The sequence below is a fragment of the Anomaloglossus baeobatrachus genome, chromosome 6 (assembly GCF_048569485.1).
Source record: "Anomaloglossus baeobatrachus isolate aAnoBae1 chromosome 6, aAnoBae1.hap1, whole genome shotgun sequence".
NCBI lineage: Eukaryota > Metazoa > Chordata > Amphibia > Anura > Aromobatidae > Anomaloglossus > Anomaloglossus baeobatrachus.
Genome location: NC_134358.1, coordinates 427,031,894 through 427,103,982, shown reverse-complemented (window position 1 = coordinate 427,103,982; position 72,089 = coordinate 427,031,894). Strand labels below are relative to the sequence as shown.

Here is a 72,089-nt window from a genome sequence, read left to right as displayed (position 1 = left end):
AGGATGTCCATTTAGCAAAAAGGTGTATTTCTGAAAACAAGATATGAATATTTTTAGAATATATAAGGTCAAACATGCTAGTTAAATTAACACCTAAATATCTAGGTGAATGATGCTGCTATTGCTAATGGAAGTTACTTTTAATTTGCATCAATTGAGTCTCAGAGATGTTTAAGGTTAGGGTTTCATTTATTATTAAACCACCCTCAATGTGTTTTAAATGATGCAATGTGCATCACTTACATGGCTTTAAAAACAAAACATTCCATGTGTTTAACTTAAAAAAAAGACTTTATATGCTTAGTTGAATATAGTACATACCTTAGGTTTCAGTCATAGGGGCAGCGCTTTTGTTGGATTCAGTCACTGTCACTCAAGTTTAGGCATAATTGTTTTTTTAACATGCAAAAAATCCACCATGCGACCAAAGCCTTGATTATCAAGAGGCTGAAGAACAGATCCACTGCAGAGGTGTCTGGCACCTTTAATGTGTCTCAGCGTCAAGTACAAAGAATTAAAATAAGATTTGAAGAGATTGGAGATGTTTTTGACAAGCCCAGGTCCGGCAGACCCTGCAAGACAACTGCTCAGCAGGAACGTTTGTTGGTTAGAAAATCCATAGCCAGCCCCTCTTCCACTGCAGCAGAGCTGGTCACCTCAAGTCCCTGTGCTAACTAGAACAGTTTGTAGTATTTTGTCTCGAAATGGCCTCCATGGTCAAATCAGTGCCCAGACGCCAGCACTAAACAAAAGGCAATTAAAAAACCATCTGGCATTTGCCAAGTCTCACAGCCTGCTAAACAAATGGATGCTGGAAAAGTGGCAGAAGGTGGATTTCTCTGGTGACTCTTCAGTTGTATTATACCACAACCGCCGCAAATACTGCAGGAGACCTACTGGAGCGTGTAAGGATCCAGAAAACAGTTACGTTTGATGGTGGAAAGATCATGGTCTGGGGTTACATTCAGTATGGGGGTGTGCAAAACATTTGCAAGGTGGCAGGCAATATCAATAGCCTAAAATATCAAGAAGTATTAGCTACCTCTTACATTCCCAATCATAAAAGGGGTCAGATTCTGTAGCAGGATGGTGCTCCATCTGATACATCCATCTCTACAACAAAGTTCCTCCTGGCAAAGAAGATCAAGGTGCTCAAGGACTGGCCAGCCCAGTCACCGGACATGAACATCATTGAGCATGTTTGGAGTAGGATGAAAGAGGAAGCTTGGAAGACAAAACCAAAGAATCTAGATGATCTCATGTAAGACTGCATTCTTTGCTATTCCTGATGACTTCATCAATAAATTGTATGAATCATTGTTGAACCGCATGGATGCAGTCCTTCAAGCTCATGGAAGTCACACAAAATATTAAATATGACTCTAATAACACCACAACGTCATTCCCCAATGTTATGCAACATATCTTTGTATTAGAAGTTAATTACTTGTTTGAATTTCCCATTTCTTTCTGTGGGCGACAAAACTTTTGTCTTGACAAAATCTGACCTTTCTGTGTTCATTAAATGATCAATATTTCAGCTTTGCAGCAACTTTATTTTCATAACCTAAACCAAATTTGGGAGGGTTTCAGCTTTCAAAAGAGAAATTTATGAAACCAATGGATGAATTTAAACTTAGGCGGGCTTTGCACACTACGACATCGCAGGTGCGATGTCGGTGGGGTCAAATTGAAAGTGACGCACATCCGGCATCGCATGCGACATCGCAGTGTGTAAAGCCTAGATGATACGATTAACGAGCGCAAAAGCGTCGTAATCGTATCATCGGTGCAGCATCGGCGTAATCCATAATTACGCTGACGCGACGGTCCAATGTTGTTCCTCGCTCCTGCGGCAGCACACATCGCTGTGTGTGAAGTCGCAGGAGCGAGGAACATCTCCTACCGGCGTCATCGCGGCTTCCGTAGGTTATGCGGAAGGAAGGAGGTGGGCGGGATGTTTACATCCTGCTCATCTCCGCCCCTCCGCTCCTATTGGCCGCTTGCTGTGTGACGTCGCAGTGACGCCGCACGACCCGCCCCCTTAATAAGGAGGCGGGTCGCCGGCCAGAGCGACGGTCGCAGGGCAGGTGAGTGCATGTGAAGCCGGCGTAGCGATAATTTTCACTACGCCAGCTTTCACAAGATATTGTACCTGCGACGGGGGCGGGGACTATCGCGTGCGACATCGTAGCATCGGCTTGCAATGTCGCAACGTGCAAAGCCCGCCTTAGGCTATAAGCTTTTATTAACATAACACGGATAAGTGACAGAACTTCTGTCAGGGACTGTAGTTTGTTCTATGTTGGTCTGTGAAGTGTGATGTCCCAGATTTACTGGTGAAAGTTGTGCTCATTGCTGGGTGTGGTTGTGGAGTTAACCCTTGTTTTTTTGCAGCGTCCTTCCTGCTCTTGTTTTTCCTTCTGAACCCCTTATTGACTTTACTTTTAGCTTTATAGACCATTGTTGGCTCTATTACCACTATCTCCTCATTGTCTGCACTTCTGCATTCTCGTACTCATTGTCTGCACTGCTGCATTCTCATACCTGTTAACAATTGGTGTAGCCGGTAGAATGTAACATTCAAGAGCAGAAATGATAGATCAGTCAATAAATGAGTCCACAGGAGGTACACTTCATCTCGAAGCTATTCTCAGCAACATACCAAAGTTTACGGGTGACAGTCTACTGTTGACGGTCTGGGTTGAATGCTTAAATAGCATATTACGGATGCACTCTATGACACCGACATTACAGCTCAAGATAGCTTTGACTCTAGATGGAGCAGCCCGCCAGACAGTTATGCTAAGGAAAACCCGAGACCATGATAATTCGGTGGACTCAGAAAGAGAGAAAGTTTATGGCACACTATGAGAACACTCTGCAGTAACAGCTCACATCACTAAGATAACCAAAGGTGAGTATAGGGGACTAGCATCCCTGAATTAAGTATTAAGGGACCAGCAGGTTGACAGAGCTCTGAAAGAATGCTTGCGCTACAACCCTAACATAAGACACTATGACTAAGAACATTTGTATAATGTTCGAAATGCATAAAGGCTGATAGGGCGGCAACTATTCCCCTTTTTATGACTCTTGTTCTATTTACCGAGTTTTGAAATAAATGGACTTTTAATCTAACTACATTTTCCCAGATGTTGTTGCTGGATGTTCATCATTCCTTATTGCAAATTCACCCCATATACAGTATGATTCCATATATAGCCCCTACAGTGCTGGCCAAAAGTATTAGCACCCCTGCAATTCTGTCACATGATACTCAGTTTCTTCCTGAAAATGATTGCAATCACAAATTCTTTGGTATTATTATCTTCATTTATTTTGCTTGCAATGAAAAAACACAAAAGAGAATGAAACAAAAATCAAATCATTGATCATTTCACACAAAACTCCAAACATGGGCCAGACAAAAGTATTGGCACCCTTAGCCTGATACTTGGTTGCACAACCTTTAGCCAAAATAACTGTGAACAATCGCTTCCGGTAACCATCAATGAGTTTCTTACAATGCTCTGCTGGAATTTTAGACCATTCTTCTTTGGCAAACTGCTCCAGGTCACTGAGATTTGAAGGGGGCCTTCTCCAAACGGCCATTTTGAGATCTCTCCACAGGTGTTCTATGGGGTTCAGGTCTGGACTCATTGCTGGCCACTTTAGTAGTCTCCAGTGCTTTCTATCAAACCATTTTCTAGTGCTTTTTGAAGTGTGTTTTGGGTCATTGTCCTGCTGGAAGACCCATGACCTCTGAGGAAGACCCAGCTTTCTCACACTGGGCCTTACATTATGCTGCAACATTTGTTGGTAGTCTTCAGACTTCATAATGCCATGCACACGGTCAAGCAGTCCAGTGGCAGAGGCAGCAAAGCAACCCCAAAACATCAGGGAAGCTCCGCCATGTTTGACTGTAGGGACCGTGTTGTTTTCCTTGAATGCCTCTTTTTTTTTCCTGTAAACTTTATGTTGATGGCTTTTCCCAAAAAGCTCTACTTTTGTCTCATCTGACCAGAGAACATTCTTCCAAAACGTTTTAGGCTTTCTCAGGTAAGTTTTGGCAAACTCCAGCCTGGCTTTTTTATGTCTTGTGGTAAGAAGTGGGGTCTTCCTGGGTATCCTACCATACAGTCCCTTTTCATTCAGACGCCGACGGATAGTACGGGTTGACACTGCTGCCCCCTCGGACTGCAGGGCAGCTTGAACTTGTTTGGATGTTAGTCGAGGTTCTTTATCCACCATCCGCACAATCTTGCGTTGAAATCTCTCTTCAATTTTTCTTTTCCTTCCACATCTAGGGAGGTTAGCCACAGTGCCATGGGCTTTACACTTCTTGATGACACTGTGCACTGTAGACACAGGAACTTTCATGTCTTTGGAGATGGACTTGTAGCCTTGAGATTGCTCATGCTTCCTCACAATTTGGATTCTCAAGTCCTCAGACAGTTCTTTGGTCTTCTTTCTTTTCTCCATGCTCAATGTGGTACACACAAGGACACAGGACAGAGGTTGAGTCAACTTTAATCCATGTCAACTGGCTGCAAGTGTGATTTAGTTATTGCCAACACCTGTTAGGTGCCACAGGTAAGTTACAGGTGTTGTTAATTACACAAATTAGACAAGCATCACATGATTTTTCAAACAGTGCCAATACTTTTGTCCACCCCCTTTTTTATGTTTGGTGGGGAATTATATCCAATTTGGCTTTATGACAATTTTTTTTATTTTTTTTCATTGAAGACAAATTAAATAAAGATAATAATACCAAAGAATTTGTGATTGCAATCATTTTCAGGAAGAAACTGAGTATTCTCTGACAGAATTGCAGGGGTGCCAATACTTTTGGCCAGCACTGTATATACCGTATTTTTCGGACCATAAGACGCACTTTTTTTCCCCCAAATGTTGGGGGAAAGTGGGGGGTGTGTCTTATGGTCTGAATGTGGCTGCGGGGAATGAGGGTGCTGCGGTACAGCGGGTCATCGGGGACACAAGCAGGCTGTAGCTCGTGGATTTGCTGGTTCAAATCCAGTGTGGTAGTTAAAAAACCTGTCGGCATATCAGAGGTCGGTGGCTGACATCAGCGCTCATCGTATGGCAATGACTTCACTGCCATGCGCCGCACACTGACGCTAGCTACTGGCGTATACCCAATTTAATGACTGAGCAACAGTTACTCGTGGGCCCCATCTACATCCGAATTGGGGGTCCACTGAGGATTGGGGCCCATCGGAGCATCGTCCGATGTCCAGGTGGGCCAGACCGACACTGTGTAGATAGTATGAAGTTTTAAAGACATTCTGGGACAGAGACGAACAGGGGAAATAAATTACTATGATCACAGAGAACATCACTGATGAGTTACATCCTGGTAGCCATGCCGGGCTCCAGTCCAAAACTTGCCCCGGGGACCACCACTGATTTATATTCAAAGACTAGCTGTAGTACCTGGGCATTGTTCGGGATATTAACTGTCATTCTGTCTCTCTCCCAGTCTCTGTCTGTCTCTGTTTGTCTCTCCCAGTCTCTGTCTGTCTCTGTTTGTCTCTCCCAGTCTCTGTTTGTCTCTCCCAGTCTCTGTCTGTCTCTGTGTGCCTCTCCCAGTCTCTATCTGTCTCTGTTTGTCTCTCCCAGTCTCTGTCTGTCTCTCCCAGTCTCTGTCTATCTCCCCATCTGTCTCCCCGCCTGTCTCTGTCTGTTTGCCTGTCTCTGTGTGTATGTGTCTGTGTGTCTGTCTCTTTCCGTGTCTGTCTGTCTCTATCCGTGTCTGTCTGCGTGTGTTTCTGTCTCTATCCATGTCTGTCTGTGTCTGTCTCTCTGTCTGTGTCTATCTTTCTGTCTGTCTGTGTATTAGTCTGTCTGTCTCTCTCTCTCTGTGTCTGTCTCTCTCTATGTCTGTGTCTGTCTCTCTCTATCTCTGTGTCTGTCTCTCTCTCTCTGTTTCTGTCTCTCTCTATGTCTGTGTCTGTCTCTCTCTATCTCTGTGTCTGTCAGTCTTTTTCCCTGCCTGTCTCTTTCCCAGTCTGTCTCTTTCAACATCTGGCTCTTTCCCTGTCTGTCTCTTTCCCCATCTGTCTCTTTCACCGTCTCTGTCTCTTTCCCTGTGTGTCTCTTTCCCTGTCTATTTCCCTGTCTGTCTGTGTCTGTCTGCCTCTGTCTGTCTCTTTCACTGTCTGTCTCTTTCTCTGTCTTTTTCCCTGTCTGTTTCTGTCTATTTCCCTGCCTCTTACTCTGTCTGTGCCTATGTCTGTCTATCTCTCTGTCTCTCTCTATCCATCTCCCCACCGACATCTTATTACCTCACACATGAGCTTCTTATACTAACAGTATATTTTGTTCCTATAGCAACCACTCACAGCTCCTATTAATAACTTTTAGCTCACAGCTCCATTGACTTTAATGGAGTTTTTTTTTTGGAGAGTAACTGTAAAGCGCTGGGTTACCTTTTCCCATCAAAACATAGTCTATGACGTTCCCTGAGTCAGATGGGGTGTCTGTGCAAAATTTCGTGATTGTAAATGCGACGGTGCGGATTCTTTTAGCGGACATACACACATACACTCAGCTTTATATATTAGATAGATCATAGATAGTAATATAAGATCCTTTTAGTTTAGCACTCAAAGCATTAGTAATGTACACTCACAAAGACTTATTGAAATTAAGTGATGCCAGATTTGTATCGCTTACACATGGATCAGCTGTTTAACTTTGACAGATATCTTTTTGTTATATTAACAATATCTTTTGTTCTTGAATGTCAGATCAATTTATCAGGAGCAATTAAGACTGTTATTTGTGATATTGCTTACAATGTTATAATAAAATGCCTTCTATCAAGTTTCTAAAAACATACAATCTGTTGTATTTCTTATTAACCTACACAACCTTGTATGAGTTGGTATGTGAATTAATTAACATTTATGTGTATTAATAATAGGTAGCAATTACTGAGTAGGCAAACTGCAGTCTTTGAATATTACTCCTTACTATTGTCTCTCAATATTTTAGCATTTCAGAAATAAAATCAGCACAGACAATCCCTTTAGTATTAGGCTTCTCTAAGGGGTACTTTGCACGCTGCGACATCGCTACTGCGATTTCGTCGGGGTCAAATTGAAAGTGATGTACATCCGGTGCCAGTAATGACGTTGCAATGTGAAAAGCCTAGATGCGCAGATAAACTATCGCAAAAGCGTTGTAAATTGGTGATCTGTGTAGTGTCGGTCATTTTCATAATGTCGCACCAATATGAGATACGATGTTGTTCCTCGTTCCTCCGGCAGCACACATCGCTGTGTGTGAAGCCGCAGGAGCGAGGAACATCTCCTTACCTGCCTCCACCGGCTATGTGGAAGAAAGGAGGTGGGTGGGATGTTTACGTCCCGCTCATCTCCGCCCCTCCGCTTCTATTGGCCACCTGCCGTGTGACATCGCTGTGATGCCGCACGACCCGCCCCCTTAGGAAGGAGCCGGGTCGCCGGCCAGAGCGACGTCGCAGGGCAGGTAAGTGCGTGTGAAGCTACCGTAGCGATAATGTTCGCTATGGCAGCTATCACAAGATATCGCATGTGTGACGGGGGCGCGTACTATCGCGCTCGGCATCGCAAACATCGGCTAGCGATGTAGCAGCGTGCAAAGTACCCCTAAGTCCCCAGTAAATTTTTTCAGGTTTATATGCTGTCTGTTATTATTTCTCCTGAAGTGGCTGCAATAGGAGAATTGTAGAATTATATGTGTCCTTTCCATAAAGGACTTATAATGTTATCAATCCATGGATGGACCATGTCCAAGAGATCATGAGTTGTGGCTCAATGATTCTATGATTGTCTGAATTTATAATTCCTGCTATACTGCACTGTACAGTATATTACAAAAAGTGGATGTGCCTTTCACCTAAGGGACTCATTAACATCACTCAGGAGGTCAAAGAGAATAGATACAAGCAGTAGCTGTGACCATGATTTATAATGTTTGTTTTCTACCCAGGCAGGTAACGCATGATGGGTTATTTCATATTCCTCACCATGTTTCTCCTAGAGTTCAAATTAACTTGGATGTACTGAGGATTCCTAGAAAAACTACACATAATCTGATATTCTCCTTGCAGTTCTTTATTCGGGTTTGTAAATATATCATTTCATGCACTATAGAAACTCAGGAGACCAAATATCTGATGCAAACAGTTATTAATGTTCACGAAAAGCATTTTCAGACAAAAATCCATATTTAAGTTGAAATTTGACCAATAGGAATCCTTTAGCCAGTTTAATAACATAAAAAACATTAAGCCTACATGCACACATTGAGTATTTTGTGAGTATTTGTGAGCAAAAACCAGGGAAAAAAATGCAAAAGTGGTGCCCTATTGTTTATCGCTTTGTTTTTGCGCTTTTTTCGGGTGCGTTTTTAGTTTAAAAACTGCATGACTTTGCTTCCCCAGCTGGCAGGGACAAGAGACAGAGTAGCCAAGGCTGCGAGGCCAGAAAGATGACTATGCCAGCATCCCCAGAAGAGGAAGGGGCAGGACAGAGCAGGGATACCGGTAAGTGCATTACAGTAACCCCTCCTCGAGAAGAGGGGCATTGATATTCTCCTTGGGCTCCAATGACCTCTCCTCAGGACCAAAACCCTTCCAGTCTACTAAGAATAGGGCTTTACCTTGTACCTTTTTTACGGCAAGGACAGATTTTACCTCAAAGGTGTCTTTGTCACTGACTGGGGGAGGCAAGGTACCTGGATCCTTGAAGTAGTGGCTCAGAAAGACAGGTTTGAGGAGAGATATATAGGAAAAGTTGGGAATACGCAAAGATGCTGCGAGATTCAACTTGTAGGACACATCATTGATCTGCTGGAGCACTTCGAAGGGACCAATAAAGCGGGGACCCAACTTGTAAGATGGCAGTTGGAGGCAGACATATCTAGAAGAGAGATATACCTTGTCTCCAGGCCAGAGTGAAGGAGGATCAAGGCGTCTCATCAGAATGCCTCCTCATAAATGCCTCCTCATATGGATGGAGGACTACTCCAGGGAATACTTGGACTCTGCCTAGATCTCAGAGAAATCCTTGACCAGAACGTTAGCCATTGGGTCGCCGGAGGTAATAGCCACAAGGAACTGGACTTTGAGCTGCTGTCCATACACTGTGCAAAACCGAGAGTTAGTGGAAGATTCACTCACTTGGTTATTATTAGGAAGATGAGGAGCTGTGGATAAAAGAGCGCAATAGGGTCTTACCCGGTAGGAATAATGAGGGCAGTACTGTAGTAGTGCTCACCTGATTCAGTTGTGAAAGTCACAACTGCTTGTAGCGCATGTGATGGTGGTGGTCAGCAGCAGCCCCGAAAATGGTTCAATATAGAAGGGAAAAGTACGGGTTAAGCCGCGCTGGAACCATACTTTATTCCTTTGGATGTCCTGATGAAGGAGATGGATATGTCTCTGAAACACGTAGACCTGTGAACAAATAAAAAGGAATTTATTAACCATTGGCTCCTGTGGTTCCAGCGCAGCTTAACCCATACTTTCCCCTCCTATAGTAGTTATTATTAGAGAATGGAAGAAGCTTGACCCAATCGCTGTGATGCTTGTTGACAAAGTGCCGCAAGAAATTTGTCAGGATCTGGTTGTCCCTCTTCACTTCACCATTGGACTGCAGATATTAGGCCGATGAGAAGTCCAAGGTGACATCCAACAGGTAGCCTTCCAGAAGCGAGATGTAAACTGGATGCCTCTCTCGGATATAATATGGAGAGAAAGGTCGTAAAGGGGGAAGAAATGCAGGATGAAGTGTTCAGAGAGCACTGGCACAGAAGGCAGACCTGTCAATGGAGTGAAATGGGTCATTTTAAAAATTCTGTTCACTGCAACCCAGATGACGGCCCAGCCAGAGGACTTCCATAGATCGGTGATTAAGTCCCATTGATGTATGCTGTCAATGAGTGGATGTCACTTGTTGGGTCAGTAGTCCTCCAGCAGGAACCTTCTTATTGGTCTTCTTTCTGGCACATTGGGTGCAGGACGAAACAAACGCCACCACATCTTGACTTAGTGTTGGGCACGAGTAATGCCGAGACATCAGTTGAATGAACTTCTTCTGTCCAGTGTGACCAGCGAACTTGGAGGAATGACTCCACTGAAGAACATACTTTCTGTCTGCTTGGGCAACAAACATCTTTCAGGGAGGAACTCAAGTCACATCTACTGGAGCTACCATGAGCATCTTGGAAGACTCACTAATGTGTTGAGGCTCCTCTTCTTGATTGGCCATCAGAAAGGACCTGGACAGTGCGTCTGACTTGACGTTCTTCTTGGTCGGACGGAAGTGCAGAATGAAATTGAAGTGGGCAAAGAACAGGAACCAGTGAGTTTGGCACAGATTCAGCCTCTGATCTGACTGTAGGTAGGCCAAGTTTTCAGGTTTTTGTGGTTGGTGTATGTATATTATGACTTGATGTACTGCTCCATCCAGTAGGTTTCGCTACTCCTCTGGGGCCATCTTAACCACCAACAGTTCCCAGTTGCCAATTTTGTAGTTCTACTCCAAAGAAGAGAAGGCCCTGAAAAAGAAACTGCAGGTCACAATTTTACCAGCAGCAGACTTCTGCATGAGAACAGCACCATCCCCCGAGGACGATGCATCCACTTCCAGGAGGAACTGCCTACTAATTTCCGGTCTTAGCAGCACCAGAGCTGAAGAGAAGACTTGCTTTAGGGTGATAAATGTAATCTCAGCTTCTGGAGTCCACTCTTTAGGATTCACCTCCTTACAGGTCAGGGCCGAGATGGGAAGAATCCGGTACAAAAACTGGGATGAACTGACGATAATAGCTGACGAAACCAAGAAACCACTGGATTGCTTTTCATCAATCAAGCCAAGGCCACTTCAGCACCCCTGAACCTTGTCAGGATTTATCCTCAAGATAGTGTCTGAGATTATGCAGCCTACCAAAGGCAATGAAGACTGCTCAAAGTGGAACTTCTCGAAATTGACGTATAGACGATTCTCCCTTGGTCTCTACAGCACCTGGTGAACATTCCTCCTTTGTGTAGGCAGATCTAGAGAGAAAATAAGGATGTTGTCCAGGTACGCCACCTTGCAAGAGTAGAGCAGATCTTGGAATATATCGTTGATTAATTCCTGATACTTATAGTAGCCATCACGGGTATCTTACATTCATCACATGGCTGGATCAGGATGAGGTTGTACGCACCACAAAGGTGGAACTTGGAAAAGATCCTGAAACCTCGAAGACGTTGAAAAATTCCAATATAAGCAGCAACGGGTATTTATTCTTGACTGTAATTTGGTTGAGACCTCTATAATCAATATATAGCCAAAGATAACCATCATTTTATTTACAAAGAAGAATCTAAAGGCCCAGTCACACACAACGACTTACCAGCGATCCCAAAAACGATGCGACCTGATAGGGATCGCAGGTAAGTCGCTGGGAGGTCGCAGGTGAGATGTCACACAGTCAGATCTTACCAGCAATACAGGAACAATACAGGTCGCAGTAGCGACCTGTATAACGATCTCAGCAGTCACTGTGACCCTGTCACACAGTGTCAAACACAGCGATGTGTCCTGCCCAGCAGGACGTCGCCTTTGAAGAAAATGACCTGGACCATTCAGCAACGACTAGCGATCTCACAGCAGGGGCCTGATCGCTGGTAAGTGTCACACATAATGAGATCGCTAACGGGATCGCTACTGCGTCACCAAAACGGTGACTCAGCTGCGATCTCGCTAGCGATCTCGTTATGTGTGACAGTACCTTTACTGCGGACGGTGAGGAGGATGTAATGTGGTAGCGCCAGGGGCAGTAAGACAGAGCAGTGCACATCAACCCCGGGGCCCAGTGTGCAGCATCGTGATAAGTTCATCACACTCCGACCTCATCACACTGCTGTAGGCAACGCAGAGCCATGAAGGTGGCAAGGATGCAATGGGAAATGGTAAGTGCTCCATAGAGGAGTTGAAGACAGGGGAATAATGGCGGTCGCAGGAGTCGCAACCATGACCAGTGTTACAGGGGGCCTGCTGACACCAGCCTCTGGTGCAGCTGGATGTGCATCCGAGGGCATATATCCAGCTGAAATGCATTGCAGTGAAAAGACCAATCGTATCCCTGCACTGCAATGAATGCTGCCGGCCGCCAGCTGACATCGGCGTTACCATGTAAGTCAATAGATGATATAAAAAAATGTCCTGCAGTTTCTTATTGTATTATATTTTTTGCATTGTTTAATCTCATTGCCTGTGTTGTATTTACTCAGTTAGTCTTATTATTCTTTTTTTATATACCCTCTATTGACTTAATGCCACATTACCTTTAAGGTGAGACTCTACAACTAGGTATTGTGTGTTTTGGGATTATATTATTTATCTGCGGACCTTGCCTTGTTTATATACTTATTGTACATTCTATTATCAGTGCCCTGATACTTCATTGGGGATAAGTACAGGATTATTATGTGCATCCCCTTTTTCATCCATGTTTTTAACCTTTGCTTTTCTCAGCCTTATATGTTTTGTAACAATAAAAGCCATGTTTATACTGTATATAAATAATTGGGTGTGCTCATTTTTTACTATGCAGCTATTTTCCTGTCATGTTACAATTCATCTTTTTATACAGTTTTTGTTAGCACCCATCCCTTTCTTTATATTTTTTACCTGTGGTGCCCACTGCTTCTTTATTACCAAAGTGTTACTACGAGGACAAGGTGTGTGGGGGATATTATATAAGGGGGCAGTGTGTGGGCATATTGAACAGAAGGGCAGTGTGTGGGGAATATTATACAGAGGAACAGTGTGTGGATGAATATTATGCAGAGGGCCAATTTGTTGTGGGATATTATACAGAGGTCCAGTGTGTAGGGGGATATTATACAAAGTGGCACTGTGGGGGGATATTATACAGAGGAGCAGTGTGTGGGTGATATCATACAGAGGGGCAGTGTGGGGGATATTATACAAAGAAGCAATGTGTGGAGGGATATTATGTAGAGGGCCAATTTGTTGTGGGATATTATACAGAGGGGCAGTGAGTGGGGGGATATTATACAGAGGTGCAGTGTGTAGGGCATATTATGCAGAGGGTCAGGATGTGGGGGGATATTATACAGAAGGTCATTGTGTGGGGAGATATTATACAGAGAGCCAGTGTGTGGGGGGATATTATACAGAGGGGCAGTGTGTGTAGGGAATATTATACAAAGGGGCAGTGTGGGAGAGATATCACGGAGAGGGGCAGTGTATAGGGTGAATTAGGAAGAGGAGTGGTGTAGGAGGTGTATTATTATTATTATTATTATTATTATTGACAATCATTTTCTGGAACAACTTCAAGGGTGCCAACTAGTGATGGGCGAACCAGAACCATAAAGTTCTGGGTCCGTACCAAACACAGTGTTCGTGCACACGATCCTCAACACGAGCTTTCTGGGAAGCTCGTGTTACAGTTCAGGTCCAGTTCGGGTCCAGGGGCTGTAAAAGAAACCCACATTATTAAAAAACATTATGATTATACTTACTGCTCCTGCGACACACCCTGCAGACTCTGTCTCCCGGCCGCTTCTGCTTCCGGGTCCGATCATTAACTTCCGGCGATATTCACTGCACTGCTCATCACTCGGCAGTCTTTGGCTGTTTTCGGCCGTGTTCATGGTGACATCAGGGTTCACCCAAGTTCAAGAGCCATGTACTCGATTGAACTTTGACTGTCACTGTGCGAGTCTCGCTATGGTATCACCTTGCACAGTGCACACTCTCTCAACAGGGGCGGGTCAGCTGCATGTACTTCCATGTACGCTCCAGTCAGGAGATACCAATACGAGACTCGCAGGAGTCATACGCAAGTGGAATCATACCCTCACTGTCAGCCTGCTCCTCGCTTTGTACAGAGCGATGAAGCAGAGCTGACATGGCTCTCACTACTTCTCGCTCTGTATAGACACTTATCTGCACAGAGCGATGAAGCAGAGCTGACATGGCTCTCCCTGTGGACTACGTCGGACTAAGGAGTTTTTTATAATAAAGATGGAGTCGCTAAATGTTTTTTGTTTTATATCTAATTAAAAATGTTTTTCTATGTGTTGTGTTTTTTTACTGTTTACTAGAAATTCATGGTGGCCATGTCTAATTTGGCGTGACACAATGAATTTCGGGCTTAGTACCAGATGAGAATACATAGCTGGTATTAGCCGCTTTATTACCCAGTGTGCCATCGCCATCAGGGCCGCTGGACAAGCCGGGTAAAGCGCCTAGAAATGGCATTAAGAAAAAATGTGCCCTTTCCAGGGGCGGCTGCGTGATGCAGAGAATCCCAGCCCCCAGCTAATAGGTTTTACCTGACTGGCAATCAAAATACAGCGGTAGCCCACATATTTTTTTTAAAATATTTTTTTAAATAATTAAAAAAAAATTAATGGGCTTTCCTGTATTTTGATTGTCAGCCAAGATAAAGCCAGGCCCATGGGGGTGCCAGCACGTAGCGTATCTACAGAGCGAGAAGCAGTCTGACAATGAGGGTATGATTCCATTTGCGTATGACTCCTGAAAGTCTCACATCGGTATCACTTGGTACGGCGCACACTCTCCTGACAGGAGCGCCTCAGCTGCATGGAAATACATGCAGCCGACCTGCTCCTGTTGGGAGAGTATGCACCGTGCCGGGTGATACCGATGCGAGACTCGCTCAGTGACAGTCAAAGTTCAATTGAGTCCATGGCTCATGGACTCGGGTGAACCCTGACGTCACCGCGAACACGGCAGAAAACAGCCGAAGACTGCCGAGTGACAAGCAGTGCAGTGAATACCACCGGACGTTAAAGATCGGACCCGGAAGCAGGAGGGGCCGGGAGACAGCGGCTGAGTGGGTCTGCAGGATGCGTTGCGGGAGTGGTAAGTATAATGACAATGTTTATTATTAACTATATTCTTTATTTTACAGACCCCCCGCCCCATCCCATAACTGTAAAGTCCAAGTTCAGGGTTCGGATGCAGGTTCGAAATATCTCAAAACCTGAACTCGAACTTTACAAAAAGCTAGGATGAGTCTCCCGAACAAGAACCATCACTAGTGCCAACACTTTCAGCCATGACTGTATATATATATATACAGTGTGTCCACCCATATCCTGTCCACTGCGATTGACTTGAGAACAACGGCAGCATTAGGCATAGAAGTGGTGTCTAGGTATAGTAAAGTAGCCATGCGTTACGCAATGAAACCACCTATAGCGCCACCTGGTGGAAAACAATGGAGTTAGCATTTTTATCTCGAAAACGGAACGAGAGAGAAAAAAAGTGACCCCTCCACCAACATTACAGGACCTACGACAACGTATCACAGATGCTTGTGCAAACGTGTCACCTAGCATATTGCACAACGTGCAGCAAGATACAGTTTGCTGTCCAGAGTCCAGATGTGCATTGCAGCTGACGGTGGCCACTTTGAGCATCAAAGTTAAATGAGCACCATATGCGTGACCAGCATTCAATGTTTTGGGGGGGTCATGGGTTTCATATCATAGCATTTCTGAATGCAAGGTATCGATTCGTATTGAATTGATGATGCCCTACAATTTTTTAATTCACTTTTTTTCTCTATCTTGTTCCGTTTTCGAAATAAAAATATTAACTCCGTTGTTTTCCACCAAGTGGCACTATAGGTGGTTTCATTGCGTAGAGCATGGATACTTTACTATACCTAGACACCACTTCTATGCCTATAGCTGCCGCCGTTCTCAAGTTAATGGCGGTGGACAGGATATGGGTGGACACACTATATATATATGTATATATATATATATATATATATATGTATACTAGCTGTAGTACCCGGGCATTACCCGGGATAGTAACTGTCTCTCTGTCTCTCTCCCAGTCTCTGTCTGTGTGTCGCTGTCTGTCTCTCTGTCAGTGCCTTTCTTTGTCTGTCTGTGTCTATGTCTCTGTCTGTTTCTATCTCTCTATCTGTATTTGTATCAGTCTATCTGTCGCCATCTCTGTGTCTGTCTGTCTCTATCTATCTCAGTGTCTGCCTCTGTGTGTGTCTGTCTGGCTCTCTCTTTTCACATCTGTCTCTTTTCCCGTCTGTCTCTTTCCCCGTCTGTCTCTTTCCAGGTCTGTCTCTTTGCCCGTCTGTCTCTTTGCCCGTCTGTCTCTTTGCCCGTCTGTCTCCTTGTCCATCTCTTTCCAGGGCTGTCTCTTTCCAGGTCTGTCTCTTTCCAGGGCTGTCTCTTTCCAGGGCTGTCTCTTTCCAGGGCTGTCTCTTTGCCCGGCTGTCTCTTTCCAGGGCTGTCTATTTCCAGGGCTGTCTCTTTCCCCATCTGTCTCTTTCCCCGTCTGTCTTTTTTCCCGTCTGTCTCTTTCCAAACCTGTCTCTTTCCCCGTCTGTCTCTTTCGAGGTCTGTCTCTTTCCAGGTCTGTCTCTTTGCCAGGTCTCTCTCTTTCCAGGTCTGTCTCTGTTGTGTCTCTGTCTGTCCATCTGTCTTTCTCTCTATCCGTCTCACCACTGACATCTTATTACCTCACACATAAGTCTTTTATATTAACAGTTTATTTTGTTCCTATAGCAACCACTGACAGTTGCTATTAATAACCTGCAGCTCCCACCTCTATTCAGAATAATGGAGGCAGGATTTTGGAGACTAACTGTAAAGCGCGAGGTTACATTTTCCTGTCAAAACATAGTCTATGACGTTCCTTGGGTCACACGGGGCATCTGTGCAAAATTTCGTTATTGTAAATGCGACGGTGCAAATTCCTTTAGCGGTCATACACACATACATACACACATACACACATACACTGAGCTATATATATTATATATATATATATATATATATATATATATATATATATATATATATATATATATATACGGCCAGCAGATGGTGTTTAATGGGAAGTGTTAATGTATAGCAGTGGGACTGTGAAAGGTTTGAGGGGTCGAGGCAGAGCTGAGGTGGCGCCTGGGCGGAGTCTCAGGGGGGCCCAAACATTTTGCCAGTATGGGGTTCTGAAATTCTTGGCGGCAGCCCTGTTGATATATATAGGGATGGAGAGAACTTGCTGTAACTAAGGGTAACCTCTTATCGACCCTAGGCTGGGCAGTTTTCTGACTTTCTTGGACAGAAGCGAATCAGGTGTGTATGGCTTCTGCAGTAGAAGCACCTCTCTCCAGTGCAACAGACCTCATGGCGGGGTTTCACCGGATACACTTGATCCATCTCCTTGGGCTTGGAAGGAGCAGGTTGAGGCATGATGTTCATTTATATGCATTATGCTTTTATTTAGTTACAGCAGGGTATATGTTCATATCTGCATCTTTGGTTTTTTATGTCTTATGGCCAGTGTAAACATGAGCTTATAAGTTGCATGTACACCAACTCATACTCCGGCTCACTTCTTTGTTTTTTTGATTACCTTATCATCTATGTTGTATCTACTATGCACCTTATACCTTTACCTTCCTGTGGTTCTCCAGGCTATGCAAGAGTCTCCTCTTAGGAGATTTTCCCTATTTTTCAACTATTTTTATTTGTATTTTAATAAAAATGATACTTTAATTAAAATATACTCTTTGCATGAATCTCTTATTACCTAGGTAACAACTCACATACCCTTGGGTTAGTGTATTATTTGTAGTCGAGTGTCATACACTTTTTACATTTTTCTGGACAGTGTTATTGATTACTTGTGTTATACTATGCCTGATGAAGAGACCTGAGTATCTTCAAAAATTTGCTATTGGCTATCATCTTTTCAGTTAGCCATTAAAATGTATCATCCACTGAGGACTCTCAAATTTTAATATTTTTCAGGAATAGTGATAAACTGAAACATTTGCAGAAAAGAAATGTCCTAACTTTATCTTCAGTCCTGCAAGTCTAATACTGGGCAGACTGGGTGTATATTATAAAACCATGATTTGGGCAACTTACCATTAAAGGAGTGGTAAGTAACATACATTAATTTACAAATTTTTGTTCTAAATCTCTATTATTTAAAGCCATATTGTAAACTATTTTCCCTATTGTGGTTTTTAAATAGGATACTAAAGGTTACATTTTGAAATACGTGACAGACAGCAACATTTGATAGACCGTAACATTCAATGGACCACATTCCAGGTCAGGGAGGCTAACTAAACGGTACGGAGAGAAGAGACCCAGGGGAAGTAGAAGGCCCATTTAAAAGGTGGGAGGGACAGAAATAGGAATTGTTTATATAGTAAGGAAGTTAAGGTCATCATATTGGGACATGAGTTTCCCTATGCGTAGCTGAGAGTACATTACAGCCAGTAGTCAGTGACCCTCCAAAAATTGAGTTTGTTGTTAGCCGAGAAGAGCCGATCCAACGTGACCTCTGTAGTGGAAGCCTCCCAACTCAATTAGGACCTAAGAATAGCTGTGATTTACCATAGTATTACACTTCAACCCTTGCGGCCCTAATAGAGGAAGACGAGGTCTCCCAGAATTGTTGACTGGATTGTCATGAGATACAAGAGTATAAAGTGCAAAGCACAAACGGAGTGTTGCTATATGTAACTGAGAAGTGCCCATGCCTACTTAAGGCAAGTGAAACGTTTGTGAAGCATTGTGTTTACTGTATAATGTATAAAGTTTCTATGAAGTTTAAGTTCAGTTAAGAATGTATTTTTGGAATATGATCTTATCTTCCTTAATTCATTGAAAACCATCTGGTCCTAGCCTGCCATCTCCAATAGTAACCTGCAGTCTGCTGAGGCATATCACCCAGGTACAACCAGTTGCAAAGGCACACACACCTAACCAGGACCCTCATTTTCATGTAGCATGTTGAGGTGTAGAGGACAAGATCCTTGCCCATGGCTGCCGCCCCTGGCTTTATTACACTGGGATAGTCAAGTGAAGCATCATAAGAGGACAGAGGAAGTGGTCATTTAACAGCTTCTACCCCTTCCCTGAAACAAGCGTCATCAGTGATACCTGTTTCAGTGGTTGGGCTAGTCCCTGCTCTACTGAGCATTCATCAGTCGTCATTTCCAACAGATACGCAGTAGATTCTTGTCATTGTGCAATGTGCACAATAATAGTGCACTCTGTGCTGGCTCTGATCAGAAGTAACGAGGCGGGAGACGTGTTGTAAGAATACCAGGTATGAAGAGACCAGTGCCGCCCCTGCAAGTGACAACCCAGTATGTTCTGAGATTATCAAACAAAGCGTCATCAAAAAAGATAATCGCAAAAGAAAAAGCAATTAGTGTAGTGAGCGAAGGAAAGAGATTTTTTTTATTAAAGTATATTTTATTAAAGTATATAAGAAAATAGATTAGATTATGGCATTAAATAAAGAGGCATTTAGGATGAAAATTGATCCCTTTATTGGATCACGAATTTTACTAAGGATGAGGTTGGTGATGATGATGATGGACCTTCAGAATAGATTACTCTGTGTCATAACTTCATGAGAAAATCCTTAACATATCACTCACAATGACATGCTATTCTGGAATATAATACTCTTTGAAGCCCTTGTTTATAATGATAGTAAAAGATTGAGATTATTCCTAATTTCAAATACCTAATACTATGTGTGCTTCTTATTATTTAATGAGTGTTCCACTGAAAGCAGAACACTCTTTTATCAGAGAAAGAATGCCGTATCAGCCTTTGTATTTAGATGAGTATTTGACATATTCAATCCCTAGTTAAGGGGATTTTTTTTCAATTACAACATTACTCTACTTCTCAGTATGAAGCTGCGTAGGTCTGAAGAGCTTGAACTGAAAGGCTGCATATTCTTTCTGTCTTACCAAGATATAAGAAAAATATGTAGATTACTATTAATTAAAATGTTTGCATGAACAACAATAATTTGACCCTCTTATTGTTCTATAATAGTATTTATTTTCTAACATTGAGAAGAGACAAACAACTTATAATGTGCATGGAAATTATAAAAGATTTATTACACTTTTATACATCACTTTGGTGCCAACGATGTCTAAACTATATTATATTAAGTTTCTGGTGCTGATTAAGAATATGACTTCAGTTTTGCCACATTGGGTCTAGTTTCTGAGATATTTAATAAGTAAGTGAAGCAACACGATTGAAAAGCATTCAGAATTGCAAGAATATTATTACTAGTAAGTAAACAATCTAAAATCATACAAAAAAAGAAATTAGAAAGATCTAACAATGACAGGAAAAGGTATGTATGATTTTATTAATTAATACAATATTACTTAGTTATTGTTTTTAATGTCAATGCTTCAAAAAACACTGTTTATGCGATTTTCTTTTATGTGTGTCATCAGGACTATCAGGTTGGTGTCTCCAACAGTAGTCTGCCATCATGTGTAAGTCCCCTTTACCATCATGTGTATGTCCTGTCTGTCTTCATGTGTACGTCCCCTCTGCCATCATGTGTACATCCTGTCTGCCATCATGTGTACGTCCCATCTGCCATCATGTGTACATCCTGTCTGCCATCATGTGTACGTCCCGTCTGCCATCATGTGTACATCCTGTCTGCCATCATGTGTACGTCCCGTCTGCCATCATGTGTACGTCCCGTCTGTCATTATGTGGATGTCCCATCTACCATCATGTGTAAGTCCCGTCTGCCATCATGTGTACGTCCTGTCTGTCATCATGTGGATGTCCCATCTACCATCATGTGTAAGTCCCGTCTGCCATCATGTGGATGTCCTGTCTGCCATCATGTATATCTCCCATTTTCATTGCTATCTCTCCTCCAGAACCTTCATATCCTGATCAATCCTCTCGCCTTGTTCTTCGCTGAAGACTCCAAGATGATCTGAAAATCTGTTTAAATGGCTATGTTGATAATATCAGCATAAAGACGCACTATCTCCTGAATTTCTGAAGTTAGATAGTATATCTTGCACCAATTCTTCATAATCATCTGCTCTGTGTTTACCAAAGTTGCTCTTTACAACAGAGACAGAACTCTTCTAAGCTGAAGCATGTGGTAAAATTGGAATCGTTCATGAATAGTGATGGGCAGACCCAGCCTGTAAAAGTCTGGATCAGCACGGATTTAAAAATATCTAGGTGCCTGACCCGGGCCTGGAGCTCTCAGGGAACTCTGGCTAATGATCCAGAAACGGCAATTCAGGAAATTTAAAAAAAAAAAGAAAAGAAGACAAAAGCAAGCACTTCATACTTACCGAGCCTCTGGCTCGGATGTAACTACTTTTGGGCCGCTCACTCTTCTTCCGGAGCTGCTTATTAGCCTCATAAACATTCACTCCTTCCCTCGCCCACTGGCAGTCATGGCGTCTGTGATTGGTTGCAGTCAGACATGCCCCCAGCCTGTGAGACAACGTTTGACTGCTTGCAATCACAGACTCTGTCAGCGGGTCACTGTCGTGGTATAAAAATAAATAAATAAATAAGCATAGGGAACTCCATATTATGATACCCAGCACAGATAAAGCATTCGGCTACAGGCTGCAGCCCCCGACCTTGTACTTATCTTGGCTGTATATCAAAATAAAAGAAAACGCATGCAACTTTTTTTTTTTTTTTTAAATTTAAATAAATAATTACAAAAATGGCATGTGGTCCCCCCAATTTTGATACCCAGTCATAATAAAGCCCAACAGCTGGGGGCTGGTATTCTCAGGCTGGGCAGACTCATGCTTGTTGGGCCCCCCACAGCCTATAAATAGAAGCCTGCAGTTGCCCAGGATTGTCGCATCCATTACATGTGACAATCCCGGATCTTAACCCGATGCTTCTCGGTTGCCCTGGTGTAGTGGCAAGCAGGGTAATAGAGGGTTAATAACAGATCACAGCTGCCACTAAGCCCCAGAATTGTAATGGGAGGCATCTATGAGACACCCCCCTTATTAATCTCTAAGTGAAAAAAATAAATGAAATATACAAAAAATGCTTTATTTGAAATAAAATACAAAAAAAACACCCTCTTTCATTAATTTGTTAACTCTCAAAACACCCAGGTCCAACATAATCCCATGACGATTCCTGCTCTGGTACATCAGGAGTTCAGGTCATGGCCGGGTCTCAAACCGAACTTTATCTAAAGTCCAGCTGAACCCACCAAACCAAACTTCAATGGGTCAGCTCATCTCTATGAGACGCATAATGGTTACCATTTTACAATCGAACAAACTTAAGGGGAACCTGTCACCAGATTTGGGGCCTATAACCTGCGGCCACTACTAGTGGGCTCTTATATACAGCATTCTAACATGCTGTATATAAGAGCCTAGGCCACTATGTAGAACGTAAAAATAACTTTATACTACTTACCTAAATTTTCGCTGCAGTGGAGTTGGGTCATATGGGAGTCTCCGTTTTCCGGTGCCGGCGCCTCCTCTTTTGGCCATCTTTGTTGCCTTCCTTCTGAAGCCGGGGTGCATGACGCGTCCTACGACATCCACACTCGCTGGCATTGAGGTCCTGCGCAGGCGCACTTTGATCTGTCCTGAGCAGGGAAGATCAAAGTATTGTAGTGCGCCTGCGTGGGACCGGTAAGTGTGTATGATGTAGGATGCATCATGCACACAGGCTTCAGAAGAAGGACGAAGATGGCCGAAAGAGGAAGAGCCCGGAACTGGAGAGCAGGGACGCCCATATGGCCAAACCCCACTTCAGCGACCATTTAGGTAAGTATTATAAAGTGATTTTTACGTTCTACACAGCAGGCTGGGCTCTTATATACAGCATGTTAGAATGCTGTATATAAGAGCCCACTAGTGGTGGCCGCAGCTTATAGGCCCCAAATCTGCTGACAGGTTCCCTTTAAAGCTTCTAATGTAGCTGTCTATAAAAAGTCACCAGTCTTCTGGTCGATATTCCGTTAGTTTCTTTAGAAGTACAATTCCTGGGATATCATTGCAGTATACAACTTCATTCTCTTGGTAGAAATATGGGAGAAGCCTCTCTTCTCTTGTCTGATAAGCTGAAATTTTAAATTCTACCTTTATAAGACTTTGTTCATTAACTCTGAACACTAAAACTTTGCTTGAGCAGATTTAAGTCTCGAATCAGATAATCTCGTTTTTTTGGGCTTAATACTTCACCCCGAGTCCGTTTTCACCTTAATAACTCAGGAACACTTCAATGGATCCCATTGATTCTGAGACTTTTTTTCATGACATATTGTACTTCATGATAGTTGAAAATTTAGGTCAATTATTTTTGCATTTATTTGTGAAAATTCAGTATTAAACGCAAAAAAAATCCGAAATTTGGCGAACATTTTAAAAATTTCGCAATTTTCAAACTTTTATTTTTTTGCTCTTTAACCAGAAAGTTATGTCACACAAAATAGGTAATAAATAATAGTTCCCACATGTCAACTATACAAAGCGTCTTGCTTCATGAAGCAGGTAGCTCAGGATGAGATGTGCCCGCGATGTGTCCTCCTCTGCTCAGTCTGAGTGGCCTGCTTCATGAGCTGGTCAAGATATGTCCTCCTCTGCTCAGCCTGTGCGGCCTGTTTCATGACACAGGACAGGCCGGCCGTTGGGTGGGGGAAGCAAGTAAAAGCAGTGGCTATGTTTTGAGCAATGATGAACGGAGGCCGCAGGAGCAGTGTGACAGCCGCGCGGGAGCGTGTACAGCTGCGATGGAACCTTGGTAAGTATGAAGTGCTCGCTTCATTTTTCTTTTCTTTTTTTTTCCTTTATTTATTTTTTTAATTTCTCAAGTGCCGGATCCGGATCATACACCTAGGGCCCGGCACCTGGGCAATTTTGAAACTGCGCGGATCCAGAATTTTACAGTTCAGGTCCGCCCATCACTAATCACAAGGTGTTCTAGACTGATATGCCAAAATTTTGAAATATTTGACTGAAACAGAAGGGAGTGTGTTCAATAATAAGTGTCTGAAGCAAGGGTTCACAGCATTTTTCAGTCCAAGGTCCACATTGTCATACTAAATCAGTCTCAAGGGCCACAAAAAAATTGAAAGGGATACATTACATGAATACATCACCAGGACCACCGTCATAAATACATTACTAGAACCAAGTTTTGAGTATGTGAAAAAGATTTTCAGAGTTTCTGCACCCGAAACTCATGAAAACACATTCTAACTTACACTGAGTTTTTGGAGCAGAAACCCACCAAATCCTCCTCATAATGTTAAAACTCTAAGTTTTGAGGATTTTTAACATTAGTTTTAACATAGTCATGAAGTACCTTATGGAGTGCTACATGTATACAAGATTAAAACCACCATTAGTACATGAATCCCCCATCATGTGTGCAAGTGTACCTAGAAGAATTGATTTTTTTTTTATGTTGCTGTGAAGTCAAAGGGTGGTCAGGTCACACAAAATTTTGCTTGAATTTAGATTTCTCCTTTATTCACTTTGCATTTTGTTAATGGATAAAAAAAAATGAACTATTAACACTTCTATTGTTGAAAGCAGTCTTACCGTGTTTTTCCCAAAATAAGACGCTGTCTTTTTTTTTGCCCCCCAAAAAGCACTTGGGCTTATTTTTGGAGTAGGTCTTATTCTTAGAGAAACATGGTTGGGGGTAAGTTTACCCCCACCCCTCCAAAAAAAAGTAGACTCCCCGCCTTCCCAGGAGACTCATACCAGACCCCTGACGTCTACGTTGCTCCAGGTCCTCCCTGTGATCTCCAGTGGGCCCTCTTAGCAGGTATGCTGCTCACCATCCTCCCCGGCTTCTGGCCGACACACTCACACACATCAGATTGCACACACACTCATACACATACACACAAACACATCTGATCACACACACAAACACATCTGATCACACACACAAACACATCTGATCACACACACAATCACCGATCAGATTGCACACACACTCACTAGTCACTCACCACATTCAGCGGTACAGAATGCCTCCGGCCGCAGGGAAAGATGGGAGGAAGTTCCACAGTCACAGGTCCTGTAAGCATTCCATCCGCAGCCGCAGGTCCTTGCGCTCCACCGCACTACGTCTCAGGAAATTGATATCGCTGGATGTGGTGAGTGTGTATGCAATCTGATGGGTGAATGTGTGTGTGATCTGATGTGTGCAGGTGTAAGATTTGATGTGTGTGGGTGTAGCACCCAAGGGGAAAGGGATTAAACTTGTTACTCGTCGCTGGATCTGGTGATGTCGTGTCTGGGGATGTCACGGGTGGCCCTACACGGCTTTGTGGCCCCGAGGTATACAATAGAGAAGGGGGTGTGATAATGGAGGTTTGATTTTGTGACGCCACCTGCGGTATGAGGCCAGGGAATTAGCCGCCGCTGCTGTCGCTGTCCTTCGGGGTTGATGGTCATAACAGCTAAGATGTTTCTGCTCCCCCCAGGTGGAGTGAGCCACAGGGAGGATGATAAGGGGCGTAGTAATGGAGCGTGCTGAAGCGCAGGGCGATGGCACCAGCAAGGACAGCTGGACACAGTCTCAGCGGGTTCAAGGTTTTGTTTACTCTTAGTCCTGGTTTACCTGGGAGATGCCGGGCCATGATGGGCCCCAACCGATCACGGTCAATTCAAGGTCACCGCCGGTGTTCCCACTGTGAGTCCTTTCTGGTCGGGGTCCCTCCAATCCGGTGTAGGTGGAATGTGAAATGGGCAACCTCCACAGATTCTGATATCCCATGTAGCTGTAGAGAACCCGGGTCGAGCTATCTGCTCCAAGCCACAGGTCCTATGGCGTTCCCAAAAGTGTGAGGTAAAAGAAGATTGGACCGAAGTCCCAGCTGTGCCTGGGGTTGACTGCCTATGTGTCGAGATGCTCCTTCCCTTTTTCCCAAGTGGTGCCCGCCCCCAGGTGGTTGACTTAGTCACCGGGAAAGTCCCATGTCTCGTGATCGCCACACCCCATCTACCCCAGGCTATCCCCCTGGTGGGAAAGCACCTAACTGTGTTTAGTGTGTGAATGTGAGAAACACCAGCGATTAACCTCTCCTTACCCGGGATGAGTATTACATCTTAAAGGAGATGCAGTAACCTGTGACGACTGAAGCTTCAGGGGCGCCACATGGGGGTGGGATCACTGCAAAGCCTCCCGCTCATTGTCTGGTAAGAATGAGTGCGGGTAGTCCGCTGTCTATAATGAAGTATCCTGCAGAATTCTTTAAAGGGAACCTGTTACCAGTTTTTTCCCTATTAAACCAAAAATATCACCTTCTGCAGCTCCTGGGCTGCATTCTAGAAAGGTGCAGCTTGTTGCTGGCTCCCCTTGTAGACCTCTAAAAGAACTTTAGAAAATCTTACCATTTCCTATGCAAATGAGTTTGGTTGGACAGATGGACGGGTTCGGCTCCTGTCCCCCCTCCTGCCGCTGTTTGCCGTCCACCAGTCATGATTTACATGGATGACGCCGCCCCTGTCGTCGTCCACACTGCTGGAGTCTCGTGCAGGCGCATTTCGCTATGCCCCTATCGCGGGGCTGAGCATAAAGTTTCCCTTGCGCGAGCGCCGGTGATGTAGTTGCGCAGGCGCGAGATTACAGGCGGCCAATAGAAGCGGAGGGGCGGAGATGAGCGAGACGTAAACATCCCACCCACCTCCTTCCTTCCGCATAGCCAGCGTGAGCCATGGTGATGCAGGTAGGAGATGTTCCTCGCTCCTGCGGCTTCTCACACAGCGATGTGTGCTGCCGCAGGAACGAGGAACAACATCGTACCGTCAGTGCAGCTACATTATAGAAATGTCGGACGCTACACCGATGATACGATTACGACGCTTTTGCGCTCGTTAATCGTATCATAAAGGATTTACACACTACAATATCGACAGCGACGCCGGATGTGCTTCACTTTCAATTTGACCCCACCGACATCGCACCTGCAATATTGTAGTGTGCAAAGTACCCCTTAGTGGTACTTTACACGTTGCGACATCGCTACCGATATATCGTCGGGGGCACTGTTGTTGTGACGCACATCCGGCGCCAGTAGCAACATCGCTATGGGTAAATCCTAGTAGTGACGATGAACGAGCACAAAACAGTCAAAAATCGTTGATCTGTGTCACGTCGTTCATTTTCATAATGTCGCTCCAGCTGCAGGTACAATGTTGTTTGTCGTTCCTGGAGCACCACACATCTCTGTGTGGGAAGACGCAGGAACAACAAACATCTCCTTACCTGCGTCCACCGTCAATGCGGAAGGAAGAAGGTGGGCAGGATGTCCCGCTCATCTCCGCCCCTCCGCTTCTATTGGCCGGCCGCTTAGTGACGTCACGGTGACGTCGCGGTGACGCCGAACGCACCTCCCCCTTGAAGGAGGGATTGTTTGGCGGTCACCACGACGTCACCGACAAGGTATGTGCGTGTGATGCTGCCGTAGCGATAATGTTCGCTACAGCAGCGATCACCAGATATCGCATGTGCGACGGGGCGGGTACTATCGCGCTCGACATCGCTAGCCAATACTAGCGATGTCGCAGCGTGTAAAGTACCCCTTACTCTTTCTGGGGCTCCATGCAAGAAATCACCTTGTGGGGTAAGAATAATTCTGAGAAAGGTCAGGAATGAGCCCAGAACTACACGGGAGTACCTGGTAAATGACCTGAAGAGACCTGGGACCACAGTCTCATAGATTACCATTAGTAACACACTACACCGTTATGGATTTAAATCCTGCAGGGCACATAAGGTCTCCCTGCTCACTCCAGCACATTACCAGGCCTGTTTAAAGTTTCCCAATGACCATGTGGATGATCCAGAGGATGCATGGACTAAAGTCATGGGGTCAGATAAGACCAAAATAGAAAATTTTGGTATCAACTCCACTCGCCATGTTTGAAAGAAGAAGAATGATGAATACAACCCCAAGAACACCATTCCAACCGTGAAGCATGGGGGTGGCTATATCATACTTTGGGGGGTGCTTTTCTGCAAAGGGGATAGGAGGACTGCACCATATTGAAGGGAAGATGGATGGGATAATTTATTGCAATATTTTGGACAACAACCTCCTTCCCTCAGTAAGAGTATTGAAGATGTGTCGTGACTGGGTCTTCCAGCATGACAATGACCCGAAACATACAGTCAAGGCAACTAAGGAGTGGCTCCATAAGAAGCATTTTAAGGTCCTGGAGTGGCCTAGACCTGCACCCAACAGAAAATCTTTGGACAATGTTGCCCAGCAACAGCCATGAAATCTACAATAAAAATCACAGACCTCTCCATTCTCTTTGGGTGGAAAACTTACAAAATGGTCTTGATGAAGGGGCAAAATTCAGTGTGAGGCTCTTGATTTATTAAGAGACACCCACCTCTTAATGAATAAGGCTAGGCACACAGTGGCAATTGCCTTCCAAGAATTTTACTTGTGTAAGATTTTTGGAGTAGCAAATACCGCCGTTCGTTGTGAATTTGAAAAGCCAGGACTGCCCCGCCGTCATCCTGCTCCAGCCTTGCACATTTTTGGCAAAGCTAGGCAAAACTATCATGAAAATAGGAAGGCGGGCTTTACACGCTGCGACATCGCTAGCAATTGCTAGCGATGTCGAGCGCGATAGCACCCGCCCCCGTCGCACATGCGATATGTGGTGATTGCTGCCGTAGCGAACATTATCGCTACGGCAGCTTCACATGCACATACCTGGTCGGCGACGTCGCTGTTACCGCCGAACAATATCTCCTTCAAGGGGGTAGTGCGTTTGGCGTCACAGCGACGTCACCGCGACGTCACTAAGCGGACGGCCAATAGAAGCGGAGGGGCGGAGATGAGCGGGATATAACATCCCGCCCACCTCCTTCCTTCTGCATTGTCGGTGGAGGCAGGTAAGGAGAAGTTTGTCGTTCCTGCGGTGTCACACACAATGATGTGTGGTGCTGCAGGAACGACAAACAACATCGTACCGGCAGCAGCAGCGATATTATGAAAAGGAGTGACGTGTCACCGATCAACGATTTTTGACATTTTTGTGATCGGTGATCGTCGCTCCTAGAGTTTACATGCTGCGATGTTGGTAACGGCGCTGGATGTGCGTCACTAGCGACGTGACCCCAACGATAGATCATTACCGATGTCGCAACATGTAAAGCCCGCCTAAAAGTCACAAAAATGTTGAGCACCTCTTTGACTTTTCAAAACTTTTACATCATATATATGGCTTAAATGCTTTGACAAAATAGGCCTATATATTTTTACAAACAGGTGCCAATATAGCATTAAAAGTGCATACTCTTTCCTAGTCGCTGCTGTTCACTATTCACCTGATATGACTGACGTGACTTTAGTGCTTTCGACATATCACTTTTACTGCTACAGCTAACGGGTCACTGGAGCCCAATAAAAACAGCCCAAGTAAGTACCAGTGAAACGTTGGCATTCTCGTTACAGGAATTAATAAGATATTACTTCTTTAGTTATTGTAGACGCTGGTGGATACAAACAGAAAAAGACTCCTGTGCAAAAATAATATATGGGCCATTTGCAGCAGAAGATCTCATCAAAATTCACAATTATACCTGCTTTGGAGGTAGAAATTAGCCCCTTACCTCTTGGGCCCTTGTGCAGATCCAAAAGGTTGCAATAATGATATGTCTGCCCCTCACTTCAGACTATTTTCAGCTTTTCGTAAAAAAAAAATTTGGTTGGATAGCTACTGTAAAACCCTATACTGTAGTTGTGCAATTAACATGTAATACAGTGGAAGTGTGACGCCTTGGCCAGCCAGGTAGTCACAAATAGGGCCCCGCATTACACCTGTCTTTCATAGGTAACATACAGCCAAACACATAACCCCCCCTCAGAGCTTGACGGACACACCAGGGGGCGGAACCAGGCGGTTGGAAGATGCCCACCTAGGAGTCTCAGACAGCCTGAGGCAGGAAAGTAAAGAGTTAAAGTCTAGAGTTCAAGTTGGAGAGGTGTGTGGGCTGGAGCTGTGTGCAGTTCCAGCAGAGGAGAAAAACCCAAATTGAACAGGTGCCAGGGTAGGAGCCCTGGTACCTCAGGCTAGGAGGCAGATGGAGACCTCTGTCTGCAGGAGCCAGGAAGACGGCTCGGTGGAACTGAGGTGGACCGGAACAGGGTAGTGGCCCGTCGGTACCGACCTGGGGAACCGACTCGGAAACCGGAGCACAAAGGGGGGTACTCAGACCCTGAAGCTAGGTCCAGAAGCTACTGGGGGCTAGCTAATTAACTGATTGCGGCCAGGACTAGAGGTCCGGTCCCACCCAAAGTCCCGACTGAAGGCAATAGCCTAACGAGGGGAATAGAAAGCCATCGTCACGGCTCAGGGATCCCACGAGCCAGCGTCTGCGGGCAAAGGGCTCCTCAGGCAACCACAAGTTGGGAGTGGACTCCTGAAGTTGCAAGCGCAGGTAGTCCACTATCACAAACAGGTGCGGGAGAAAGACAGAGACCACCAGCCGGGTGGGGGACCAGACTGCAGCCGGATGCGGGCACCGACCATCATCACCTTGGTTTACCAGAGACTCGTGTGTTTACTAATAGTGAGTACATCAGTGCCCTCCGGCCGCCCATCTCCCTGCACCGCCAAACACCCCCAACGGGTCCCGGGGCCACCATCCCTGCCCACGAAGGGGTTAAGAACTTGCTGCGCAACATCTCCCCCGGGTGCCCCGTAACTGCAGCGATGGTGTCCATCTTCACCACATCCCGTGGGTGGCATCACGAACTTAACACGGCTCCGGCCGTGCAACTACGTCCCCAAACCACAAACCCCCTTTTGATTAGAGTGACCGCAGGACCCCCGGGTCCGGAGACCCTCGAGCCACCCACTGAAGGTCCGGATCCAAGCGTCTCGGCTGCCGAGCATGGGGCGGTACAGAAGCCTATGTGATATACATGGTATCAAGCTTTACGCTAGGGGTGGGGAACCTCCAGCCCGTGGGCCGTATGCATCCCACAATTACTTTTTCTGCAGCCCCGGGCAGATTCCCAGGGAGTGCAGTTTTCAGGTGGCAGTCAGGTCTTGCTGGCTGCTGGCCTAAACCCCACAGTTACACTGCAACTCCTGCACCAAAAGATTACATCACCACACTTGCCAGTGCCAACGTGAGGACATACTTTGTGGGCGGGATAGATGCAAGGTGTGCCAGGGTCCCGTCCCACAGAAGAAGAGCGGCTGCCGCATCATCCCCAGATTTGTCTGAGGCCCCAGCGCTCCCCCAGTGCTCTTAGTGACCCAAGGTTCCCCCATCGCTATCAATGCCCCCAGTCTCCCCAGTGCTCTCAGTGCCACCAGCCTTCCCCAGTGACCTCTGTGTCACCAGCCTCCCCCAGTGCTCTCTGTGCCACCAGCCTCATCCAGCACTCTCTGTGCCCCAGCCTCCCCTAGCACTCTCTGTGCCCCCAGCCTTCCCCAGCGCTCTCAATGCCCCCAGCCTCCTCCAGGTCTGTCTGTGCCACCAGCCTCCCCCAGTGGTCTCTGTGCCCCCAGCATCCCCCAGGTCTGTCTGTGCCACTAGCCTCCCCCAGTGCTTTCTGTGCCCTCAGCCTCCCCCAGCGCTCTCTGTGCCCTCAGCCTCTCCCAGCACTCTCTGTGCCCCCAGCCTCCCCAGACCTGCCTGTACCACCAGCATCCCCCAGTGCTTTCTGTGCCCCTATTAGGAGTTTCAACATGAAAAATAGCCAGATATCCCTCAGGGAAGGATCTAGCCAAGGAGTGGCTCTTATTAGGAGACCACCCACTGCCGGCAGCCAACGAAGGCACACAACACAGTGAAATCCTAGGTGCATTGCCCCAGGGGTGGGATTCAGCCGGTTCTGTCCGGTTCTGGAGAACCGGTTGGTAAAATAGCAGCCAGTTCCCAGAACCGGCAAGAAACAGCTCTGCCGATCCGGTTCCCTGTATTCATTTGTGTTAGTGTCTCTTTAAGACACTAGCACAAATGAATCCAGGTAACCTCCGCACTTCCGGGTTCAGTGGAGCCTGTTGGCTCCCTGACCCGGCATGCAGCGACGCGCTGACGCTGCAGAGGTGACGGCAGTGTGAGGAGGTAGCCCCTCCACTGCCGTCTGTCAGTGTCAGCGTGCAGAGAGCCGCGGAGGAGGACGGAGGACAGAGAGGCTGCAGGTGCTTGCAACAGGTAAAGCGCTCAGTGAGCCGAAGATGCAGGGAGAGGGGCAGCAAAAGATGGCAGCTCTATGGCGAAACGGACCGCAAAAGATGGGAACTATATGGGGAGAAGAGGAGGCTGCATAGATGGCAGCAATATGGGGAGAGGAGGCCACACAAGATGGGAACTATATGGGGAAAGGAGGCCACACAAGATGGGAACTATATGGGGAGAAGAGGAGGCCACACAAGATGGGAGCTATATGGGGAGAAGAGGAGGCCACACAAGATGGGAGCTATATGGGGAGAAGAGGAGGCCACACAAGATGGGAGCTATATGGGGAGAAGAGGCTGCATAGATGGGAGCTATATGGGGAGAGGAGGCTGCATAGATGGGAGCTATATGGGGAGAGGAGGCTGCATAGATGGGAGCTATATGGGGAGAGGAAGCTGCATAGATGGGAGCTAGCTATATGGGGAGAGAAGGCTGCATAGATGGGAGCTATATGGGGAGAGGAGGCTGCAAAGATGGGAGCTATATGGGGAGAGGAGGCTGCATAGATGGGAACTATATGGGGAGAGGGGCCATGGGATAAAATCTGCAGGGAAAAGAAGCCATGATGGGATTGTAGGGGGAAAGCAGCCACATGGGATGAGATCTGTATGGGGAAGGTCGTCAGTTCCAATTTTAGTAGGGCTCCTTTAGTAATAATTTTTAAAAATTGTAGAAAACCCGTTTAATACAATAAAAGTGACAGTGACTGAAACATCTGGTGCTGGACAGGAGAGTGAAGGTATAGGAAGGGGAAAGAGATTATACTTTAAATTACTTGTTTTTTGGGTTTTTTTGGTTGAGGAAAGTGCGTGAAAATGGGTGTGGCTAACAAAATGGGTGTGGTTACATAGTGGGTGTAGTTTTCAACTGGGCGGGGTTTACAGAGAACCTGTTGTTAAAAATTTGAATCCCACCCCTGCATTGCCCCCTGGAAAGTCGTCAAGAGTAGAGATGAGCGAACCGGTCGCGGTTCGGCTCGAGGTCGGTTCGCCGAACGGAGCTCCCGTTCGAGTTCGGTTCGTCGAACGTTCGACGAACCGAACTCGAACTGCACAGGAAACAATGGCAGGCAATCACAAACACATAAAAACACCTAGAAAACACCCTCAAAGGTGTCCAAAAGGTGATAAACAACTCACAACACAACACAAACACATGGGAAAGTGACAAGGACATATACTCATGCGAAAACAAAACAGCTGGACAAGGAAAAAGAGGAGGAGACACAGATATATGAGTATATGCAAGGAAACATCGATGCCATTACTGTGCAACTTGAGCCCTGCTCATTTTAGGCTTCCAATCTGGATAAATTGCCTGAGCTCGACAAGTACGCCTTGGGGATCTTGTCGTGTCCTGCAGCCAGCGTTCTCTCGGAACCTGTCTTCAGTGCTGCTGGGGGTCTGCTGGCAGATAAGCACACGTGTCTGTCCACTGACAATGTGGACATGGCTCTCAGAGGACTTTTCTTCCCCTGGGTCAGCCAGGGGAGGTGAAAGGCACACGTATTTTTGAGAGTGCTTCATGCAAAGCATCTTTTTCATTCTTGAAAATTGGGTCAACTGATGCCAGTCAAGTGGGGTGTGTGTGGCCCAATTAGTGGAAACAAGGGAGACTGTGGTTGGAGTCCCCTCGCTTTTGAAAAAAGAACCAAGATGAACAAGTCATGGCTCTCAGAGGACTTTTCTTCCCCTGGCTCAGCCAGGGGAGGTGAAAAGCACGCGTATTTTTGAGAGTGCTTCATGCAAAGCATCTTTTTCATTTTGAAAAGGGGGGTCAACTGATGCCAGTCAAGTGGGGTGTGTGTGGCCCAATTAGTGGCAACGAGGGAGACTGTGGTTGGAGTCCCCTTGCTGTGTTTCTAAAAGAACCAAGATGAACAAGTCATGGCTCTCAGAGGACTTTTCTTCCCCTGGGTCAGCCAGGGGATGGGAAAGGCACGCGTATTTTTGAGAGTGCTTCATGCAAAGCATCTTTTTCATTTTGAAAAGGGGGTCAACCGATGCCAGTCAAGTGGGGTGTGTGGCCCAATTAGTGGCAACGAGGGAGACTGTGGTTGGAGTCCCCTCGCTGTGTTTCTAAAAGAACCAAGATGAACAAGTCATGGCTCTCAGAGGACTTTTCTTCCCCTGGGTCAGCCAGGGGACGGGAAAGGCACGTGTATTTTTGAGAGTGCTTCATGCAAAACATCTTTTTCATTTTGAAAAGGGGGGTCAACTGATGCCAGTCAAGTGGGGTGTGTGTGGCCCAATTAGTGGCAACGAGGGAGACTGTGGTTGGAGTCCCCTCGCTGTGTTTCTAAAAGAACCAAGATGAACAAGTCATGGCTCTCAGAGGACTTTTCTTCCCCTGGGTCAGCCAGGGGACGGGAAAGGCACGCGTATTTTTGAGAGTGCTTCATGCAAAACATCTTTTTCATTTTGAAAAGGGGGGTCAACTGATGCCAGTCAAGTGGGGTGTGTGTGGCCCAATTAGTGGCAACGAGGGAGACTGTGGTTGGAGTCCCCTCGCTGTGTTTCTAAAAGAACCAAGATGAACAAGTCATGGCTCTCAGAGGACTTTTCTTCCCCTGGGTCAGCCAGGGGACGGGAAAGGCACGCGTATTTTTGAGAGTGCTTCATGCAAAGCATCTTTTTCATCTTGAAAATTGGGTCAACTGATGCCAGTCAAGTGGGGTGTGTGTGGCCCAATTAGTGGCAACGAGGGAGACTGTGGTTGGAGTCCCCTCGCTGTGTTTCTAAAAGAACCAAAATGAACAAGTCATGGATCTCAGAGGACTTTTCTTCCCCTGGGTCAGCCAGGGGACGGGAAAGGCACGCTTTTTTTTGAGAGTGCTTCATGCAAAGCATCTTTTTCTTTTTCAAAAGGGGGGTCAACCGATGCCAGTCAAGTGGGGTGTGTGTGGCCCAATTAGTGGCAACGAGGGAGACTGTGGTTGGAGTCCCCTCGCTGTGTTTCTAAAAGAACCAAGATGAACAAGTCATGGCTCTCAGAGGACTTTTCTTCCCCTGGGTCAGCCAGGGGACGGGAAAGGCACGCGTATTTTTGAGAGTGCTTCATGCAAAGCATCTTTTTCATTTTCAAAAGGGGAGTCAACTGATGCCAGTCAAGTAGGGTGTGTGTGGCCCAATTAGTGGCAATGAGGGAGACTGTGGTTGGAGTCCCCTCGCTTTTGAAAAAAGAACCAAGATGAACAAGTCATGGCTCTCAGACGACTTTTCTTCCCCTGGGTCATCCAGGGGAGGCGAAAGGCACGTGTATTTTTGAGAGTGCTTCATGCAAAGCATCTTTTTCTTTTTCAAAAGGGGGGTCAACTGATGCCAGTCAAGTGGGGTGTGTGTGGCCCAGTTAGTGGAAATGAGGGAGACTGTGGTTGGAGTCCCCTCGCTGTGTTTTACATGCTTTTAGAAGGGCATGAAATGGCTTGGAGGTTGACTTTCAGCATCTGCAAACTGTTGGCTACCAAAATGCTGCCTTTCCAACCTTTTTAACCGAGGATTTTCGAGACCTTATGCCCATCGCAGTGCCCCAAGAGCCGATGCCCAGGCGCCACTCCTTCTCCAACAAAGGCGTGCACGCGCTACACCAGCATGTCGCACTAAACATCACTGATTCCTTGAGAAACTCTGTGTGACAGGGTGCATTTCACCACAGATAATTGGCCCAGTAAGCATGGACAGGGGCGCTACATGTCGCTGACTGGGCAATGGGTTACTGTGGGGAGAGATGGAGAAGGGTCTGCTGTAGAAGTCTTGCCGCCCCCACGAGTTGTGTCAATCCTTCTTCTGTATGTAGAAGTTAATACACTGCTTCTGCCTCTTCAACCTCGTGTGGGTCCTCCACCTTGGCCCAAACCCTGTGTGGTCAGGCCACCCTTCCTTGTAACTGCGCACAAGGAATACCACACACCTCCTTACTATGCTGGCAGCAGAGCTCAATGCCATCAGGCGGTCAAAGGTTTACTTTGAAGTGTATGGGAAATGTGAGTCACACCGCTGAGAAGTTGTGGACGGTTAGCTCTGGAGACCGAGTTTCATCAATGGTTGTCTCCACTCAACCAGCAGCCAGGGAAGGCCGGGTGCGACAATGATGCAAACATGGGATTTCACTAGGATTTCACTGTGTTGAGCTCCTTCGTTGGCTGCCAGCAGTGTTTTCTCTGGCTGGTCTCCCTGAGATCAGTGATTGTTCCAGTGGATTGGGGAGCCCCTGGTGCAGTGGCGTCCTGTAAACCCAACTGCTGTAGTGACCCCCTACTGTGACCCAACCCTGGCCCGGTCCCCATTGGGGAGGGCGACCACTGTAACTGTATGTAGGTGCGTGTGGAACTGATACCGACCTTCCTTGGACCCGGAATAAGTACTACACTCTAATGGAGGTGCAGTACCCTGTGGCACCTGAAGCCTCAAGGGCACCACATATATGCCCCAGCCTCCCCAGTGATGTATATTCCTCCCAACACTCCCCTGTGATGTATATGCCCCCAGCCCCTCCTGTGATGTATATACAGAAGTCCTAGTGTCTCCTATGTTATGTATATAGAGCCATCGCAGCTAACTCAAACCTGGGAAAATAGTTTTGAGAAGTAACAAGATCAATATCGCCTAATATCACAGCCGCACCAAATTTTCATGTTGATAATTCTGTGCATCCCCTGAATTATGGTACAAATTTCCAAATGGCCCCCAGCAGAAAATAGGTTCCCCATCCCTGCTTTAAACCCTGTAGCTCGGCTTTGATTAAGATACTTTATTGGGTTACTGTTGTAATATAACAACTATTCACTAAAAAATACTGAATTAAGAAGGATGGTTTCCAATGAATTTTACTTGGCTGATGATGACTTAACCATTAGTGCCATAATGATCTTGTAAAAGACACCTGTTAATGACAATTTTCTTCCTGATCGATGTGTAGATATGTCCATGGTTGAGTAGTATTGGGCTGATTTGGGGATATGGAGAGCGTTTAAATGGATTACACATCAGGAAAAAGACTGCTTGCTGTGTCAACATTATAGATCTTACAGAGCAGTAAATGATAATGTCATGTTTGGAGAAGGGATTTAATCTGTCTCTCAAGAGAGTGTAACAGCTCACAATGACGGTGCTTATTGCTGGGTGATCCTGCTGGACAGTGATTAAAATGGAGCAGCGTTGTATAGATTTTCAGATGCTTAATCCAGGCAAGCATCCTCAGTGTGCTGAAAATGATACGTTGCCGCAGGAGCTAGTAAGTATACGCGTATGTGATGCTAGAAGGGGATCAAATCAAATACCTGTTATTACAATGCTTGTAATCCTATTTGTGTTTATAGTCCATTGATAGATACAGTGCAATAAATCCAGACTTCATTGATTGAACTGATGCCCCTCTTGAATGTATGAGTCTTACATTACGAAATGTATCGTTAAAGTATAAGGGAGAAAAAAAAATTTCAGATTGTGCTTGACACAATAAACTCCAATTCATCAGCTTTTGCATAAAACTATTTGATATGTTGCCATAGTTTTGTGCTGTATTTGTAGTTGCATACATTTTCCTTATATTTTTTTCACATTTTTTATCAGCGGTACCAATTTTTTAAAAAGTGTGTGGAGATTAGTGGAGATGTGGCATTACTGAGCACGGCCAACAAATTCTTCATAACTTATACCACAAAAATGGTGTAAACTAAGAAAGAAAAGTACTCCAGTCCTTGACCATAAAGGACGCTTTCACACTGCGTTTTGTCTCCCATTCAGTGTTCCTATTTGGCTTATGTCAGAAGCCCCCTCAAACCTGGATTCAGATACATGTACCGATGGGACCACTTACTATAAAGGTGTGGACGGAGTCACCGTGTGCTCTGCATGCACCATTTTCAGGGTTATACGTCTATAGGAGGCGAACACCCAGACGGGTGTCCACCTCCAGTAGGCGTATTCGCCCAAAAATAGTGCACGCAGAGCACATGGTGGCCGTCTGCACCATTATAGCCAATGGCCTTGTTGGTGCATATGCCCGTTGGGGTAAACTAACTAAAATGCAGTGAAAAAGCACCCTTATACTTTTCTTATACTACTGTGCAGCATCTGAAAGATGAGTCAAGCTCATGAAAAGGCCCATCTTCCTCCAGTGTTCCCTTTATCCAGACTGGCATTTTTCATGCATCAGAACCATAGACTCCTTAGACCATATTTAGACATTATTAGCTGTTAATATGGTTATGGTTGGATTACACATATTAATTAAAGATTAACTGATATTTTAATTTTCATTTTATAAAGCAATAGTACACATGAAAGCAACTTTGTAATATATCTTATCAGAAAAATTTGGTTATTTCTCTGCTAAAATTGATCAGTTAAAATATTCTCAGTTCTGAGGTAAAATCTGTATTCAGTGAAGCCTTTCCCATTACTGAGATAGGAGATGGCAGCTGCTACTCATATAATTCTATGACGAGGGAAGAGCTAAAGTCAGAGAGAGGAGCTAGAAACATTGGGAGGAGCTTAAGGCCCTGCAGGAGCAGCGCTGGTCTTTGAACGTCACCAGGTACTTTGACACCACGCACTAACAGTGCGCACTGTTCTGTGTTGCCGCCTCTACTGATTTGAGCAGGCAACACAGACTATGCTATCACTGTGCATATCGCACAATGACAGTGCACAGGGACACAGCAGGGACCAGACCACCCCCTGAAACAAGTATCACTGATGATGTTTCGTTTCAAGGAGGTGGCAGAAGCTATGGCAGTGCCCCCTGATGACGCTTTGCTTGAGTGTCCCAAACAAAGCATCATCAGACAGGAAATAGGGGGAAAAAATTAATAGTAGTTAGATATTGTAATTAGGGAAGGGTAGTCTAGGAAATTTTTAATGCAGCCTTATTAGAAATGAGTATAGATTGGGGCAATAAATAAATTGGGATTTAGATCAAAATTACTTCAGTCTTTCGACCAAACCTTTACTAAATTGAGCCAAAAATGTTTCATACTTTATTTGAATGATGATTGAGTTGTGCTCAACACACCTTTAATGCCAGCAATGATTCTAGTCTACGTGTAGTAGCACCTCTTACCAATACTAATGTTAAATGTACTAGTCATAAAAAAAACAGTAGTATGGCATTTACATATAATTTTTATACAAGGAAAGTCAATAAAATACAAAAAGAATGAAAGTGTTGGCCTAAAGAAGGAATGTTGGAAGACAAGGCAGCCCATTATCACAGCCTTGAGGGGTTTGTGTGATTTTAGTGTTGTGACCTTCTAAGTGTTATATACTATTCCCTAGCATACATAGTATTTTCTATCTAATAATCTCTATGTACTACCTAGTTCGGCCATCATCAGATGGGAAGTAAATGGGTTACACTTCTTATTATCATGTGAAAAGGTTAGAGAATGCAGTTGTAGGCTAAAGTAATACTAAACATAGACATTATACTCCTCTACTTGTTCTGAACGTCATTCTCACATCACCAGAGGAAAGATGTTGGCGAATTTACTAATTATTTCCAGTGGGAGACAGACAATGGAAGAAGTTATGACTCTATGGCCTCAATCTGCTCCGCTTTATAAAATGAACAATAATGGCTAAATATCATTTGTTAGTCATGTGAAGCTCTCTATTGTATGGACGTAATGTGTTAATCACATCATATATTATACCTTTGTGAATTATATGTATGTATTGATAGATAAACGTGTATATAGCGCCAAATACAAAAAAACATTTTTTTGGGATAAAGTTTCCCCCATTATGCCATTGTTTTTTACTATATGATGTAAGACTCTTGTACACAGCCATGTGGAAGTGTGAATAACCCCTATGTGTTATTTTCACCTGTTAAGTTAGCTGTGATTCCGAATCATTTTCACATTTTAGTCGTTTAAGCAGCTTCATGTTAAAAAAAAATCTGCACTACACATCTTCTTCCTCTGTAACATACAGATATTGAGATGCATAAAGAATATCTATTCATGCAAAAAAAATATTAACCACTAGTGTGCAGCCATATACTATGAGTGCCATCACATATTTAACCACAATGAAGAAATATCACAAGGATTTTGGGGTCACAGAGCAGTAAGTGTCAAGTTTACAATGAAGAATTTGCATTTGTAAGCTTTTGAATGGTAGATTTTTTTGCCAAGACAGATTCCGTAATACACGTTGAATGAATGAATGAATGAATGAATGAATGAATGAATATAAACATGGTTCTGTCCTTTTGACTGAAGCTTTGGAACCTCAATACTGAGTTATCCCATCTCCAGTGGTGATTAGAGTGGTCATAGACTGCAGGGACTATGTATATAATGACTGGGGGTTGATGATAGTCATGTTAAGAGCTCTATCGGTGGTCTTGCCTGAAGTGACATGAATATGTTATGACCTGATGGCATCCAGTTGAGCATGTAGTGATCCCTTGTTTGCATCATCTTGTGCAAACAGATGACAGAGAGGGGGGAGTATATAAGCTCCAGCGCAGCAGCCAAGAGCACAGAACTATTCCTGCACACTGAGCACTGCCCTCTCCTGCTTCTCTTTTGGAAAAGCAGATCTGTTCTGAAAGGTGAGTATTCTGCCTATTCATTGTCATTCAATGTTTCCATCAATGCTATAAATATAAAGGAATACTACGCTATGGAGTCTATTCAGGTAATAGGAGCTGCTATCTAAAGGGATACTATACAGGTGGTAATGTCTACAACTAGGAGTCAACATTCTCCAGTATAGTGAAGTTACTGCGAAGTTTGGGGACAACTGATCTTTACTTAATCAGGTCTGTTTTTTTATCTATTTTTGAGAAACACTACAAGACTAGACTTGCTTGATTTCTTGATTTTATTTAATGTATAACTTGGAGAAATACTATACTTTTACTTTATGAGTACATGCTGATTATTTTTTTTAGTTACGTATTTAAAAAATGAGGTCATATGATGTACGTGGCTAGATAACTTTCTCATATATTAAAAATATCTATATTATCCATATTTGCACTCACGTTACATTAAATTGTCAAATCGTAGTTAGATTTTCATTTTCTTTAAAACGTAAATTAGGGAGCTGATACTTATACTTTCCCCTGGTGTCAGGTATCCTTGGTATTCTGCCAATTATATTTAGGTTTTACTGATTTACATCTGTGTAAGTTTACCTGCATGTGTTGAACAATGTAAATGTGAAAATTTACAAAAAAAACCCTACACAATTGTGATTATCGTTATATGACTATTAGCTGAATATTAGTCAGAAGACATTTAGATCTTGTCTATACGTCAGCTATAAATTATACATAAAGATAAAAAAAGGCAAAATTAATTATTACATAAAATTATTACAGAAAGCTCTTTCGGAAAATATCTTAAGACCGATCATTTGTTAAAACTGACATTTAATGGTTTGTGACGACAGGAACTGGATAAAAATATAATTATTGGAAATAATAATCCGGCTGCACATAGAGCAAGTTATGACAAGATAGCTCAATGTTAACAGATAGAGGTCAGTATGTAGCAGAGTTAATCACCTGGTGACCAAGAGTCCGCAGGAATACAGTCTTTTTAACCTGTTGATCGACAACTAGTAGCCATTGACATTTGGAGAGACCTTACAGGAATTTACCCTTTGGGTATTTGATGTATTCTCCCTTTGGGTATTTGATGTATTCGCCCTTTGGGTATTTGATGTATATGATACCCATAGGGTTTTAACAGTTGTCGACCAAACAATATTGACGCATGAAGGGCTTGAATAATTTATAGCACCATATCCCTAATTATCATCCATGCAGAAAATAGAAAAGCCAATTCATTAACTAGTATAAAGATTTTATTATGACCTTTCCCTATTAGTTTTGATGAAGTTTTGATCGAGTAGAGTTTTGTTTAAATCTATAATGTAATAGTCGAGACAAGAAGTAACAATCATTGTCATATAACATTATCCACAGAAAAAAATAATAATTATCCGATCCTAGTTTTTTGTTATCTGGCTATTTTGACATTTCTTATATCATTTATTAATTTTCCTTCTGGTTTGTTGAATTGCAAGTACGCCATTAAATATTAATAATCTGTATGTTGTTGAGTCTCATGCATGAAGATTCAGCAGTTCCATAATGTCGGGATTGACTTTTCATAGGAAACGTCTATCTGTATGAAAAGTTGCTGAATTGTGAGGCACGATCATTGAGCAGAGTTTATCTCTGAAGCTGTGTTGCATGTACATAGCAATATTTCTTTCTCCTTTAAGATGCGTACATAGGCAACACTGTACCGCAGGTGATGGTCATAATATCCCCAACCCTGTCTGAATGTCTACTTTTAAATACTATTGGTCAAAACAAAGCGGAACATTTCATTCTCATATTTTAGTATTTTCATTATTTCATTATTTATAGTAACATTTTAACTTAACTGGTTAATGTACACAATATCCTAATAACATAACAAATTTTAAGAGATATGCATTAAAACCATGTGAAATTCAGGAGAACTCACTAGTAACTCCATATAATGGTACTACTGGATAGCAATTAGTACCATTTTATGGGAATACTATTGAGTTGTCCTAAATTTCACTTGTTTTTAATACACATCTATTAAAATTTGTTATTTTATTGGGATTTTTTTTATGTTATCAAGATTTCTTTGGATCCCTTTATAGCCTATCCATTTTTCTAACATTTTTTGCACAAATATACTTATTGTACTTTACAACAATTTCAAAATGTATCATGGTTTATAATTTTCCCTTAGCTATGTACAGAGGAATATGCATCTGTGTACTACTTGCCGTGCTGTCTGCAAGCTCAACAGGACAGCAAACTGTGGGCTCTATGAATGAGGATCTAGGGACCCGCGAAATAGAACAGCAGAACCCATTACATCACCCAAGACATATCCGTGCTTCATCTGGCCAGTTAAAAACCTTCCAGCGTTTTGATGGAAATGGAGACCAAAAGGCTAACTTTGGGGCAATGTTGGCCAAATATCTCCAGACCAGGAAAGGTAAGATTAGATTTTTGTATTAAGATCCCGTAACTTATTAATCATAACTTATTCACTATAGAAATTCATGCAATGGATAAGTAACATATCAAAGAGCTGAAGAAATTAATAAGTAGATAGAAACAGAAAGGTAAAAGTAGGAAATATAAATATACTTGATGTCTTAAATTTGATATGATAAATATTCTAAGACACCGTATGTGCAGTATAATGGATCACTATCTGATATTGATAATTCTCTAGGAAGGTTGTAATAGGTCATAGTAGTTTGCATTTATAATGAATACTTTACAGTTTGGTACAATTATAGGGTAAAATGTAACAATAGCTAATGGCAGGGGTAAACTAGGGGGATGGCTGATGGCCATGTTACCTGGGTGCTGATGGCCAAACAAGCCACTCTGCCTTGATCATTGTATTACTGTCAATGTGTGACAGAGAACTGGATGGTAGTGGTTCTCATAGTACCTAGGCACTACAATATGGTACCTATTCATTCCGTACTCAAACACTATCCACTACAAAAACATTATAGGTATTATAGTGCTTTTCTTTAGTTAGTTGCTTGGAAAACTTATCCTATGAACAGTTCTTTAGTTAGTTATTGTCTACCAACAAAAATGGCATGGGAAATTCAAGATCATAGACATGGATTCCCTATTACAAATCCTTATCTGTTAGTCAAATCCAAAAGCTTAGTCTGAGGAACCTTCCAGAACTGGAGGATGAATTACATTAATTAACCAAACTAAAAGCAAAGAGGTCGAATGACATTAAGGTGTTACGTATTTTGGTTGTACCAACATTAACATTTCAAACCAACAAAGGATGAACTGTATAGGTTACCCCATTCTACTATCAGGAAATACCATTATTACTGCATTGCATAGGACTGGAAACTATTCTAGAATGTCATCAGTAGACTGGATGATGTAAGATAACGATAGAAAAAATTATGCATGGTAGGGTCTGAACTTTAAATGCTTTTCCATATCTTGTCCTTGCATTATCAAAAGGGATTTGTCTTTCTTAGTTCTAGTCTCATTAATTGGTGATGTTGCATTTTGGCTAATTGAAATTGTTATCGAGGCACCATTGCGCAATACAATGCGTTGTTTGTGCATGTTTGAGCATTAAGTAGGTAATCAGCTGGTTTACGCTTTAATAGTCAGGGTCAGACTTGCATGTAAGTATCATCAAAAATTGGAAGCAGAACCATGTAATGAATTGGGGAATTGTGTGAACAGATGCTGTGATAACAGCTGGCATATGTGATGCACAACATATATTGGGTAGGTATGCCAATGCCAACTTGACTACAGATGAGGACATCAGTGATGTGTTCCAAAATTTAGAAAAGTGGGTGAATGAAATATGTTCCTTCCATAAAGTCACAAGGTTAAGGGCAATGTGCCTTGACCAAAACTGTGTATTCATATTTTTACAAATTTAAAATTAAAGGAATAAAGCAATCTCCATTAACAGGGATATCTGGATACTGCTGACAGTATTTTGGGGTAAATGGAAAACCTTTTAAATTACATTTTCAATATGTGGTGCTTGAATGTCAGATTAGCCTGGGTGTGCCAAGAGAATGTTCCCCACTGAATATTTTTATCTCCACCAGCTTAAATTGTTCACACCTGAGAGGAAGGGGTCATTGATTCATGATGCTTGCGTCAAATTATGACCCGCCCATCAGAATGGTGTCATAGAAATTTGGATACATCTGACCAGCAACTTTTTTTTTTACTCGCCATTGATCCAATTGTTGTTTTCTTTTACCAAGTCTTGACTTTCTGTTTTCTTTAGACAGTAATGTCTCTCGAGTTTTATGTCTGATCTTATATCCCTTGGGTACTTAGGAGTTGTCAATTAAGACATGATAGCGGAGTAAGATCTTTGCGTCCAGCTGCAATTCCATTGCAATGCTCTTTTTTTCCAAACATTTTTATTGATTTTGCAAATTTTATAAAAACCATAACAAAATGAGTATGATTACAAGGGAAGGACAATCAATTGACAGAGTATGATATAGAAGAAGAAAAAGAGGGGTACAACCCCCTCTTGCTAGTCCAGATTATTCTTCCATGAAAAATGACATATAATGAAACCGAACTAGAAAGTCAAAATAAACCACATGTAATATACTGTATTCCCTTAAACCCCTGTGTCATTCTTTAATAATTCCAAAATCAACGATGTGATTTAATACTTCCTTGACGTCTCGCCTCCTCCTTCCTCTCGAGGCCCCACTAAGTGATCCTCAGGTGGCCCAAGCTATCCTGGATTTCATTCAGGAGATACCACTCCGTGTGTATGAAAGGTGTCACCAAGTTATTTATTTCTCCCCGTGTGAAGTGGTGTTCAATAAAATTTTTCCATCTCGCAAAGAACGTGACTGTGTTTTGATCCTTATCCCTTTCCGCTTCTAATTTTTCCAACTTCAGAAGAGTATGCAATTCCCCAAAAACCTCCTTTGTAGATGGACCCTCCCTCTGTATCCAGTGTCTTAAGATACACCTTTTAGCTATCATGGCCAAGTCATGTTTGATTGCAAATGTCCTTTTCTCCCGAGTATTTGATCCCCCTTTGACTCCACCCTCAAAGAAATGGAAAATCCACACCATTAATTCTGGTCTGCAATATATCCCCCATGTTGTTTGGGCCAACATTCTTACTCGATTCCAGAACCTCTTCACTTCCTTACATTCCCAGAGTCCATATAGCATATATGTTTTCTCTGCTTGGCATTTTGGACAACGTGCATCTCTACCCGGAATATTGAAACCTACAATAGCCCTATGTAAAATCCTAAACTGGGTGTCTCTCCAACCCTCGTTGGTGATGTGTTTCCGCATTTGGACCCACCCTTTCAATATATTTCGCAATGCTCTTTTAAAAGAATAATCTTTACATCTTCCTCTGTCCCTTTCATTGACAAGATGTTTATGTCCACAGGATCCCCTTTTGCTAGATCTTTTTCTTTGCTCACACTGATTTCTGTATACTCTCTAAATGTTTGTATATTAAAGTCCCACCAGGTAAATGATTTATAATACTGTATATTGACCCTGGCTAGTCTTACACCAATGATCTATCTTGTTAAAAAATTACTCAGATTCTCAATTTTCCCATTCTAATGTGAATTTGCCTTGAATGGATCAATACAGAACATACTCACTTGATTTTATATTTGTATAACTTGTGCCTATTAAAGTGGACAATCAGTGTATATAAGTTATATATTAGTTAGGTTGCCGCTATGCGAATATTCGATGCGCAATGTAAGTCTTTGGGAAGCCCGAATAGTTTCGAATAGTTGTTATTCGGGGTTTCCCATAGACTTACATTGAGCATTGAATATTTTCGAATAGTCGAATAGCAGCAATTTATTCGTCAAATATTTGCAAAGCCGAATATTTGAGGTATTCGATCATCCCTGTATATAACCATGGGGACACAGTTAGGCTATGTGCCCATGGGACAATGTACCTGTGGATATATCTCCAGATACGTACACAGGTTTACCGCAGCTGCTGGCCGGAATCCGCAGCTATCCATTGCTGCGGGATTCCAGCGAAATATCTGCTGTAAACCTGCAGACATTCGTGCAACTTACCTACGGAAGTCCCGGCCTCTATCTCCATAGTGGAGAGGCGGGACTTCCGGAGGTATTTCCGCAGGAATAATTGACATACAGTTACGTGCGGCTGCGGGACATCGCAGCATATTCCACAGCCGCACATACCGCTGCATGGACAAAGCCTTTCCCATGTCCCATAGGATAACATGGGGAGTGTCTGTACTTGCTAAAACCTGCGGATTTATCTAGAAAATCAAGATAAATCCGCAGGTTTTCCTTGTCAAAATCCGCGGGTACATTGTCCCGTGGGCACGTAGCCTAAAGCTTAAGAATGAGGCATCATTCTTCCAAAGGCAGTATGTCATGTATAATATGGTTTTCTCTCTCCTTTTTGTCATTTTTTGTCATAGATTTTCATCTTAGTATTCTGGTCATAGTCAACACGCTTTTTCTATTTTGTCCATAGTGACCAGTAATATCTCTAAGGCTTCTTGAACATTGAAGTTGCTAGAACCCATAGTAGCTGTTATATCAGCTACACTGGTAGTTATGGCCATGGTGTCCACACAATTAGAATAACAAGTAGTGTTATATGCAGTTGTTAGAGCAAATATATTACAACCCCAAAACAGTTGGGATGGTGTGTAAAATGCAAGATCACAAAAATGCAATGATTTTGAAAATCTCTTATAGCCAAATTTTATTCACAAAAGCACATAGAACACATATTGGAAGTTAATTAAAATTGCTGGAAAAGACAAAAAGGTGCAAATATTGTTATTTACTGTTGGTACCAGAATAAACTGATTACAGGAAATCATTCACATGGGATATTTGTGTCAGTCATAACTATTATAAGGGCAAGGAAGACACAATGGCTGCTGCAACCCCTGTAGATGGATCAGTGTACAGAAGGAAGAAGGAAGAGAGCTAACCCGCGCTGCCATGTGGTTATCCACATGAGCAATTGAAGATAAATTGTGATTTATTGTCCTACGCGTTTCGGCGTTTTGAAACTCCTTCTTCAAGAACCAAAATCACTGATACAGAGTGAGTCAATTTTCAACTAAGTCACATTACTGGTTATAAAAAATAAGCTTGTTAAAGAGGCAGAGTTTTTCAGAAACAAACATGGTCCGAGGTTCCCTCATCTGTGAACAACTGCATCTAAAAATGGTAGAACAATTTCAGAAGAATGTTCTTTAACTTAAAATTTAAAAGACTTTCTATCCCACCATCTAAAGCACATAATATTGTCAACAGATAAAAGAGATTCTGGAAAAATACATGTGCACAAAGGAAAAGGCCAACCGTCAAGATTGAATGCTTGTGATCTATGGACACTCAGACAATACTGCATTAATAAACCAAAATGATTCAGTTGGGCAAATCCCTGTATAATCTCAGGAATATCTCCAATAAACATTGCCTATTAACAAAATTTGCTGTGCAATCCACAAATGCAAGATAAAGCTTTATCATACAAAGAAGAAGCCATATAACAAAATAATCCAGAGTTGCTGCCATTTTGTATGGCCCAAGGCTCATTTAAAGTTAACTGATGTGAAATGGAAAACTGCTCTGTGATTAGATGAATCAGAATATGAAATTGTTTTTGGAAACCACAAACACTGTGCCAAGCATATTGAAGAGGAACCAGACCATCCAGCTTGTTTTCAGTGCACAGTTCTAAATCCTGCATCTCTTATGGTTTGGGGTTGCACTAGCACCTATACCATCAGCTTACACATCTTGAAAGGCACTATCAGTGTTGTATATTGTTTTAGAATAACACATGCTCTCATTCAGACAGCGCCTATTTCAGGGAAGGCCTTGCATATTTCAGCAAGACTAAACCACATACTGCATCCATCACAACTACATGGCTCTGCATGGGTGATGAACTGTCTGCCTGCACTCCAGATCTTTCCATATAAAGCATTTGGTGCATTGTGACAAAAAAAAAAGTTATTCAAAGAAAAGCCAGGACTGTTCATCAGCTACAATCCTACATCACTCAAGAATGGGACATTTATCTCAGATAACCCCAGCAATTGATCTATTGATCTCACATCACAGACATTTACAGACTGTTGTAAAAAAAAGAGTGGATTCTGAACATAGCCCTGTCCCAACTTTTTGAGATGTGTTGCTGCATTAAAGGTAAGGTATCGCGTTTTTTTATTTTTGTATTAAAAATACTGATTATGAAATCAAGTATTTTTAATACAAAATGAAAATCGCTGCTTATTTAGTTTTTTATTTAATTCTAGTTTTACTGGAGGCACTGGGGGCTGCCATGGATTTGTTGTGTGTGTAACGACAGTTACACACTCCTTTATGGCAGCCCCTGTGCATAGAGAACAGTGGTCGGGATCCGACCCCATCAGTAACGTTACAGTGGGCGTCTGCTGTGACCTGAATGCGCCCCCTGGGCTGTCCAGATCACAGCAGATGGAGGAGATCAGCGCCATCATTGTGGAGCTCACAGCCATGCTGTTTGCTCCAGTGTACCCCTGTCAACCGCCAGGATGTGTGAGTACGGGATACCCCCCCACCCTCCCCCCGTTACCATCGCCGATGATACCCCCTCCCTCCGCTCTCCCCAGCCCCCGCTCTGCCCCCGCTACTGCTACCGCCGCCCCTCCCCCCGCCGTTAACATCTCCGATGACACCCCCTCTGTCCGCTCTCCCCAGCCCCCGCTCTGCCTCGACTACTGCAGCCGCCCCTCCCCCCGCCGTTACCATCTCCGATGACACCCCCTCCCTCCAATCTACCCAGCCCCCGCTACTGCTACCGCTGCCGCCCCTCCCCCCCGCTGTTATTGTCTCTAATGACACCCCCTCCCTCCACTCTACCCAGCCCCCGCTCAGCCCGCCGCCGCTGCTGTGTGTGTGTGTTTGTGTGCCACTGCATGTGAGTACCGCCGCAGTGTGCTGAGCTCTGTATCTAATCCTCCTGTGTGATACTGTATGCAGGGCTGTGTATCTAATCCCATCCTGTGTGATACTGTCTGCTGAGCTGTGTATCTAATCCCATCCTGTGTGATACTGTGTGCTGAGCTCTGTATCTAATCCTCCTGTGTGATACTGTCTGCCGAGCTGTGTATCTAATCCTCTCCTGTGTGATACTGTCTGCAGGGCTGTGTATCTAATCCTATCCTGTGTGATACTGTCTGCTGAGCCATGTATCTAATCATATCCTATGTGATACTGTCTACTGAACTGTGTATCTAATCTTGTCCTGTGTGATACTCCAGCTCTCCTTGGTGACACTTTAGACATTTCTGGTCACCAACAAAATGGCTCTGCACTGTGTCGCTACATGTCATTCTCTCTTATCTGTTGTAAACACTCAGATTAGGAGGGGGGAGGCGTGCCATCACACACAGGAGAGCAGACTCTGCCCACTTTACTGCAGCTGTAATTGGAGCTTTTTCTACAGTGGGATTTCTGTAGGATTTCAGAAGCTGCTCCCCCAAGTGTTTAACAGTGGAAAATATCAAACTTTTTTTTTATATTTTGCTCAATTAAAAACAAATAATAATATTTAAACAAAACATTAAAACATTGTTACTTTACATTTTTTCAGTTATTGATTTTTTTTTTATGACACCTTCCCTTTAAACTAAATGTGTTAATTTTTCTCAAATAAAAAGGAAAAATATCTAACTTTCACCTTCTGATTGCGTTCAATGTTCCCTTGTGAATAAAATGTTGCTATTAGAGATTTTCAAATAATTCCATTCTTCTTTTCTTTATATTTTACACAGCGTCCCAACTTTTGAGGAATTTGGGTTGTATATTTCTTTGTTAATTTTATCTATTTTAGCGTTATGTAAAGTGATTGTGTTAATTGGAATGATAATGAAATCAGAATATGTCTTTGTTGACATTTCCAGGTTAAAGAGGTTTGAAGAATTTTTATATATATATTCTTCCAGAAACAGTGCCACTTTTACATTTTTATGTTGGCAGCACCTGGTGTTTGTGCTGTAACAATTTACTCGAATGGAGAGGGTCAGTAATTTCAGACATGGCCTATGGGCATGTGTAGCAATGTTTAGGGAATAGCAAGCATTTTTATCCTCTACAGTCATTTTGTATAAGGTTAATATCCTGGCTTAGGAGGAGTAATGTAAGGTTGATTTAGCAGAACAAATAATACAGTAGCTGGAGATACGTTTCTGTGAAGAAGTTCCTTTAGATTAAAGCACTTTCATTTTGGTACAGTAGATTACATAGATACAGTTAGGTCCAGAAATATTTGGACAGTGACACAAGTTTTGGTATTTTAGCTGTTTACAAAAACATGTTCAGAAATACAATTATATATATAATATGGGCTGAAAGTGCACACTGCCAGCTGCAATATGAGAGTTTTCACATCCAAATCGGAGAAAGGGTTTAGGAATCATAGCTCTGTAATGCATAACCTCCTCTTTTTCAAGGGACCAAAAGTAATTGGACAAGGGACTCTAAGGGCTGCAATTAACTCTGAAGGCGTCTCCCTCGTTAACCTGTAATCAATGAAGTAGTTAAAAGGTCTGGGGTTGATTACAGGTGTGTGGTTTTGCATTTGGAAGCTGTTGCTGTGACCAGACAACATGCGGTCTAAGGAACTCTCAATTGAGGTGAAGCAGAACATCCTGAGGCTGAAAAAAAAGAAAAAATCCATCAGAGAGATAGCAGACATGCTTGGAGTAGCAAAATCAACAGTCGGGTACATTCTGAGAAAAAAGGAATTGACTGGTGAGCTTGGGAACTCAAAAAGGCCTGGGCATCCACGGATGACAACAGTGGTGGATGATCGCTGCATACTTTCTTTAGTGAAGAAGAACCCGTTCACAACATCAACTGAAGTCCAGAACACTCTCAGTGAAGTAGGTGTATCTGTCTCTAAGTCAACAGTAAAGAGAAGACTCCATGAAAGTAAATACAAAGGGTTCACATCTAGATGCAAACCATTCATCAATTCCAAAAATAGACAGGCCAGAGTTAAATTTGCTGAAAAACACCTCATGAAGCCAGCTCAGTTCTGGAAAAGTATTCTATGGACAGATGAGACAAAGATCAACCTGTACCAGAATGATGGGAAGAAAAAAGTTTGGAGAAGAAAGGGAACGGCACATGATCCAAGGCACACCACATCCTCTGTAAAACATGGTTGAGGCAACGTGATGGCATGGGCATGCATGGCTTTCAATGGCACTGGGTCACTTGTGTTTATTGATGACATAACAGCAGACAAGAGTAGCAGGATGAATTCTGAAGTGTACCGGGATATACTTTCATCCCAGATTCAGCCAAATGCCGCAAAGTTGATCGGACGGCGCTTCATAGTACAGATGGACAATGACCCCAAGCATACAGCCAAAGCTACCCAGGAGTTCATGAGGGCAAAAAAGTGGAACATTCTGCAATGGCCAAGTCAATCACCAGATCTTAACCCAATTGAGAATGCATTTCACTTGCTCAAATCCAGACTTAAGACGGAAAGACCCACAAACAAGTAAGACCTGAAGGCTGCGGCTGTAAAGGCCTGGCAAAGCATTAAGAAGGAGAAAACCCAGCGTTTGGTGAAGTCCATGGGTTCCAGACTTAAGGCAGTGATTGCCTCCAAAGGATTCGCAACAAAATATAGAAAATAAAAATATTTTGTTTGGGTTTGGTTTATTTGTCCAATTACTTTTGACCTCCTAAAATGTGGAGTGTTTGTAAAGAAATGTGTACAATTCCTACAATTTCTATCAGATATTTTTGTTCAAACCTTCAAATTAAACGTTACAATCTGCACTTGAATTCTGTTGTAGAGATTTCATTTCAAATCCAATGTGGTGGCATGCAGAGCCCAACTCGCGAAAATTGTGTCACTGTCCAAATATTTCTGGACCTAACTGTATCTGACTACTTGACAGGGGTCCTCATATAAAGTGGAAGTCTGTACCTTAAAGGCCATAGCATAGGTCACAGACTACCAATGAAAATGCGTATATTCATTTTTATTCATATTTATATCTTCTATTTTGGGCTTGAACAAAACAGAGTAAACAAAATATTTGCAAGATTAGTTTTTAATGATAATATAAATTCATGATATATTAATTAACTAGTTTTTTCTTTATGGACCCCTAGGAGTCAATTATTGCAGTAATTCATTCAATTCTAGGCTATATTATGCATTAACAATAGTTTGCTAATGCATTAGTATAATGCTTCCTTATGATACAATAAAAGGTATCAACCACTGAGGACTCTCTGTTCTTTTAAACATTTTTTTTATGATACAATAGTCATCTGGGAATATACTAATGTAAAGTGTGCATGTGGTTGTCATGATAAAGATATCAGTAGATTAATAAACCATGTTCAATTATCCTCCTCATGTGACTGGTACTGGATTCATCAACAGCGCAGAAATCAAATTTCTCCACTATCATTTTTGTCATTTTAAACCAATGTAATGCAATGAAAAACTATAAAATGTTCCCCAAAAAATGAGCCCTAACAATTATAAAAAAGATTAAAGATAAATAGTAAGTTATCAAGTTCAAATAAATTAAATCTGGACGAGTACTCAGAGTGGCTAGAAGTATAAATCACTTCTAGCCACTTATCACTTATCTCAGCAGCAGGAAGGACACTAAGGAGCTGTGAGTCAGACTAGGTGGATGGAGACTGAGCAGCAGGAATAAGGGACAGTGAGGAGCTGTCAGTCAGGCTAGGTGGATGGAGATTGAGCAGCAGGAAAAGGGGACAGTGAGGAGCTGTGAGTCAGGATGGGTTGATGGAGACTGAGCAGCAGGAAAAGGGGACAATGAGGAGCTGTCAGTCAGACTAGGTGGATGGAGACTGAGCAGCAGGAATAGGGGACAGTGAGGAGCTGTCAGTCAGGCTACGTGGATGGAGACTGAGCAGCAGGAAAAGGGATAGTGAGGAGCTGTGAATCAGGCTGGGTGGATGGAGACTGAGCAGCAGGAATAAGGGACAGTGAGGAGCTGTCAGTCAGGCTAGGTGGATGGAGATTGAGCAGCAGGAAAAGGGGACAGTGAGGAGCTGTGAGTCAGGATGGGTTGATGGAGACTGAGCAGCAGGAAAAGGGGACAATGAGGAGCTGTCAGTCAGACTAGGTGGATGGAGACTGAGCAGCAGGAATAGGGGACAGTGAGGAGCTGTCAAAGTGGGTGGATGGAGACTGAGCAGCAGGAAAAGGGGACAGTGAGGAGCTGTCAGTGTGGGTGGATGGAGACTGAGCAGCAGGAATAAGGGACAGTGAGGACCTGTGAGTCAGGCTAGGTGGATATGTAGCACCCCATGTTACCTGCAGGGCTTACTCGTCACCGGGCCAGTGGCTTTGTGGGGTTGCTGTGAATGGCCTGACCCAGCTTTTGGCCCCGTTGGTTAAAGGCAAAGAGAGTCCAAGGGGGGATGGGGATTTGCTTTGCAGTGCCACCCGTGGTGCGCAGCCAGGGATTAGCCGCCGCTGCGAGATGTCACTCTCCTCCGGGGCTGTTGTTACCACAGCTCAGATAGTCCAGCTCCCCACAGGTGGAACGAGCCCCAGGGAGAACGGTGGCGACGGGGGAAAGGGCCGTTGACGTCGAAGCGCGGGGCGGTGGCACCGGCAAATCAGAGTCTCACACAGGGGCTGCGGTTCCAGGTGTTTTACTCACAGTTTGTGTGCTGTGCCCGCAGATTAGCGGTCATCGCCGTGATGGGCCAAAGCTGATCCCGGAAGAATCAGAGGTCACCACCGGTGTTGTGAAGCGTTTGAGAACTTCCTCCTTGCGCCTTGTAGTGTGGCTCCCCATGGCATGAAGCTACTTGGGGACCCCAGTGTCCTTGGCTTTAATTGCTGACCCGTACGCAGGCAGTGCAAAACTTGTTATGGACCCGACCATGGCCGTGGCTCCTGTTTCTATATGCTGCTGGTGCCCCGGGACTTTTGGTGGTGGGCAATGGGATGTGAAATCCCCCTTCCCTGCAGATTCTGGTAGTCTATCGTGAAGTATGTTCTACCCTAGGGCTTCTGCATGCTGTGCGGCGCCGGTCCCAAAGGAGCTGTTGGGGCTCACCCTCCGGCTACCGTATGACCTCCTGTCTCACAGCTCCATCTGGTAGTCTCCTGTCTCTCTCTCAGTCTGCATCCGGTTGGCCCCTCTGGGGGGGAATCGTTCAGCATCCCCCCCAGAGGCCTTGCTCTTCTCTGGCTCAAGCTGTTCTTTCTCCTGCGTCCAAACTGTTCTGAGGTAAAACTCATTCTGAAGTGAAACTAAGTGTCTTTGCTCACTTCCCCAGACAGCTCCCACCTTTCTGATGACTCACCAGTGCTGGGGAATAACCCATTGCTATGGTGCCCACCTGTGTTGTGTAACTGCTGGCTGACTGGAAACCACCTAAGTGTATTGTGTAAGTGAAAACCAGTGGTTAACCGCCTCTTACCCAGGATGAGCATTGCATCTTAAATCAGATGCAATACCGTGTGGCGACTGAAGCCTCAGAGGCACCACAGATGGAGACTGAGTAGCAGGAAAAGGGGACAGTGAGGAGCTGTGAGTCAGCCTGGGTGGATGGAGACTGATCAGCAGGAATAATAGACAGTGAGGAGCTATGAGTCAGACTAGATGGATGAGACTGAGCAGCAGGAATAAGGGACAGTGAGGAGCTGTGAGTCAGGCTAGGTGGTTGGAGACTGGGCGGCAGCAATAAGAGACAGTGGAGAGCTGTGCGTCAGACTAGGTGGATTGAGGCTGAGCAGTAGGAATAAGGGGCAGTTAGGTGCTGTGAGTCAGGCTAGGTGGATGGAGACTGAGTAGCAGGAATAAGGGACAGTGAGGAGCTGTGAGTCAAGCTAGGTGGATGGAGACTCAGTAGCTGGAACAGGGGACAGTGAGGAGCTGTCAGTCAGACTAGGTGGATGGGGACTGAGCAGCAAGAATAAGGGACAGTGAGGAGCTGTGAGTCAGGCTGGGTGGATGGAGACTGAGCATCAGGAATAAGGGACAGTTAGGAGCTGTCAGTCAGACTAGGTGGATGGAGATTGGGCAGCAGGAATAAGGGACAGTGTGGAGCTGTGAATCAGGCTGGGTGGATGGAGATTGGGCAGCAGGAATAAGGGATAGTGAGGAGCTGTCAGTCAGGCTAGGTGGGTAGTGATTGAACTTTCACATAGAATTATGCAGTCATTCTCACATGGGTTATCATGTCAGGTTGACTGCATATCAGATGTAAGAGATCTATTTAATAATGTATGTAGTTTGCAAAATGAAATCTGTTTACAGATATGTTTTAAGGACAGAGAGACAGAAAAATTACACTGTCAGAAAAAGTAATCATCTGATTTCTGAAGAACTGCCTACCTATGACAACGGTAGAAAGGAGTGCAGCAGATAAAGAAAGCCACTGTAAATCAGATGCTCTACAATAGTTTGAGTCAACAGATGTACTTCAGTAACACAGTCCCACAGATCCACAGATTAACTTGTAGAAATAGGTAAGATGACAGTGCACTGCCGAGTAAAGATATAGGGCACAATATTTAGTGAATATTATGTTTATTGAAGTCCACAAATTGACAAATACCTGATGAAGGCTTCTGTCCAGAGTCGTAAACCAGTTTGTGATTTGTGAATTTGTGGACCTCAATAAAGATAATATTCACTGAATATTGTACCCTATACCTTTACTGGGCAGTGCACGGCTACCTTACCATATTAACCCGCTCACGTCCTGAGCGAGTTTTCTCCTGGTGCTATCTCACATCTCTTAAGAGAAGTAAACTTACCATCCGTTACTTTTTACTGTGCCTCCTAAGCGACACCAAAATCGTACCTTTCCCATCATGATGATTTGTGTCATAGATCAGCGCTGCCTGAGACATGAAATGTTGAATGGAGTCCCAAGTTCTTGTAGTACGAAATAAATCATTATTGGAAAATATTGTTTAAAAGAACAGAGAGTCCTCAGTGGTTGATACCTTTTAATGGCTAACTGAAAAGATGGTAATAATTGCAAGCTTTCGAGACTACTCAGGTCTCTTCATCAGGCATGGTACCATGCCTGATGAAGAGACCTGAGTAGTCTCGAAAGCTTGCAATTATTACCATCTTTTCAGTTAGCCATTAAAAGGTATCAACCACTGAGGACTCTCTGTTCTTTTAAACAATTTTTTTATCTCTACTGGCTAACACGGTACAAAAATATATTTTACTTGTTGGAAAATATTGTAACTTTATCCCATCATAGCATGATAAACCACTGCCTGAACCTTTATTATGGGGGCCGGCTGCATCCTGTATTGCATTTAATATTTTGTAGTGGTGTTGGTAAATACGGATGACTTTTTTCAGTAATGTTCACTGTACAATATAGTAAATATTAAGGAGCTCAATTTTGCTTAGGGTATCCAGTTGTGCGTTTAGCAATTACATGTAAATCACTAATTCGAGGTGATGCATGGTTCCTCGGTTCCTCCATTAGGGTATAACTATTATCTGTGACTGTGATAGTAAACTTACTACAGGAAATTTAGATGTAGTTTCCCATGTAACCAGACGGTCAGACTGTTTGTCCCTTCTTCAGATCTTGCATTGCACTTTTTATTCGGGATGGCTGTTGTGTATAATAATGGACCCACCACAAACCTCACCATAATTCAGTGCATAAAGATCTGATTTTTTTATAACAGGATTAGAATCAGTATAAACTATGACTAAGAAAACCACTATTAAAGGGTTATTATTCCCGTTTCCATAAATGGACACTGTTGGATAGTGCTTGTAAGTATGAGAATATGTGAAATTTACTGCTTATTAAAATTTTAAGACATTCTTGAGATATAACACTTTTTTTTAATTTACAGGTCGTTACTTAGGAGTAGAGTTGAGCGCGGTTCGTGGTTCGTGGTTCTCCAGTTCGCGGCTCGAGTGATTTTGGGGCATGTTCTAGATCGAACTAGAACTCGAGCTTTTTGCAAAAGCTCGATAGTTCTAGATACGTTCGAGAACGGTTCTAGCAGCAAAAAGCAGGGCTTTTTACAGCTACAGTGTGCAGGAGCCATCGCTGGCAGCCTGCCACAAGCTGGTAACCAAGATAAACATCGGGTATCCAAGCAAAGCGCTTTGGTTAGTAACCCGATGTTTATCTTAGTTACGTGCAGGAAGCCCACACTTTCCCGCTCAGCTCGCTCCGCCCCCTCCTGCCCGCGGCATGTACACATACATACACAAACACACACACACACACACATCCCCCCCCCCATCCCCCCCCATCCCCCCCATCCCCCCCCGCCCGCCCGCTCGCTCGCTCGCTCGCTCGCTCGGCTTACCTGCGGTGATGAAGTCCCGCCATCCCGACCTCAGCGCTGTCACTGTCCTCCATGGCCGCCGCTTGTCACATCACCTATCGCTTCCGACCCGAGACTGACTAGCGGTGACGTCACGGACCTCTCGCGATACTTGCTGTGAAGGCGCCGGTCATTGAACTCAGTGACAGGTGCTGTCAGTGTTCTGGAGATCAGCGCAGGTAATGTACCTCGCTGACAGCAGCACTTGTCACCCCCCTGCAGTGACCTGGGCTGACCCATTGATGTTAGCTCAGGTCACTGCACTGCTCTCCCAGTCAATGGGGAACATCCTGCTCTTCATTGACTGGGACAGTGTGGATCGTCATGGCAACCCCTTGGATTACACCAGACCTGGATTTGTTTTTCAATCTAATAAATTGGTTAAAGAGGGAATGTTTTGGGGAGTGTTTTTTCAAATAAAAATGTGTTTGTCGTCTATTTTTTTTTATTACTGACTGGGTTGGTGATGTCGGGTATCTGATAGACGCCTGACCTCACCAACCCCAGGGCTTGATGCCAGGTGACATTACACATCTGGTATTAACCCCAAATATTACCCCGTTTGCCACCGCACCAGGGCGCGGGATGAGCTGGGGCGAAGCACCAGGATTGGCGCATCTAATGGATGCGCCACTTCTGGGGCGGCTGCGGCCTGCTATTTTTAGGCTGGGGAGATTCCAATAACCATGGACCTCCCTAGTCTGAGAATATCAGGCCCCAGCTGTCTGCTTTACCTTGGCTGGTGATCCAATTTTGGGGGACCCCTACGTGTTTTTTTTTTTAATTATTTATTTAATTTAAAATAACAGCGTGGGGTGCCCTCAGTTTTGGATTACCAGCCAAGGTGAGGTTGCCAGCTGTGGTCTGCAGGCTGCAGCCGTCTGCTTTACCCTAGCTGGCTACAAAACTAGGGGGAACCCTATGTCATTTTTTTTTCATTTTTTTGGCTAAATACAAAGCTAAGCACCCCTTAGTGCCACATGAAAGGTACCAAAGGGTGTTCCACTTTTTCTCCATTTTTTTCTCCACTTTCTCTCCACTTTTTCTCCACTTTTTCTCCATTTTTTTCTCCACTTTTTCTCCTCTTATGCTCCACTTTTTCTCCACTTTTTCTCCACTTTTTCTCCTCTTATGCTCCACTTTTTCTCCACTTTTTCTCCACTTTTTCTCCACGTTTTCTCCACTTTTTTCTCCACTTTTTCTCCTCTTATGCTCCACTTTTTCTCCACTTTTTCTCCACTTTTTCTCCACTTTTTCTCCTCTTATGCTCCACTTTTTCTCCACTTTTTCTCCACGTTCTCTCCACTTTTTTCTCCACTTTTTCTCCTCTTATGCTCCACTTTTTCTCCACTTTTTCTCCACGTTCTCTCCACTTTTTTCTCCACTTTTTCTCCTCTTATGCTCCACTTTTTCTCCACTTTTTCTCCACTTTTTCTCCACTTTTTCTCCACTTTTTCTCCTCTTATGCTCCACTTTTTCTCCACTTTTTCTTCACTTTTTTCTCCACTTTTTCTCCTCTTATGCTCCACTTTTTCTCCACTTTTTCTCCACTTTTTCTCCACTTTTTCTCCTCTTAATCTCCACTTTTTCTCCTCTTATGCTCCACTTTTTCTCCACTTTTTTCTCCACTTTTTCTCCACTTTTTCTCCTCTTATGCTCCACTTTTTCTCCACTTTTTTCTCCACTTTTTTCTCCACTTTTTCTCCTCTTAATCTCCACTTTTTCTCCACTTTTTCTCCACTTTTTCTCCACTTTTTTGTCCACTTTTTCTCCACTTTTTCTCCTCTTATGTTCCACTTATTCTCCACTTTTTCTCCACTTTTTCTCCACTTTTTCTCCACTTTTTCTCCTCTTATGCTCCACTTTTTCTCCTCTTATGCTCCACTTTTTCTCCACTTTTTCTCCACTTTTTCTCCACTTTTTCTCCACTTTTTCTCCACTTTTTTCTCCACTTTTTCTCCACTTTTTCTCCTCTTATGTTCCACTTATTCTCCACTTTTTCTCCACTTTTTCTCCACTTTTTCTCCTCTTATGCTCCACTTTTTCTCCACTTTTTCTCCACTTTTTCTCCACTTTTTCTCCTCTTATGCTCCACTTTTTCTCCACTTTTTCTTCACTTTTTTCTCCACTTTTTCTCCTCTTATGCTCCACTTTTTCTCCACTTTTTCTCCACTTTTTCTCCACTTTTTCTCCTCTTAATCTCCACTTTTTCTCCTCTTATGCTCCACTTTTTCTCCACTTTTTTCTCCACTTTTTCTCCACTTTTTCTCCTCTTATGCTCCACTTTTTCTCCACTTTTTTCTCCACTTTTTTCTCCACTTTTTCTCCTCTTAATCTCCACTTTTTCTCCACTTTTTCTCCACTTTTTCTCCACTTTTTCTCCACTTTTTTCTCCACTTTTTCTCCACTTTTTCTCCTCTTATGTTCCACTTATTCTCCACTTTTTCTCCACTTTTTCTCTACTTTTTCTATGGTCGGTCTACCCATTAGCTCTGCCATGCATAGTGTAGCTCTACACCTACTGCACATGTTACTTTATGATTGACATCTCTTTCGTACCAGAGCTGTCTAAGTCTACTCTGACCCCATATTTGTCATTACTATATTGTCCTTGTACTGTATTATGACATTTGTATCATGTGTTTCATTTCTTGCTGTGTTGCAATTTTTTTGCTGCATCCCAATTGTACCTCTACATTGTTCGAGTTTATGTTATTGTTCTCTCACTCTTATGTGATACTGATTATTGTCATTTTTCATGATTACATGCAGATAAGTCCAATCTGACGAAGGCTCAGGCCGAAACGTCATTTGTAACTTGTTTTGGACAAAAACATATATGCTTATGAAAAAAAAATTTTCTTAATACGGACCAATAAAGAGTGATTTTGCATTACTATCCATTGTGACTTACTGACTTAGTCTGGGAGATATAGAGTGCCGAGGTTACTCACTAATTTTATCTATTATTACCTCTGAGCACCTATATACCAGTGAGCAGAGCTTCCTCTACAGTAGTTCTCCTGATTAGGCATGCCCTTACCTCATGAGCAGGGCATTGCAGCTTTGGTAGCAACCATTACGACATGGACTCTGCTGCTGTGGACCCGGGGAGAGTGAGTGCAGATTCATTGCACCCACACTCCTCACATGAAGGGTCCGCACTCCTAGAAAATGGGGGATACGTTCCCTGAGTGTCTCCCCCCCATATTCTAGACGGTCCAGAGTCGTCGTGGGACCCCTTTATTTTTTTTCTTACAATAAATTGGTGAAAGAGGAAATGTTTTGGGGACTGTTTTTTCAAATAAATTTCTTTTGTCGATTTTTTGTTTTTGTTAGTACTGACAGTTTATGATGTTGGGTATCTAATAGACGCCATGACATCACAAACTGCTGGGCTTGATCTCAGGTGACTTTACAGCTAGTATCAACCCGATTTATTACCCCGTTTGCCACTGCACCAGGGCACGGGATGAGCTGGGGTGAAGCGCCAGGATTGGCGCATCTAGTGGATGCGCCACGTCTGGGGTGCCTGCGGCCTGCTATTTTTAGGCTGTGAAGGCCCAATAACTATGGACCTTCCCACCCTGAGAATACCAGACCACAGCTGTCCGCTTTACCTTGGCTGGTGATCCAATTTGGGGGGTCCCCTACTTTTATTGTGTAATTATTAATATTTATAAAATAATTATAAAAAAGAGCCTGAGGGGACCTCCACATTGGATCCCCAACCACGGTAAAGCTGCCAGCTGTGGTTTTCAGGCTACAGCCGTCTGCTTTACCCTAGCTGGCTATCAAAAATGGGGGGACCCAACGTAATTTTTTTTTTTTAACTATTTTTTAAATAGAAAAAATTAATGGGCTTCCCTGTATTTTGATTGCCAACCAAGGTAACGGCAGGCAGATGGGGGTGGCAACCCATAGCTGTCTGCTTTATCTGCGCTGAGAATCAAAAATACCGCGGAGCGCTACGTCATTTTTTTAAAGATTTATTTTTACAGCACTGTGATGTCCAGCAATCAAAATACAGGGAAGCCCATTTTATTTTTAGTTATTTAAATAAATAATTAAAAAAAATATATGTTAGCTCCCACTGCATTTTTTGTATTGCTAGCTAAGGGTAATCCAAGCAGCTACTGGCTGCTAACCCCCACTGCTTGGTGTTACCTTCACTGGCAATGGAAAATCCAGGGAAGCATTTTTTTTTTTTTTTTTTGCCAAAAAGCTACAAAAAAAGGACGTGAGCTTCGCCATATTTTTGTATGCTAGCCAGGTATAGCAGGCAGGTGCTGGAAGAGTTGGATACAGCGCCAGAAGATGGCGCTTCTATGAAAATGCCATTTTCTGAGGTGGCTGCAGACTGCAATTCGCAGCAGTGGGGCCCAGAAAGCTCAGGCCAACCGGTGGTGCGGATTCCAATCCCCAGCTGCCTAGTTGTACCTGGCTGGACACAAAAATGGGGCAAAGCCTACGTCATTTGTTTTCTAATTATTTCATGAAATTCATGAAATAATAAAAAAAGGGCTTCCCTTTATTTTTGGTTCCCAGCCGGGTACAAATAGGCAACTGGGGGTTGGGGGCAGCCGTACCTGCCTGCTGTACCTGGCTAGCATACAAAAATATGGCGAAGCCACATAATTTTTTCAGGGGGCAAAAAACTTCTGCATACAGTCCTGGATGGAGTATGCTGAGCCTTATAGTTCTGCAGCTGCTGTCTGTCTGTATGGAGAAGAGCAGACAGCAGCTGCAGAACTACAAGGCTCAGCATACTCCATCCAGGACTGTATGCAGAAGTTTTTTGCCCACCAAAAAAATGACGTGGGCTTCGCCATATTTTTGTATGCTAGCCAGGTACAGCTGGCAGCCACGGGCTGCCTCCAACCCCCAGTTGCCTATTTGTACCCGGCTGGGAACCAAAAATATAGGGAAGCCCGTTTTTTTTAATTATTTCACTTATTTCATGAAATAATTAAAAAACAAATGACGTGGGCTTCGCCCTATTTTTGTGTCCAGCCGGGTACAACTAGGCAGCTGGGGATTGGAATCCGCAGCACAGGTTAGCCCGAGGTTTGTGGGCGCCTCTGCTGCGGATTTCAGTCCGCAGCCGTCCCAGAAAATGGCGCTCTCATAGAAGCGCCATCATCTGGCGCTGTATCCAACTCTTCCAACAGCCCTGGAGCCGGGTGGCTTGTTGGGTAATCATGAGTTAATACTGGCTTTGTTTTACCAGCCAGTATTAAGCCAGAGATTCTTAATGTCAGGCACGTTTGACCCGGCCATTAAGAATCTCCAATAAAGGGTTAAAAAAAGACACCACACAGAGAAAAAATACTTTAATAGAAATAAATACACAGACACATTAGAGACTCCATCTTTATTACCCCTGTCAGCCCTCCACGATCCTGCTCTTCTGTCTTCTTTCTTTCTAGTGTAGTAGTAGTGACGATTGTAGTGAGGAAGGATGAGATTCACCAGCTCATCACTTGGGGCTGGGGAACCTCCATCCTAACTACAATGCTCACTACAATCGGGAAGCAGCGTGCAGCCTTCACTCCGTGAGTGATCACTGCTGGCTGCTAGCGGTAACGCTGACAGACGCGTTACCATAGCAACGGTGCTCTCGGAGCCGCGGTTAGCGGTGACGTCACCGCTAACTGCGTTGCTATGGCAACGGTGATCTCCGTTAATGACCGGCTGTGTCAGCCGGTCCCTAACGGAACGGGGAGTCGACCGTGTGCTAGAGCATGTCGTCGGTACACGGCGATACACATATGTGCACCGTGTACCGGAGAGATGCACTCGCAGGTCCTACATGACGTGTCATAGTCATGTGACCAGTCTGTAGCCAATGAGATAATAGCCACGTGACTGGTCACATGGCTATTTTGACGTCACAATAGGTCCTGCTTCTCTGCTGGCAGTGCAGGTCACCGGGAGGATTCAGCGATCATCGGATGGAATAGCGGCAGGAGACAGAGTGCAGAAGGGATCGCGAGGACCGGTAAGTGTTATGGCAATGTTTATTAACTGTTTGTGTACATTTATAATGCATTTTTATATGTTTGTGATTGCCTCCCATTATAGCCTATACGTTCGAGTTCGGTTCGTCGAACGTTCGACGAACCGAACTCGAACGGGAGCTCCGTTCGGCGAACCGACCTCGAGCCGAACCGCGACCGGTTCGCTCATCTCTACTTAGGAGACCGACTGTGGTAGAGCCCATAAAAATTACGCTGAAGCTGGCTGGGATTGGGAGATAACGGTGGGCTCTCACGATCCTGATCAGCTTCAAAACAATGCTTGTAAGCACTGTGCATGTGTGGTCGGTCTCCAAGGCAGCAAGCTGTAAACAAAAGAAACCTGGTAATATCTCAAGAACGGCTGAAACTTTTAATAAGTAGTACATTTATTGTATTTACAAATACTATCCAACATAAAAAATGTATGAAGATGGGAATAACCCTTTAAGTAAAACAATCTTTTAAATATGCTGTCTGCCTTAGGATGGAGCCCCCTACTCAGCACCCTACTGAGGACCTAGTTGATCTGTGCATTGCAGAGAAGGAACATTAACATGTAATACATTACCTCTTTTACTCTGTTGGTTACAAATATTGGATACTAGTCAACAATTGTAGAAATTACAGTGCCCATAGTGGCTTTCATGTAGTTTACTACAGACCCCAAATACATAGAATTGTTATATATATATATATATATATATATATATATATATATATATTATTTCTTTTTCACCAGTAGCAGTAATACATTTTCATCTGCAGGTTTATCTTCTGATGTAGAATCCAGACTATGAAACAAAAAACTAGAAAAACCATAAAAATCTAATTGGCTAATGTACTGTCACGTACAGCGTTCATATAAAGAATAGGACTACGCATTGACCCCTATGTGGATACTTGTGTTTGTGAACACATAAAAATAAAGAATGGTAGAAAAATATATATAAAAATAGAAGGTTAAAAAGTGCATAAATAAAGGAAATACTCCAGAATTAGTACATCATGTATCCTTAAGAAGTTTGGCATTTGCAGATTCCTGATGAAGAAACCAATGCAGACACATTGATGGGTTGTTCAGGATGAGAATAATATGGCTGTTTTCGTCAGAAAAAAAGTGCCACGCCTCGGTATGTTATTGTTGATCAGATTTATTGAAGTAAATTAGCTTTTCTTTTAAAAAGAGCAACCATGTTTTTAAAATTTGAACAACCCCTCTAAGGTTTCTCAGCCATTTTACTGTTGAACAACCCCAATACATATTGAAGAGTGTGGCCGTGTCCCTCACATAATCACAAAATGTATGGGGATTGTGAAGGTATAGGAGGCTCAGAGTAAACTATCACTTGATAATGGATATATTTGGACGTTATGCAATCATGATTGCTTGCAGACAATATATATTTTATATTTCAGCAGGACCTTCTTCTGGACGATATGCAGTTTTGCCAAGCAGACCCATCATTGACCCAACCCATCGGATAAATGACAGAGATTACATGGGCTGGATGGATTTCGGCCGCCGCAGTGCTGAAGAATATGAATACTCTTCTTAAAATGCCCCATCCCATAAAAACACATTCCAGATTCTGTACAGATTAAATAAATTAATTTGTTGTCTTTACAAATCATGTTCTAAACATATATTTATTATGTACTTGTTGTAAATTTGTTTGTAACATTTTACAATGCAATACACATATGCAGAATTTTACAGAAACCTTTTTTTCTTCTTTATTTTGCCTTTTTTATTTTGTATCATATGCTACTGATATTCCATATTAAAAATTATTTAGTTTACCACCTCTTGTCAATCCAAGTTGCTGGGTATTACACAATAAACTGTAGATGAAAAACTGCCAATGCCTACTAAATAAAAATACAAAATATAAAAGAAAAAATATCTAAAATACAAAATAAAACCAGTTTTCATCAGCAACTTCTTTATGCCTAAGCCACACGGCATGAAAATCTGAGCGAGTGGAATGTGATAAAACATCGCATTCCACTCGGACCAATATTAGCCTGTGTGCCAGCACCCATGAGCCATTATTTTCTCAGCCCTAATCGGACCGAGAAAACAATCGCAGCATGCTGCGAGTGTAATGCGATCCTAGTTTCTCTCGTACCCATTCAAGTCTATGGGGCGAGAGAAAAATCGCACTGGGCTCGCAGTACACCGGTGTACTGCGAGTGCAGAGCGAGAATGGCAATAGCCAGCAACTGAGAAGAGAGGGAGATAAATCCCTCCCTCCCCTCCGCAGCACCGGCCCTCCCTTCCTCAAAGCCGGCCTGTCCCCCACAGCTGCGGTCCAATCACATGATCGTACATCAGTCGCAGTGACACTCTCATGACACTCGGCTCCCGCTGTGCTGCCAGCATGAGCCGAGTGTCATGCAAAGATCACAGTAGTGCCCCGTGTGGCCCCGGCCTTAGAGTGATAATTTTTACTGGGCCCAGAGAATGGAAATATACAGTATAATTTCCTTTAAATGGTTTGCTCAGTAGGCTCCATACAAGATGAAAAACTCAAAGGCAAACATCAAAGTTATACCTAAAAAAATTTAGGAAACAAACTCTTCTCAGAATCGCCAGACTTCTTCTTTTCACAACTATGAGCAATTATTATTGGCAGCACTAAAATCATAGCTTTTTTTTATCCAAGAACATTTGTTTTTCCACCATAGGCCAAATAATCAAAGTATATCTTTGTAATTTAAGAAAAAGACTGATGACACAACCTACAGTTAGTTCAATAAAAATAGCTCTGGCACACTATAGAGATCAATAATGCAAGCAAGGAACTCTCGGAAAATGCTGAAAATTTCTTTATTTGTGCAAAAGGATAGTTCATCCGACGTTTCGACCTTGTTTTCAGGTCTTAATCAAGGACAAAGTTATCTAAGATCATAAAGGGTTACAAAACCATATAAACAAGTAATTAGTACAACGTACAGCATAACAGTACAATATATCGTTATTCGAGTATACAATGGGTCAAACGACCATGATGCACATACAGGAAATTTTTCAAGGTCATAGTGAAAAAGTTTATACAAAGGAAAGGAAATTTCCACATGACCCATCTAAAGGCACATTCTGGACAAAGCACTAGGATGAAGTCAAGAAGGTAAGTACACACCTATATGGGTAACAGGATGATGTGTGTTCAATTGTATAGCGTCATTGCCAATAGGGTACAAATGAAAAACTTGTAATCCTATATAGTGAAAAGAATGAACACATATCATATCACAAAAACATAGTTTACAAGAGAAACCTCAATACTTATACTTTGTTCCTTATAATGGTGTGAACATATATATATCTCAGTACCTTATGCACTTGAGAATTCAAATGAATGGATGATGAGGGCCTATTCCAGAACTGGAATCGGTAAATAATGATAAGTAGAATCTAAATAAAAAGATGGTACAGGTGTTATCATGACCCATGGGATATGACCCCATGGATCGTGAGACCAAAGAGAAAAAGATTAATTAATTAATTGAGCTACCTGTAATGCTACGTGATAGTAACTGATAGGTATCACTTGACAATTCAGGCAAAAAAGGACTCCTTTATCACAGGGTTCTCAGTCACCTCAGAGTCATGGACAGCTAGAACAGATAATATGAGAATGGGTAAAAAGCACTACTTAAGGATATGTGAAATAGAGGACAACCTACAGTTAGGTCCAGAAATATTTGGACAGTGACACAAGTTTTGTTATTTTAGCTGTTTACAAAAACATGTTCAGAAATACAATTATATATATAATATGGGCTGAAAGTGCATACTTCCAGCTGCAATATGAGAGTTTTCACATCCAAATCGGAGAACGGGTTTAGGAATCATAGCTCTGTAATGCATAGCCTCCTCTTTTTCAAGGGACCAAAAGTAATTGGACAAGGGACTCTAAGGGCTGCAATTTACTCTGAAGGCGTCTCCCTCGTTAACCTGTAATCAATGAAGTACTTAAAAGGTCTGGGGTTGATTACAGGTGTGTGGTTTTGCATTTGGAAACTGTTGCTGTGACCAGACAACATGCGGTCTAAGGAACTCTCAATTGAGGTGAAGCAAAATATCCTGAGGCTGAAAAAAAAGAAAAAATCCATCAGAGAGATAGCAGACATGCTTGGAGTAGCAAAATCAACAGTCGGGTACATTCTGAGAAAAAAGGAATTGACTGGTGAGCTTGGGAACTCAAAAAGGCCTGGGCGTCCACGGATGACAACAGTGGTGGATGATCGCCGCATACTTTCTTTGGTGAAGAAGAACCCGTTCACAACATCAACTGAAGTCCAGAACACTCTCAGTGAAGTAGGTGTATCTGTCTCTAAGTCAACAGTAAAGAGAAGACTCCATGAAAGTAAATACAAAGGGTTCACATCTAGATGCAAACCATTCATCAATTCCAAAAATAGACAGGCCAGAGTTAAATTTGCTGAAAAACACCTCATGAAGCCAGCTCAGTTCTGGAAAAGTATTCTATGGACAGATGAGACCAAGATCAAATTGTACCAGAATGATGGGAAGAAAAAAGTTTGGAGAAGAAAGGGAACGGCACATGATCCAAGGCATACCACATCCTCTGTAAAACATGGTGGAGGCAACGTGATGGCATGGGCATGCATGGCTTTCAATGGCACTGGGTCACTTGTGTTTATTGATGACATAACAGCAGACAAGAGTAGCCGGATGAATTCTGAAGTGTCCCGGGATCTACTTTCAGCCCAGATTCAGCCAAATGCCGCAAATTTGATCGGACGGCGCTTCATAGTACAGATGGACAATGACCCCAAGCATACAGCCAAAGCTACCCAGGAGTTCATGAGTGCAAAAAAGTGGAACATTCTGCAATGTCCAAGTCAATCACCAGATCTTAACCCAATTGAGCATGCATTTCACTTGCTCAAATCCAGACTTAAGACGGAAAGACCCACAAACAAGCAAGACCTGAAGGCTGCGGCTGTAAAGGCCTGGCAAAGCATTAAGAAGGAGGAAACCCAGCGTTTGGTGATGTCCATGGGTTCCAGACTTAAGGCAGTGATTGCCTCCAAAGGATTCGCAACAAAATATTGAAAATAAAAATATTTTGTTTGGGTTTGGTTTATTTGTCCAATTACTTTTGACCTCCTAAAATGTGGAGTGTTTGTAAAGAAATGTGTACAATTCCTACAATTTCTATCAGATATTTTTATTCAAACCTTCAAATTAAACGTTACAATCTGCACTTGAATTGTGTTGTAGAGGTTTCATTTCAAATCCAATGTGGTGGCATGCAGAGCCCAACTCGGGAAAATTGTGTCACTGTCCAAATATTTCTGGACCTAACTGTACCTTTCTAATGTGAACCGGTGCAGACTGAACATAAAACATAGTAACAAAAAGGAGACAGTTGCACACTGTAGCGCTAAGATATGTGGAACAATGAATATGGGAATATAGACATGCATTACTGCTATGAAAAAACATGAAACAAAACGAGATACTTAGCACACAAATTTGGCCAGACTTTATGTGAGCCCAACAGCCAGCGGCAAGCCAATCTCATTTTTGTTGGGTTCCTATCAAACTAATGCCTCTGTTTGGGTTAAAAAAAAAACCTACAATTTATGGGCAGACAGGAACCTGCAAATGCAGAATTAAAATCGCCTGAGGCTGAAGAGCAGGAGTGCTCAATCAGAAGGTGTAACCCTGTAATGTAAGAAAATGACTGATGTCACGTCCTACTTTTCTAATGTGAACAGGTGCAAACTGAACATAAAAACATAGTAACAAAAAGGAGATAGTTGCACACTGCAGTGCTAAGATATGTGGAACAATGAATATGGGAATATAGACATCCATTACCGCTATGAAAAAGCATGTAAAAATTGAGATACTTAGCACACAAAATTGGCCAGATTTTATGTGAGCTCATATATCTTTATGTTGATAGACAGTAATCCAGGTAAAATATTGGCATGACAAAATACAGGAGGTTTTTGTCCTTCAGGACACGTTGACATGTCAATATTTAACCAGGATTTGCCATCTGTATTTGGAAGCCATAACCAGGGATGTTACAAACAAACAAACAAAAAGTGTAATGGACTTGCACATTCAACATTTTTGATCAACTCCTAGTTTTGGATTTCAAATTCCATATTGTGAAAGTTGCCTAATACATCACTAGTAGTGTAGCTGTTATTATGTGTCGCTTCCCCTGGTACTCCCTTGATTCCATCTTAGACTGTCCAACTAATGTGTCCAGGGCAGTGTAGAAGAAACTGCTTCTAGCTCTCTGATTTTTATTTTGGTGGCCTATGCAAAAGCAGAAACTATTCTACAAAAAGGTCTTTGAAGCGGGACTGAGCAACTGAGAATGTGCGACCATTAGCACCCGATGCATTAGTATGAAGATACAAAAAAAAAAAAACAAAAAAAACCATCAAAGGAACATTGGTGGCCAATATAGAAAGTATGTAAGTTCCAAGGAATCTAAGAGGTCCATTTCTTCCTTTGGAGAGTAACATGCCTGTGTAGGGAGACTTATGAGCCATGTAATGCTCCTCTGGGAAATTAAATATGCAAATAGCATCTTTTGAAGGAAGAGGATTTGATCTCTGGCACCATTTATTGGATGTGAAAATCCTAAAAGTCAATATCAACCCTTAAATGAGCCTTGCCACATGACTTAGGATCAAAAGCCAAACCAGAAACTCCATTTGTAGACACATTTCAGGGTGTTGCCCCTCCTCAGTGCAAAGAAGGAGATCTGCTTTGGCTAGATGAAATTACTAAATAATCCTATGTAAAAAAGAGGGGATATATTAGCTCACCACTGTATCGTCTATAGTTTGGAGATTTCTTGTGTTCCAGAGACGGTGCAGGAATTTTCCGTGGCTGACATCTACTTATGAAACAATGGTGAAAAATGATGAGATCCATCACCGAAATTTTATAATTTTATAAAAAATGTTTTCTTTATTGCAACATGTTTAAAAATATATATATGAGTGTGCAGTAGAAACCTAAAGCACCTCCATAAGTAAGGTGACATGTCCAGGTCACAGTAGGGAGTAGTCACAGTGTAAAACATAGGGTAGGACAGCGACTATCAGCCATTATGCACAGGGACTGCTGTATTTGACACAGAGCAAATCCAAGATGGCAGCCCCCAGTGTTTGAGTAAAAGTAGAATTAAATAAAAACTAAACAATTAATCTAAAAAATTAAACACCATGACACCTTCCCTTTAAACAATACTTGCCACAGGCACACCTAATAAACTTACTAACTTTACTAATTGTTCCCAATATTGCTGGAGAATACAGAACATAACATGCTCTTATAGTACAGGAGGTGGAGGTGCTAATGTGCAGTTTGGCAAAAGTCCAAAAATCCATTGGTATAAGGGCAAGATTACAATGAGAGTAGACTTTTCTTAATAAACATGCAATATCCCTTTTACCACACAGGAAGCGCCATATCACACAGTCTGTATAAAGGAGTGGAGCGCCGGGTCGATCAACTGGGTATGTGTGCTTCTCTGTGTAGGGTGCATAGCAGTTTCTTCCTCCTGGCAGACACAATCCATCTCTCTGTTCACACTTGCAGGGGCTGCTAGACAGAGTTCACACCACACCAGGGTCTCTTTAACACAACAGTCTTTACTTTCAGTTATCGGTTGCATAATAGACAAGTTGTTAAACATTCTTCCTTTCTTACTGGAGTATTCCTTCCATTTAGGACTACCACATAAATGCAGTGGCAGCCCTCCTTCCATCTACAGGCTCTCACTATGGGTGCAGCAGCAGCTTCACCATTCCAAGGCCACTATATAAGCAGGGCCGACCTCTACTTTCTCCATCAATACCCTCGGAATGTTTCACACGGGTCTACATTACCCCAGGTTTGTCCCATCTTCCTCGATCCAACTCCCTTATGTATCAAGCCCGGGCAGTTTCACCAAGCCTTGTGCTCCACACCTTCCAGGATTGGCATCACATTTTCAGGACCGACCACGACACTGAGGCCCTTCTTCTGCTAGGCAGAGCCTTAACTGAAC

The 72,089-nt window shown here is 43.3% G+C and overlaps 1 protein-coding gene across 2 annotated transcripts; it reads left to right on the top strand.

Annotated features, from left to right (window-relative positions):
* Nucleotides 1–40,535: 40,535 nt before the first annotated feature.
* On the top strand, nt 40,536–65,890 carry CCK (cholecystokinin). Of its 2 annotated transcripts, none has more exons than XM_075316621.1 (3): nt 40,536–40,639; nt 42,831–43,082; nt 65,452–65,890. In XM_075316621.1, the coding sequence occupies exons 2-3, from the start codon at nt 42,833–42,835 to the stop codon at nt 65,586–65,588; spliced, it is 387 nt and encodes a 128-aa protein (XP_075172736.1). In that variant the 5' UTR covers nt 40,536–40,639; nt 42,831–42,832; the 3' UTR covers nt 65,589–65,890. The 2 variants fall into 2 exon arrangements, with proteins under 2 accessions (XP_075172736.1, XP_075172735.1); XM_075316620.1 differs by having other exon boundaries at nt 65,449–65,890.
* The last annotated feature ends 6,199 nt before the right edge of the window (nt 65,891–72,089 follow it).

What these genes read in the sequence shown, in the direction of transcription:
- CCK (XM_075316620.1), top strand. Translation starts at nt 42,833, where the DNA reads ATGTACAGAGGAATATGCATCTGTGTACTACTTGCCGTGCTGTCTGCA. An exon ending in ATATCTCCAGACCAGGAAAG is followed by an intron (nt 43,083 to 65,448) that starts GTAAGATTAGAT and finishes TTTATATTTCAG; the next exon opens with CAGGACCTTCTTCTGGACGA.